We start from the raw sequence: 72,089 nt of genomic DNA on the forward strand, positions 1-72,089 counted from the left end.
GGAAAGAACATGAGCCCAACAGCGGGATCCCGGTATGATGTCACTCAGTACCAGCCCCAGCAGTGGGGAATCCTTCAGACCTGGTTAAAACAGGCAGAATCAGGTTTGGGGCTCTACAGCTATAACTGCTGTAATCCTGCTAATATCTTTTTTAGGAATTAGAGTAATTTAGGTTATGTGTTCCATTGTTGTCATAACCCTGTCTAGCCCTTTCTTTCTCCGCAACAATAATGTTCACTTATCAAAAGTATTGAAGTACCAAGAAGACTATCAGAATCAGGAATCTGATTGCAAAAATGCGGCTGGGTTGCCAAGATAGAAAAAAAAATAATAAGACACGGGTCAGGAATAGTGTTGCTGGAAAGGAGAAGGCCACCCTCATACTGAATGCCGTTGTGTATCTCCGCCTGACGGGGTCATTATGCCTCAATGGTCTAATCACAGCAGAATGTTCTCTAAACCTGTGTTTTTCACACGTTAGTACCTTCACTCCCTCAGCTATACTTAATGATCTCTGAATTACTGGGACTAACCTCTAAGACTGAGGAACACCTACTCTCAGGTAGACCTACACTCAGGTAGACCTACACTCAGGTAGACCTACACTCAGGTATACCTACTCTCAGGTACACCTACACTCAGGTACACCTACTCTCAGGTACACCTACACTCAGGTACACCTGCACTCAGGCACACCTACTCTCAGGTACACCTATACTGTTGCTCACATACTCTCAGGTACACCTGCACTGTCGCTCACATACTCTCAGGTACACCTGCACTTAGGCACACCTACACTCACACACATGCACACATTGCCTCAGCTCTGCTTTGTGGACAGAGCTGTGAACATATGGAGCACTTTATGGCCTTTTAAGACTGTTTGCTCTCCGTTTCTCGCCATACTCTAATGTCCTGCCCTTAAATGACCCCTGCTTATCACGAATGGGTCCCTCTAGTAATCCATATACAGACAACATTATCACACTGAACCTCAGAGACACAGCTGAGGCTCCTGCTTTTCGATGCGATATTAATGATTCTCTATAATGTACAGTATTATGCCAAAGTCTCAGCCAAACTTTTAAAAAGATATAAGGGTAGTAAGGGAATATTTGTTCAGGAAAAAAGTGAATTTAACATTAACAAGAATTTATCAAATCAAGAATTTAACAGTAACATGATGAAAAACTCAGAGGAATTCCTTCTGATCTCCAAAAAGTCGCTGATATCTTCTTGGATGGCTAGAAGTTCCCAAACCTCTCCTCAGGGGCACCCCAGCCATTCTGTGTATTTGTTATATGTCACCACCAGCTCAATAAATTTATAATGCAAAATTGGTTAAATTTAATGATGCATTGATTAGCCATATAAGGTGGGGTAATGATTTAATCAAAAACATATTTGTGTTATGAACGGTTGCTGCAAATACTGAGGTGTTGAAATGGCTAAGCTGCCACACTTTGACAGATATAATATCAAAGATTTGCACCAACATGTTTAACCATTATTATTCTTTTTCACAGAACTGTATTGTACGTTCAGTCCTTTCATGTAACTATTTAATAAATTTATATTAACACCATATTTGAAATGTTTACCAGTGATTCTTGGTGATATTTTTATGTGGACTGTCTAAATGAACAATAACCAAGAAGTCAGGGATTCTGTCTAAAGAATTCTGTATGTATATAATCAGCAAAAAGAGAATAGGTGTGTTAGAAGACAACATTGGTGATCATTTATGTGCATCGAATTAAGTATCCAAGTATGTAATCTCTGCAAAATACTGGGGAATAAAAAAAGGTGGACTGAATCATCGTGGTATGCATGATTACCTGATTACCCAGCATCATTTTACCACACCAAGGGGTGTGTCTAGAGCTGTTTGGCCACATCCATGGGTGTGTCTAGGGCCATTTGGTCACACCCAGGGGTGTGTCTAGAGCTATTTGTCCACACCCATGGGTGTGTCTAGGGGCATTTGGCCACACCCAGTACTGTGTCTAAAGCGTCCCAACGTCAGGAGCTTATCCCCATGCTGTCTGCATGACCCTCCACCATAGTCTGTTCTACATTAGCATCCCCTTTGCCACCTCACACTGAAGAGAGAACGACTGTCATGTAACTCCAAAATGCTCATCATTAGTACAGAAGTTCATCTGCAGAGCTAGACAGACACTATTATCACATAGAGCTAACAATGACAATGGCTCTCCTCATTATACAGCCTGCTTGATTTATTTATAGCACAAGTCTTATCAAAGATAATATATTCAAGTCAGTCTGTTCAAACCCATCTGATTAGGCACGCTTCAGTTCTCTCTCTGCAGCCTCTAACCATTTCCTGCTGAATCACACCCCAGCTTCTGCTCCAGCGCTCCAACAAGAAACAAAAAAAATCTTAAGATGCCCGTCGATATCCAACTACCCTAAATATGCCAAGAACAAAGTCAATACACGAAACATCAAATGTAGCAGAAAACACATAATATGTTTTTTAATTATACATATCGTTGCATTTTACTAAGTGGAAAACTTGGCTTTTAGCCAGCTAACTGAGTTAGCTATCTGTCAGTAAGCTATTTTGCCTGATAGCAAATGATGGTGATCGCAATCTTTATGCGGATTAATTACAACTTAATTAAATAACATGGTGGTTAGCTCAACTGTAATGTCAACAAAAGGATTACCTCTCATGTCCTAATAAGAATTGGAAAAACCTGGAGAGATTGGGTTGTGTGGTCAGGGCGAGTGTGTTTGTGTGCATTTGGTGAGAATAAAATTGAGACAGATGAACCTTAGCACTGCAGAAGTAAGGGGGGGGGAGTATAGTGGGGGGAGGGGTCAGGGATGGCCAAGTATCAGATCTGAACATCCAAATGGTCAAACTACTCAAAAGTATGTGATTGAAATGATCCCCTATACCATGGCCTCACTATTGTAACCTATAGCTGGCAAGACCAGTTTGGGATCGCAGAAAAAATATCCAGGACTTCAGCAGTCTTAGGCATCCCCCTGAACATGCCCCCCCCCCCCCACCTCCCCATTTTAAAAAAATTAAATTGAAAATCGGCAGAACACTTGTGACTTGAGGAACTCAACCCAACCAGGGAAAATTAAACAGTTAGTATTGTTTCCTTAGTTACTTTTGATATGTGATGTGCATCTGACTTCAAGTTAGTAGCTGCGTAACCCATGCATGTCTTGGCTGTGTGCGGCTGTGGCCCTAAGCAATGATGAAAATACAGTGTGTCCACTTACTGTAGGAAAGGCATGTTACACAAGGGCTCGGGGGCTTCATGGAACAGTAGGCATGAAAAAGAAAAACAAGGAATCAAAAACTCAGGAATAAATCTCAGTAAAGTACAATCCAAGATTAGACCGGAAAAAGAAGAATGATGGCAGCCTGTAGAGGCCATTCGCAGTGCCACAGCCTGTCTGCCCAGGCTGTATCTCTGGCCTTCATACTCTGAGCAGTATCTGGATGGATGGAGGGAAAAGTTCATAGCTCCATATTAATAAATTGGTTGTAAGTTACCTTAAAACATTTATTAACCATTTAAATTTAAGCAAAAACAAAGCTCCACATACCGTTGTTGATGGGTCGAATGGCCTCCTCTCGTTTGTAAATTTCTTATGTTCTTATGTGCTCATATAGTTTCTCACTTGAAAGAAGTTACCAACAGGCATTTGCTAATCGCAGAATTAACTGTGACTTGTATTGTCACAGTTAACTAATTGCAAGTAAATGAGTCGTCTTCACCCCCATTTATTTTGATGGTATCATCTAGTTATGTGTTTGACTGCTCTCTGCAGCTGCTGGCTGAATTACATCCTGTTCAGATCACAAACTCTTCTGATTTTCTTGACCTCATCATGTCCAGTATGAGCTCTGACTGTGAAAGGGCTGAAAAAACAAGCAGCCTCTCTGAAGTCCAAGACGACTGTGAACGGGGTTTCACAGAAATGTAATGAATTGAAACCCTGAGAGTTCAGGGAACGGAAATGTTTTTTTTAATGTTTTGACAGAAAACTGGAAATTAGTTTTTCTTTATGAAGGTGATCCTTGGATTGGGTGACCTTGGAGCATGTGATCTTCTCAATATTCATATTCAGATTAAACACTTATGAAAACACTGATCACACCAGTTACTGCTCCCTTGCTATGTTGTTCATTTTGCCCATCTGCTTTGCACAAACAGCCATTAATTTCAATAAATCTGGCCCACATGGCACAGTATAAATTCAGAGTGGAAGTTTGTGGATTTTCCAGCAGAAAGAGCAAGATCACGACTAATGTACCATTAAGGATACATGATTTCAAAAATAAATGTATACTGTGCATTCGCATGTTGAGTGCTAAGCCTCAGACATTAGTTTCAATCAGGGGCTGAGTTTTACATCCAATTATATTCTGTGGACACGAAAGCAGACGGCTTTCATCAGAACCCGTATCTGTGCTAGTCAGGTCACCCGTAGAATGCTTTGCTTGGAAAGTTAAATCATTCTTTAAATTACATTAGGTTACAACATGGCCAATATATCAATAATGTTTTCCTTTTATCTATCACAAGTAGAGCTCTCCTCACCGTAATAAATTCTAAATCAAATCAGCCGGCTCTAAATGAGGTACAGTGTGTAAACTTGGGAAGAAGCAAAGGAAAATAAAGTCCATCTGAGATCAGTTAGCGTTGTTGCGGGGAAGACTGAGCAGCCAAAACAACTATATTGCTCAGAATCTGAACGCAGAGTATGGAAAAGGCTCCTTTAAAAAAGAAATGTCAGGGCACTGCAAGCCCAGCCTAAGTACTAAGACCCTAAGCTGATGATTACCCTCATCAGGGTTTATGGTGGAAGTTAGTGGTTGGGGGGCCCAGTTGAAGTAATCTTGCCCCTGGACCAAGGAATTATGTGTGGCAGGTTTCCATCCATCCATCCACTAGTACTACAGATATACTAAATGGATGAACACCCTGGATGGCATGCCAGTGAATCACAAACACACACACGTATATTATAGACAAGTTACAGAGTACCCAAAGTGGAGAATACCAGGCGAGCATGCAAACCCCAACTCCGGAGGTGAGATGGCAGTGACAACCATTTTAGTTAATTATTTTAATTGACAGCAAAATGCTGTTGTATTTGGTCATTGGGATTATATAAGAGGCAGATCTGGGCCTGAAATGTGTGAGCAGGAACTCATCAGCATCTAATAAGCTTCTGTGTTTACGACACTTTTATAGCACTTCTCACATGCAGCTTTCCTTTTCTTCCGGGTCCTTTCTTCTGTCCACCCTTCACTCCTGGTTTAATCGTCAGCCTTGATCTCTCTTTCTTTCCTTCCCCATCTCCACCTCCCCCATCTCCCCCCCCCATTTTTCCTGCCAGGGTATGAGCTTTCCATTTCCATATTCCCGTTTCTCTTCCTCCTTCCCATTAACCACTGTCCATTATTTTCCATTTTGCACTTTCTCCACATCCCTCCATCTCATCCTGAAGTACCGCCCCCCCAGATTAGCAGTCAGCAGTGACCAGCTCATGCATATCAGCTTCCCATGTCTCACAGGGTATCAGCAGCATGCGGCCTCTCGTGTCAAGCCCTGCAATGCCTTCTACTCTGCTGCTCTTTTCCTGATATAAAACTCTCCCATGAATATGTATTGCCTTGCGCAAACAGATCCTGTTTGTTTTCTCATGGGTGCCTCTCATCTAACCTTAACTTAAGCGTATTGTTTACTTTGTCCAAAGATATATGAGAAGCAATACTGTCACTTTGGATTTTATGCAGTACTGTGCAAAGGTCTTAGGGAGTCAAGCAAAGTTAAGTTTAAATGATCTTCATGTCATTTCAAAGTGTGCGAGCATGCCCATGTTAAAAGAATGTCTTTTAACAAGAGAATAAGATTTAATATCTCATACATTTAATATGGTTGTATAGTGTATGATTGTGTATTGTGGCAATCTGAAAAGCCCTGTGTAATGTTTCCCTGTGTTAGATCCATCCATCCATTTTCCAAACCGCTGATCCTACTCGATCGCGGGGGGTCCGGAGCCTATCCCGGAAGCAATGGACACGAGGCAGGGAACAACCCAGGATGGGGGGCCAGCCCATCGCAGGGCACACTCACACACCAGTCACTCACACATGCACACCTACGGGCAATTTAGCAACTCCAATTAGCCTCAGCATGTTTTTGGACTGTGGGGTGGAAACCGGAGTACCCGGAGGAAACCCCACGACCACATGGGGAGAACATGCAAACTCCACACACATGTGACCCAGGCGGAGACTCGAACCCGGGTACCAGAGGAGTGAGGCAACAGTGCTAACCACTGCACCACCATGCCGCCCCCCAGTGTTAGATGCATCTCTGAATTCTGTGAGCCACCCATCAGCTCTGTTTATTTCTGAAATGATGTCATGTGTGCTGTGGCCCAGGGGCACTTAATACTCTTAATGCCCTGCATGTACGTACAGACTGATAATCCCTGTTGCACAGTACTGCATATAAACAAAAGTGACACTGTTAGACCTGCTGCTAACTACATGGATTCTTGTATCTGCTCAAAGTTTACCAACAGCACTCCTGCCCCCACCATGATTTATTGTAGGATTTGATTAGGAAATGTTTACAGCTATTTATCCGGGTAGTAAGTGTACATTTGCTCAGAACAAAATCACAATTTAACATGAGAACATATGCACATTAACACAATAAAACCTAAGAAGAATTTCCTCTGTTCTCCAGAGATACTGATATCTTTCTGGACGGCTAGATGAATACCGCTTCAGTTCCCAAACCTCAGCCATTAAAACTCACCACCAGCTCACTTAAGTAATTTAATTCAACTAGTTTAAACAGTCAGTGAGATACTGATTAGCAACACAAGGTTCACTAGTGGTGGAGTCAAAAAATATATGGGTGCATTGGATGATTGTTGGAAATACTGGTTTGATTTCAGGAGAGGTTTTGATACGTTTACGCTGATACACTTTTACAGACATAAAATCATAGTTTTCTATCAACATGAAGATAATTAAACTTTGACGGCGTAAGTCTTTCGTACAGTACTGTACGTAACACGCAGGCTAACTTCAGGAAATATCTTACACCACAGAACTATAACGGTGACGTCTGTGTACATGAGAAGGAGACCATAATGTTGCCAATGCCCTAAGGGAGGTCACAGGTTACCCACTGCAGTACTGCGTCAAACTCGTCACTTTAGCCGTACACAGATATGGGGCCAGAAGAAGACGACACTGTGATCCGACTCTCTGAATGTGTCCCTTCGCATTGCAAAGTCTCACGCCAGGAGCCTTTGGCCTTATCCCACCTTCGTGTGATTTTTGGTAATACTTTACTTAAGGCCATGTTTTTAGTCATTTGTAAACACATTCATAATGAATAATAATCAACATGGCTATAAATACATATAAAAAGGCATAACACATTATAGGCATGTGCATAATGCATTATGGATGCTTTACGAAGCTGTTATCTATAATGAACTATGGATACCTTCATGCATTATAACGGTCAGTATAAGCATTAAGGGTGCTCTGTACTGCATTATAAAGGTATCTGGCCTCATAAGGCAGTCATAATGCATAATAAACATGGCTATAACGCCTTTTCATACATATTTACAGCCATGTTTGTAATGCTTCGTGCAGTATGCTCAGTACAATGCATTATGAATGTGTTTATAAATTATTAAAAATATGTGCTTAATTAGTGTTGGCATTTTTTTCCATTTAGTTCATTCAGTCCATTCCATCAGCTAAATGACTTCCATGTGGTTTGTATCTTTTTTTGTGTCAGATCTGGGATCAAATGCACTGACCGTGCACGTTTCCCAATAAAAATGTTTAGCCTCTTTATGAGTATATGAATAGGAAGTGTGTATCAATACAGAAACACAGGCTGACCTTCCCATATTGTGTTAATTATTGTTTTCTCTAAGCAGACACATTTATCTAAATTGGCACAGCTTTCATCCAGTGACAAAGCAGGAGATTTTAGTTAAGAGATGCAGATCGTTCCATCGCTGAAATAGCACTTACTGTATATGGGCTCTAGGCTGACATGGGTAGGGGCCCCATAGGTGGTCTTTTGAGCTTTTTGAAAAGAAACAACCAAGAGGGAACATGATGGAACATGAATAACCTGCTAATCAAAGCCTACAATAAATCATGGTGGGGGGCAGGAGTGCTGTTGGTAAAATTCGCCCTGGCGGGAGGGGAGTGTCATGCCAGTTGACTGATTCGCCGAACTGAAGATGCATTACATTGTTATAGATTATAATATCTTAAACAAAATTCAAAAATGGTTTGGAGTGGATATTTCATTTATATGTTTTGTTGATAAAAAAAGGGGGAAACCAGCAGGGGCCACTAGAAAGGGGGGCCCAGGGTTGTTTACATAACAAATGCTACTGAACGGTCTGAAGTCGGTCTGGCTTAATCCCAGCAGCCTTATATTGGAGGAAGTCCACCTGTCCACCCACCCCTACATGTTCGGTACCCACATGTCCTGTGCAGGACACAGGAGTCCAGATCCTAACCCAAAAGCTGCAGATGCAATGCAGGGAATATGGGGCACTGAAAGCCCATTTATTAATAATAATAAAAATAATAATAATAATAATTATTATTATTATTATAAGGGGCACTGAAAGCCCATTTAAGCTGTATGTATATGAGTGAAGCCACCTTCTGAACTGGTCCCACTTTAAACTTCGGGCATCTCACTTTCACTAAAGTCACAGAAGGGACAACAGGAGGATTCATGGCTCATGGATCCAGGCTATACTTCTTTATCTCTTTCAGAGACTAACACGCAGAATGAGGTATGCACATGGCAGAGCTCTTGATTTATGATTGGATGAACGGGCAATTTTTACATGCTACAATCCCTTTGGAGTCATTTTGATTCATGTCCCAATATCCTCGCTGAAGCTGGCAGCACAACTTGAAAATGAAGAACAAAGTAAAATCACAATAAGATCTTTGGATTTCACTAAATGTTTTGCAAATCCAAAGTGCCAAAAATGACTCATCTATTGAAGAGAGTCAACCGTATGACTTTGTGCTGTCCATGCTAGTGTTTTCTCTGGCTCGGCAAAATGGTTGGTTCCCTCTTCTGGGATGGGGATGGAGGGTTCCAATATCCACAACTGTGATTCCAATATCTGCAGTTGCTCACCGTGCTATCACACTTCTAATGCTACATACATGTGCGAGCACACACACACACATACACACACACATAGATTTGTAATTATATCTTTGTGGGGACTCTCCATTCATTTCTATGTGGAAAACTCTAATCCAAAAATGATGACCTTAACCTCTACCCAGCCCTAACCATAACCATAAGGAACCAAAAAAAAATAATTAGACCTTTGGCATTTTTATTTTTTTGATTACATTTACAGATCTTTGTGGGGACCTGAAAAATGGACCCCACAATGTTAAAAAATACCAAGTGTTTATTACATTGTGGGGGACATTGGGTCCCCATGATGTAATATAAATCTAACCTTTGAGATGTGCTGAAGAAAACCTTATGGAGTGGTTCAACTCACCAATCATATGAAAACATAATATAAGATACGTTTATTCAGGAGTTAGTTCGAGTAAGGTACTGGCACCCCAAGATCATCAAAGACTGTTGGATTCTATGCCAAATCACATCCAAATGCTACTACAAAAAGGAGGTCATGTTATATACTGATATGTTGATATGTTGAACTCGTTTCAGTTCATTTGCACAAGGGTGTACAGTGTTGTTTTAGACTCTGACCTGGTGTGTTGGGACATTCCGGCTTCCTCCTCCTCTCTCTAGTCACCTGGGTCCCATACAGGTCACCTACAAGACTCAATGTCAAGGAAGTTATGGGATGGAGTCAGAGGTGATTCCAGGCTTTGACCCTTAGGGGTAGTCAGCCCCCAGTAGGGTTACCACTATCAGTCTGAAGAAATATGGGATGGACACCAGTAGGTTCCCCATGATAAAAATTAGTTGTGGGGTTGTGGTCTAGAACTATAAAATTTGTAGGAAACATGTATGAAAACACAGGAGAAGTTGCTAAATGGGTATAGAAAAATATATTTTCAGGGGGGCTGAGACAAAAAAATTTGGTGACTAATGTCTCCCCAAAAAGGGTCTAGAAGCACCTGTGGATGGAGCTTCTCAACCTCCAACACCCATCCATCACAGCCATATACCAATCCAGGAGTAACCATCTGCAAATGTCTGGGTTACCGTGGCACTGCTGGGCTTCGACCTCCGGGGGCTCAGACATGGTAGCCCATGACGTCACCATCTGGGACTGCGCTTCATGACATCAGCGCCGTCACTCATGTGCTAATAACTGCATTTCTGGTGACCCAGAGACGAACTCAGCACTAACCGGAGGGATTTTCCATTAGTGCTCTGGGCAGGATTCTCCCCATTTCCTCTGGGCTGCTGGAATCTCATATGGCAGCAATAAATCCTTCCTAACTTGAAAGCACAGCTGAAAGATGTTCAGATTGCTCCTGACGATCTTCTCTCTTCCTTTATTTTGGTGCATTCTTATCCTGAATGTTTATTGGTTCTCCTCATATGAAGACCAAATATACCAGCAATATTAATAATAACTGGATTAAATATGTGATCAATTAAGTGAAACTAAATGAGCTTTAATGCAATTTATTTTGGTATTCTGGTTCTTAATATGGACACACCCTGTGAAATATTACATATCACTGCAGGCTGCCCACATATAGGGTATTTTGGAAGTTGAATGACCCATTTCTCATGTGCATCATCTAGCACTGAAAAATCATTAAAAATGTCATCACACAAATTAATGTAAATAAAATGTTGACTTTTACTTGGCAGAATTTTTTTATGTGATATCTTCACATCATTGGAATAACAACCAGGGGTTTCTATGTTTGTTTACTCAGGGGCCCAATGGAGTAGAATCACTCTGGGCATTCAAAAGATTTGAACCAACAACCTTTCACTTACCATCACAGATCCTTAGCCTCAGAGCCACCAGTTCCTGAACTGCAAGATAAAAAAAAGTCACTGCTTGGTTCATTCAGCATTCAGTGTGATAGTACATGGTCACTTACTGTTGTTGTGTCTTTGTTGTATGTGTGTCACCTGTCTATAGTGTGAAAGGTGCGAGCATGCATGCAGAACAGCACTCCTGATTGGTCCACATCCAAAGGCTGTGAAATCCAAAAATGCATGAAGGACTCAAAGTTAGTATTTGGACTTACAATAGAGTTCAGTGTGAAAAACTCATTTTCATTTTTACTAACTGTTGTAAAACAATTGCAGGTTTGATCCGTAACCTATAACACTCATGCCTGCCATCTCTGAGGTTTGGCAGATGCCCTTGGGCCATGCAGTAGATTGTCATACACTCTGAGACATTCTGTATAAAAGTACTATGAATTGAGCCAAGGTATGGCTTGTTAAAGAGACTGCATGTGTGTTGGGTGTTAGCTTGTGGTTTTAAACACTGCAGAGGAAAGATGCGGAGAGCCAATCTGATGATATCTATGTGGTTTCCAGGCTCCTAAAAACCTAAGAAAGACAGGCTTAACCTAATTCTGCTAAGAGAATCATTTAGGCAAGCAAGCATTTATGGGTGACAATGCACTGCATATGCACCTGGTCCTACAGAATAGCCTCATATTCCTTGGATGCTATATGACTATGCAGAGCAAATAAGGGACCTAATGACTTAAGATACTTATGCATACCAACAGGCATTGTGGGATGAAACTATACTTCGAAACATAAACCCATCCCAGACGTAGGGAAAAGGATTTAAATGTTTAATCAGACAATATTACATTTTTCCATTGTTTCGGGGTCTAAGTTTTGTACCAAGTTACATTTCTTTGGTCATTGTCTTTGGACACAAGCATTTTCTAAACACTGGCTCTACCAGGAATTCCACCTCTGTGAATGTTACCAAGGATGAAGGAAAAGCGGCCAATGAGTGCTCAGCATATGTGGGACCTCCTTCAGGACAGCTGGAAAATCTCAGGAGACCACCACATGAAACTAGCATAGAGGAGAATGTAGGGTGAGCCAGGTCATGGAGCAACTGGGGTTAAGGGCCTTGTCCAAGGGCCCAGTGGTGGCATCACCTGGAGTGCTCTGAACCAGCAGTTCAACTCAAGTAATTTTTTTTGTTTAACTTTTTTGGTCGGTGCATAACTCCTTATATGGGATGGCATGGTGGTTAGCACTGTTGCCTCACACCTCTGAGACCAGGGTTTGCGTTTCTGCCGTGGCTCATTGTGTGTGGACTTTGCATGCTCTCCCTGTGTTGTCACGGAGTTTCCTCCAGATACTCTGGTTACCCCCCTACAGTCCAAAAAACATGCTGAGGTTAATTGGAGTTACCAAATTGTGTGTGAGTGTGCCCTGTGATGGGTTCGTGCCCCATTGTTCCCTGCCTTGCGCCCATAGGCTCCAGACCCCCTGCAACCCTGAAAAGGATAAGCGGTTACAGAAAATGGATTATTTTATGTTTTTGACATCTTCATATTTATTCTATACGGTAGAGAATAGTACAACTTTTTTTGCGATACTGTAAACGTGAATTGAATACAAGGGACCATGCCGTATCATCCCGATTTATGGTAAGAAAACTTAAAGCTGCCTGGATCTGAGGGCAAACCTGCCAAAAAGCTCATTACCACTGTGCTCCTAACCTGGTCATGTGTTTTAGCACTATATTTAACAGCTCTCAAAGTTACACTTACAACTGAATAGGATTCCTGAGTGATAAATATAAAATATTACTCTTCTCTGCTAAAATTCCCCCGGGAGGGCCAGACCAAATGATATATATGTGGCTTTGTCAGTGAACTTAGAATTTCAGCTGCACAAGGTACCATGCTTTGCTGTAAAACACAGAACGAAAGGCCCTTCACACAGGTATGATTTAAGGATAGCAGCAGTGAGATGCTTGTGATTGAAAGAACGTTTTATTGATGCTGAACGTTTTTATCGTTTGAAAGATTATGAACTATTGGTTTTGCATGGGGCCCTTAAAGGGATATGGTGAATTATGACTCTGGAGGAATGCAAATTAAATTTTGTACTGCTTAGGTGAGGAGGTTACGGGAAGCTGCAGGAGGTGGAGCGATGTTACAGAGTGCAGCGGCATCGTGACTAATTTGCCTGAATCTAATTTCCTTGTGCAAAATGTCAATATGATGACATCACATGCCAATAATGCGCTCCAGTTGGGCACAACAGAGAATAATGGCAACGTTTTCTGTCACTAAGTTTAAGAAGGAACGCGTCTCGCCTCTCATGACCTGGTTACCTCCCTTCTTTGTCCCTAATTTGCTGCATGCATTTCGGGCAAATTCTGGGGGCTCGTACTGGCAGGCAAATGGTGGGACACCCCCTCCAGGAAGCACAAGGCAAGCAGCCACATCCAGCCACCGCTGTGTCCTCATTAACTAAGAGACTAGAAGACAGAAAAGGCAGACTAAGCGAAATGCAAATCTACAAACGGACCAGCGCCTTCTTTTTGGATTTTAGGCACGTGTTGGGTCGAGCCCTGAGGGATACTTAATTGAAGACGCAGGGAGCCGGAGGGAATCGTGGGTAAGTTACACTTGCTGTTGGATCCCATTACTGCTGCCGGGCAGCAAGTCACTCTCCAAAATCGGCCCATCTGAGCAGTTTCCCGCCTTGTCGCGACGAGAACCACCCCTTGCCATTTTTGTTTTTGAAAATAACTCATCATTGTTCACTTTTTTTCATTTCTCCCAAATATGTACCACCTTCATTTTCATGGCTAAAAAAGCGGAAAGGTTTAGTTGTTTCCTTAAAAGTATTCCAAGGAAAAATTCAAGGCATTCTATTCCAAAAATAATGACATGTCCCTACCAATACTGATAGATACACATTATAAATAACAAAGACTTGCCAAGGGGAATATTGGTATTTTACTCTGAAAACCGGTGTCAGATTCCGCCGGTAGTTTGATGTGCCCCTATTTCTGTGCTCTCCATACCATTTGGTTGTTGTCTGACTCCGACTTGACGTGCAGAGCAGCCATGGATCCTGGCAGCCGCCACTAAACGTCTGTCTCCAATGTCACGGTCATCTTTCATCAGACTTCTGACACACAGATGTCGTTTAGCCCAGGCTGCCAGTTAAGCCATTTTATAACAGTGATGGTTGGAGTGTCTGTCCTCCACTTTAAAGAATGTCAGACTCCACAAATGTCAGAGTGGAAAAAAAATAATCTGAATCTAATCTTTACAACAATAATACTCTGGCACAACATTTCTTGTTAATCAGGTTGCACTGCAATTAGCCCATAGCCATGACTTTTCTGCAGTGGACGTAGGTGTGTGTGCACAGACAAGGTAGAATTTGCACATTAAATGTGATTTTTTTTTTTTACAGAATGCCACTCATCTCTCTATGCTTGAGTACAAGCTGAAATGGGGAATCTGCGCTGGAGAGGTAATGCTGGCAGGGGGGCAGGCCAAGCTTAGAAATGGCAAAATAAGGCATGCAAAGTCTGCTTGAAGGGATCAGGGCTGCTTTGCTACAGGCTTACTGATTAAGGAATGAGTGCAAGCAGGGATTTGCACAGTAACACCGTTGGGTCTGCTTCCAGGGCTCCCCGGGAGGGGTTGGCCTCACAGGAACCTCCTTGACACCACAGGATAGGCCTGGTGGGGGGCTGCTTCTTTCACCCCAGAAGTTCCTACAGAGACCTCTCACTTAAACACCAATGTGGGCCACTGCCATACGCAGGATGTAACCCAATAGATGTGCAGGCGTACCATGTGGAGATTAAGTCCCGTGCTGTCTCACACAGAGGCCTCATACAGTAAAGAGTTAAGATATTTTTAGGGCAAATTTCACATAGCAGGAGGGACCGTGAGCCCTGGTAACTGGCCACACAAAAAATGACACATATAGTTCTCAGAAAGCCGCTCCTCCATTGGCGTCCAGCCAGTTTGGGAACAAAGTTGAGAACCGTCAGGGATATTTAATTTTCCTACCACACCAGGAAGGTCTTGTCAACAGTCAATGAGGCTGCTTCTATACTAAACGTCCAGCAGTGGTCAGAATGTGGACCAGGGGCGAGTACGCAAATGAAGTGAACGCAAAAGATAAAATAGGCAGTTTACGAAAAACCACCGAGACATGCTACAGAAATGATTCCACATGCGTTTGAGCCAATATGTAATTAACTCTTTTAGGTAAGCAGTAATAAAGCCATAGATGCTCATTTTCAGTTAGTATTTCTTTTCGTGAAGCTGCCCTACAGGAACAAGCTGTACTGTATGTCTTTTAGAATGACATTATTGAGCAGTTACTTAGCTTTCTGTATGTTTCTTTTCCCCCCTTTGGATATGGTCTGTGGCTGAGTCCATTTGGGATGGTCATAAAGGAACAGTTCATTGTGGCTGGAGCTTTGGGGGGGGGGGGGGGGCAGGAATGAAACAACGATAACTATCAACTTCATTGCTAGTAGTGCGATGCTCTGGAGTGGCGCCAAACATGTGCATCAAAAGAGCAAAAAATTAAAAGCAGAAGAAGGTTCATCTTCCCTGCCTCCCAAGAGGAGGAGTCTATAGTTCTTTCTCCCATGCAGCATAGGAGACCGAGACGAGGCTGAGGAGCAGCTGAGAGTGGCAAGGCAGCGGAGGGAGCCGAGGCACTGTAACAGCAACTCGCTGAGATGAATGTCACCGACACCCAGATAACTGAGCTCTGCTGATGGAGGCTGGGCAGACAGACAAGGGTAAGGGACTGCAAAAGATTAACAGACAGCCGCTGCAGGTAGCCAAGCCTCCTTTCTGTCATCATTAGCTCCAGCGTGTAGGAGCGATAAACACTAAGCCACCAACAGAACCATCTGAAGCTCTTCTCAGGTCTCTGGCTCGGCAAGCCCCCAGGAATGAAATCGTAATGAGGTCATTAATTATCCTGTGTGATGTCATTTACAAAGACCCCATAATTACCCAGGCAGTGCCTGTCTTAGCCTGGTCTCGTGAAAGCCCCACAGTAAAGGTATAACATGCTGGGAAGGTCTAACATTGATGGGGTTGAATTTAGGCAGCTCTTAGTTGGGATCTTTATTTGATGTCCCTAAGAAGGTCATTCTCAGTATGGTTCTTCTGTGGGCTTTTGTGGTTTCCAATGGTTAAACCGAAGACAAGGGCATGACTTAGATCTGTCTGGTACTGTTTGGAGTAGCAGGAAAATGGGACTTGATGTGGCCTACCCCAAGTGGGTAATGATAGTTCAGCTTCCCAAACTAGGAACCTTGTCTTATTCAGCATTTTATAAATGCAGGAATATCTATGCATGCATTCAATTTAGATCGACGTAGAGGTTGACTACCAACCGAGTACCCGGCCTGTTATTTCTGTAGTGTTTACATCCAGAAAGGGTGGTTAAACCTCCTATGGATTAGGCAGAGAAACAACCCAGTCAGCTCATCTAGAAAAGCAGAAAGTATTTTTTTGGTAACGCTCACCACTTTTAGTGTCCAACTGTCCAGGCCAGCTGAATTATTCATTTTGAGAAAGGCAAGCTGGCATAAGTTTGAGAACCTTATGTATTGGCCTAATAAGAATGGCTTTTTGGAAGGGATGGACGAGAGAGCTGGCTGAGGTGCAGGTCGAGGAATTCGTTTAATTCGTTTAGTTCCACAGGCCAGCTAGCGGTCTTACCCAAAGGCAAACGGATTTTTGAGGCTTACTTTGAGGAAAAGAAGTGACAGAAAGATGGCTGCAGTTGTCAACTCAATGTCGAGTAATCGATTGCTGTGCATGGAGGAGGCTGGAGGGACAATTGTGTGTTGGACTGAGCATGGGGCTTGTTCCTGTCAGGCTGGCTGAGGGTTTGGTACATGCATCACACCCCGCTTCAGTGCAGCAGGCTGCTCACCTCCTTTCCATGGAAACTTGCCTCCCAGTTAAGCGACACTTGGATGATCTCCTGTAGCCATGGAAGCTCACCTCCCTGTCAAGCCGTGCATGATCTCCTGAATTCCTGGTTAAAAATCTGCTGACAAAGCAGCTCACCATTCTTGCAAAATGCACCTGTCCTCCTGTTTTCTAAACATTTACACTAGTTTTTTTTGCTTTTCCTGCCCAATGCCCCCTGTCCAGAATTTGCACCACTAAGTTCCACCTGTGTTTTGCTCCTTCGCCCTATTCCACTTGTTTTTTCTTGCAATTCTCCCGTTTCCCTGGTAACATTAGTTCTTCAAGAGCCCTTTTACTACACTGTGCCTCCTACATACTGTGTCTTCTCTGCTCCATATTCTCCCCTGCCTTCCCTTACAAAATCATTATCAAACAAACTATCCCAGTTTTACTCGTGACGTAAAACTCCCCCCCTCAAAAATAATAAAGATTTGTTATCCAAATTTAGGATGGAATACCTAATTTGTGTAGCATTTCCTAGATGAAAGAAAAAAAATGTAGTTTCAGATATTCCTGTTCCTGATGTCTATCAAAGTCTCTACAGACAGAGATCTGTATTAAAGGTGTCGTGCAGGATTATTAATTGTTCGGGGAAAAAATACCAAATTTGATAGTAGCACATATTTTGAAATGCAACAACACAGCCTATAGTTAAGGTAAAGATAATCCCATTGATGTGTGTGTGAAGCCTAGAATAAAATCCTTATAAAGTGTCTAACTGAAAAAAGGCTCTTATTTATCTTTTAACCAGTGCACCCCGTTGCTTCCAGCTACAATTGCTGTGTGGAGAGTGCAGAATAAAGTTACTGCAACTTATTAAAGCAGGGAAGTCTACCAAGGGCACAATACAAAAATAATGCAAGAAACTAAAAAGTACCAAGCCTGTGTGTGCCATGGTCAAAGCTTATACACACCAAGCTGACCAAGTGTTGGCCACAATGAAGAGAAACCCATATAATTGCATGTTTACATCTTTTCATTGTGTTTATATATACACATTCACTTACTATTTGAAGTAATTCATTTGCAGAGACAATTCCCACAGACAAGTAAAAAGCTGAGAATATTTTCCTTCCCATTCCATTCTCCTTGGGTCGGTTCCTAAAACTATGACGTGGCGACAGGCACGTTTGTTAGACCTTTAGCACCCCCTGCTGGCGAGTCTGTTGAATACTAAATTAAGTTTCCAGATTGTGACTACAATATCAGCAACGCAGTTTCTACCTACTGTATAATCAGAGCTGGGTAATTCAGGTCCAGAGAGTAAAAGTCCAGACCAGGATTTTGTTTCAACCAACTGGTTGAGCATAAAGAGTCACAGTCACACAGTACTAAACTGGTTGGTTGAAACAAAATCCCGGTCTGGACTTTTACTGTCTGGACCTGAATTACCCAACTCTGTGTATAATATTCAAAAGTGATCCATCAAGAAAAAGTAAAATATCTAGCGGCACAAGGCACAAGGGGGCGATACACCCTGGATGGGATGTTGTCACTGGAGGATCCAGTGTTGAGTCGGGTGGTACCATCGTCACCTGAAATTACAAAACATTATCAACAAGCCATCATAGGCAAACTTACTCTGCAATTTAAAAAAATGTGGATGCACCTGGTTGACATCATAAACCAGGTATATGACTATAGAATTAATTATTTTATATTACTATTACTGTACTAATATAAAGCAATAGCGGGAAAAACATCTCCGAAGATGGGCCGAAAATTAAATATGTAATTAAACTCTGGAGACATTTTGTTTTATTAGAAGCCTTGTTTCCGTCTTTATATAGGCCTGCCTGCAAACACTCACCCGTCACCCCCGCAGTCCGACCGCAGCAGGCGAGGCGCAGGGGACGAAGCGCTCCAGGTGAGTGGCTGCCCCTCCGTCGCAGAGCACTAATTCTTTAAGATGAAGCGTTGGAGAAAAGCCTGGCCTCACCTGAAAGGGGTGGCCGTATAAACATACCGCCAGCACAGCCGTACCATACATTACAGTAGACGCGCACTCTGATGGCCTTTAGACAAAGCACATGCAGCATGGCGCACCTCTGGACGCTCATTTAATGCGGGCGTAATGGGTTTATGAGTAAACAGTGTGTATAGCTTAGCTTCTAACGATTCGGATTTATTTTTCAATCCTGTACGGCTATATTTAGGGGCCGCATGTGTTGTGGGCTTGAGCAGATGGTGAAAGGATCCCTTTAACCCGCGGCTGCAGAGGACACGCCTCCCCGGCCACACGAACCGACAGCGCAGACGCCTGACTTCAAGAGGGAACAAAAACTTTACATAAAATAGTACTTTTTTTGATTAATCTGTTCACGAAAGCAAATTAGGAAACTCGAGGTTTACTGAATGTCACAGATATCATTATGACGCGAGAGGAGGACCTGATCCGCATTGCAAAAAAACTGGACAAGATGGTGTCTAGAAATAACACGGTGAGGAATTTATTTTGACAGAAGTGCACCGCCAGCGTAACCTCTCCGGTGCTTTTTGTTTTTTTTTTTTTGTCCTGTGTGTATGTTACGTGACGTACAGTTTGAAATAACACACTAAATATTTGTAAACAACACAGGAATTAGATATGCCATTCGCGTTTGCTAAGTAGTTCATTTATTCAAAGTGAAAGTTTACTTTGAAATTTGTAGGCCGGTGCTACCGAATGCAGTTGTGCGAGTTGAATGCTGGACAGGTGTTTGGCGTTATGCTGTCCAGTATTAGATCTGCTTGCATACAAGCTAATCGCAGCTACTGCTTCTAAAGTTGACACTAGGGAAAAAAAAAACTCGATGAAAGAATAAATATATCGAATGTTTTGTTTGGGAAAAACTTGTGGTTGGTAATGGTTTCGTTTTCCCGTGGGAGACCGCGCTTGGTGTTGCAGAGTAAACAGTGGCGAGGTAGTTGGCGCGGAGTTAGTAAGTAAGAGAAGAGGGCCAAATTTCAAGAGTCTTTTTTTTAAAAAACAATCATTTATTTTTGCAAAGCATGTATGTAATGCACATAATTTACGCAGGAACCTTTGCGGCTTATTGAAAGTAAAACTACCAACCGAGTACTCTGCATGTTGTTTCCGTAGTGTTAAACATTTTACAATAACTGCGTTTTTATTTTTTCGCTGGGGCACCATAGATGAGGGTGTGAAATTAAATAATTGCCCACTATAGCTGTTTGACCTTTCATTTTTCGTACAGTATACCAAGGACTTTTTTTCTATCGCAGTTTCATTCATGGCTGTTTTGCGACACGTTAAAGTTAAAATACTTCCAGTTTGTATTTTGTAAATTATATTCGATATACTTAACGTGTTACTGTAGTTGTTCACTGGATTTACTTATCAACAGTAACAATAATAACAAACAATATTTTATTAATTTATTCCAGTTTGCTTTAAATTTAAACGTCGAATCTAACAGGAAGTTACACAGTTGCTGTCATTCGGAAATCGTATTCCTCTTTTGTGAAAGGTTGCCTGCCATACAGTAGGCCTACTGCCATTTAATAGCAGGCCTATTAGTGTTATACTGTATGAGACATTTCCATGCAGTATACCTACTGTACATTAATAATAAATTCTTTACCGCCTGAGGAGCTCTTCACACGTTAAGTATATTTCACAGAAGAAAGTTGTGTTTTATTAACTACACTTACAGCGAGTAGGACCAGAAGTACAGGAATTGCTCTTGTCATGTGGGGTACTAATGTCCAAAATTCAGCCATGTGAACGGTGGTGTGCAGAATTACAGGTCAAGTAAAAACCGTGCTGCTGCAGCGTGAGTTTTCCCCCTCTCTGCTGTCCTCTGCATGCACCATGCTTATGTCTCTGGGTGTTTCTTTCGGCAGGAGGGGGCTCTGGACCTGCTGCAGGAGCTGAAAGGCTTCAACATGACGCTGAAGCTGCTTCAGGTAAGATACCCCCCACAGAGCCCCTTGGCGATGACCAGGGGCAGGCGTGTGTCTGCCTGTATTTTTGTGCATCTAATTTTCTTATTTATTTCTAGTTTGGATAATATTTGATAATGTGTTTGTTTATTTTATTTATTTATTTTTACAGAATCTTTGCTTTGTGTTTTGTGCAAGTTGCTGTTCTATTATGGATTTAATTATTTTTACAGTTAATATTTTATTGCTTTTTTTAAATTGCATTTACATTTTATTATTTTTTATTCATTTATTTTAAACAAGCTACTTTGTAACTTCTAAACCTACCAAAATTTCTGTATATTTCTCTTTTTACCATTTATGAAACCTGTTTATCCAGGTCAGCACTTTCAGTAAATTCTCTTATGCCTGAATGTTTTAAACGATACATCCCAGCCATTTCTCAGTGGGGACCGTGTTCCTGATTAGACATTCCTCTGCTATACAGTAGCAACACCAGGGAAGTGTGTGTCTATGCATGTTCATTTTACAACCGTAAACCATATATGATTGGATCAGCTTGTTCTCTTCGCTGCCCCTAATTGTCCCGAAAAAACGTATTGGGGCCTTGGGAAGAGCACATTTCATGAGTCTGTAAATATGTAACTTCTTAAACGTTCCCCACAAACTCTGCTGTCCTTGTCTGGTTCCGGTCCAGGACACACGCATTGGCATGTCTGTGAATGGCATTAGGAAGCATTGCACAGATGAGGAGGTTGTTACCCTGGCGAAAATTCTTATCAAGAACTGGAAAAGACTCCTGGGTAATACCTCAGCTGATTATATTACCTTGTTCTAGAATAAACTCCATTTTGTGATCTTTCCAAACTCGATCGTGACTTCATTCCTGACCTGCCACAGTCGAAGTTAGACGTGGACTTGCTTTGAGTCATGCCGACTCTGAAATGCCATTTGCCTCCTAGAAACGGCTCAGTCTCAGACAGCGGAGAAGCCGAAGGAGAAGAACAGGACAGACAGCAAAAAATCCACGGCAGGCGACAATGAGGGACAAGCAGGGAGGCCTTCATCTGTGACGGAATCGAGGTACGAAACTAGTCAGGCTCAGAACAAGTCAAGAAGCACAGGTACATTTATATAATGCATGTTCTAATCCTATTGGCATCCTGTCTGGGTATATCCCAGCCTCGTGTCCTATGCTACCTGGGTTAGGCTCCAGGGTGTCCGTGACCTCGACCAGGATAAATGATTAGAAGATGGCTGGATGGATGGCTGTTGTAAACATGCACAAACGGAAAATGAAAGTTGATGAACCATAGGAATTCCAGGACTCTGACATCAGTTCGCTGCCCCGTGAAAGGCTGCATTGGGGGTATGGCTTGTCAAGTCGCACTTGTTTGTAAGTCACAGGAAGCGTTTGGTCGAGGCGAAAGCGAACTTAAACTCTGAGAAGAAGCATGCGTTTGAACACAGAAAGGAGAAGCACTCGGGGGAAGTTGTCAAGAAAGACAAGCGTACAAACGAACCCCAGAAAAAGCAGGAGAGGTGAGCCGCTTTAGTGTAACTAGGTTTTAAATGGTTGACACTCGTCATTTTAAAGTAGGGATTTTCACAGACTACTGTCTTTTAACTCAGGAAAGATGAGCCTGATCTTGGCGCTCTTTCTACTCCTGCTGTTAATCCCCTTTCCATACTGCCTTCCAAGCCCCCAGCCATAGAAGCGAAGAAAGAGAGGTCAGGATTCGGCCTTGGTGTCTGCACCGTGATGTCACTCAGCGTGCTGCTTGGCTGTGATGTCATCATGCATAATCCATCAGCCTTATTTTAGGAAGTTGCAATGCATGAAAAACTGCAAGTCCTCCGATGCACTAACGATGCTCAATCAAGCCTGACACTTTGGAAAATGCAGCCCTGGCAGTCATGGGACCGCAGTGGGAATTGTAGTGTTTGAGGAGTTATTTAAATAGAAGATAACTCACTTAAACTAAAGGCTTGATACTGTTCTGACTGTAGTCCGACCCTCACACTTGTTGATATTTGTATCCAACAAACCAACCTCCACTTTACCTCGGCTACAAGCTCACCCCCCCCAGCGAGATACATTTCTAAAGTGAAGCCTCAGGTTCTTTTAGTTGAATGATGAGGCAGGTTCCTTAAGCTTAAGCAGTTAATAAGACAGAATGAAGATGTTACAGAAAGATGTTTCACACGGCCGGTTCAGTGTCTGTCTGTGTCTGTCTTTGCCCCCAATGAGGGAAACAGGCCCTTTATCTATGGTCTTCGTACAGAACCCTGGAGCCGGAGGTCAGACAGCCTTGGTGAGAGTAAGTTGTATGAGAGGCAAAGAACATGATGAGCAAGTAGCAAGGACAGAAAGAAATGCAAAAATAAGAAACATGAAGGCCATGACTGAATGAACTAAATGAACATAATTGAATAACTACAAATTAACTAGGGAAATCCCTCAAAAGTGAACGTCCCTAATGTTCCAGCTGTCACATAAAGTACTCTTCAATTAGTGTAGTGATGTTTATTTTAACACGTACGTCCATTACATGTGTGTCCATTGTGCCCCTTATGTATGATGATCTGTCATGGCACTGGGGTCATTTTTATTGCAGGATGCTATGGGTTGAGAAAATTCATTAACAATCTAGGATCAGATTTGAAGGCAAGGCTGCGTGACAGGCAGGGCTGTCCTGTACTTCGGAGTGCACGCATCTCTGTGGCCATGAGCGAGTTTGTTCAGACTGCTGAGATATGATGTTGACTCTTGGCTGCCTCATTTCTCTGGTTTTGTGAACCGAGATGTGAGTTGGAACAACTGGGCTAAAAAGTGATAGGTTTCTATGCTGTGTGATTCTTTAAGGATCAGTCATTGATTTTATGTGTTTTATTTTTTTTCGTGTCCATTTGCACTTTCAGTTACGGTCAGTTTATTTCATGATTCGCTGCAGCTTTTCGAATTGCTGGGTTGCGCCTCCAAGTTGTCACAATTGGTTGATATCCGGTTCTTTTACTGTTAATTCTATGGTTCTTGATTAATTATAATGCTGTGTCCTATACAAGAGTCTGTATGATTCTTTCCAGGCTGTCATACACACGATTAGTAATTCTTTGGGCCGGAAACTTTTCATTATCGGGGCCCTTGTGTCCGTGTTTTTCGTAAGCAGGAATCGGTTAGTTTACTGGTAGAGCTGTCCATGATTATTCGACTGAACTTGATTACTTTATAATTTTATTCGAGGTTTTTTAATATTCCTTCTCGATTACTCGCTAATATGGCGGAAGATTAAAGGGTTTTGCGGACGAGGGTCCAATTAAAGTACTAAAGCATCAGTTATGCAGAAGCGCTTCACATTAAAAGTGAATGAGAATGCGGTCTCCTGTTAGTATTGCAAAACAGAATATCTCCATAGCAAGACTGCCATGGAAATGCATATTATAAGGAGACATTCAGTTTGGCAGACTCAGCCATTAATGGTTAGCCATAGATACGTTCCATTTAACCTCTCAAAGTAACCTAGCCTGTCTTTGTCATCACTTTGAGTTAAATCATTTTGCTTATCATGATCGCTGTATGTCAAATTAATCACGATCATTGTTGACACACCACAGCACACAACAATCAAATGTATCCTCTGCATTTAACCCATATGTGACATCGTGACATAGCAGGGGGCAGCTAATTCAGCGCCCAGGGAGCAGTGCTGGGGGGCGGTACCTTGCTCAGGGTACCTCAGTGGTGCCTTGCTGGTCGGGGATTCGAACCAGCAATCATTCAATTAAAAGTGCACTTCCCTTACCATTAGACCACCCTACTAGTCAATTAACTTAAATTTTTTTTTGTTAATGTATTATGTGTTTTGAGTAGGGCTGAACGAGACTAGAGAAAGATCACATCGTGATATTTAGGAGTTGAAAAATTAACTGCATAGCCAAATGTAGAACTTACCTACCTTTAACTTATTGTCTACCAACAGCGTCTGCCAAATCAGTTGGTGGTTTTGCCATGAACTGTGCCAATAGGCCCAAAGCAGTGCCACCAAATCACTTGCTTTTGCTCAATATGGTCACTATGGAATGCAATATATTTCCATTCAGTGGAATACAAATGTCATTTTGTGACCAGTTCTTGTTCACGATCCTCTTTTTCATTCACTTTTTGCTTAATTTCTAACAGACACACCACAGAGTCCATGAATCAGTCCAAAAGAAAGGACAGAAATGATATGGTTGTCTTTGAGATCACATGCAACGCTTATGCAAAACATTAGACTGATTTTTAAACCTATACTAGATAATTCCTAAAAGGAGCCATCATCAAATTAGCAAATTGCTAAATTGCCCATAGGTGTGCATGTGTGAGTGAATGGTGTGTGAGTGTGCCCTGCGATGGGCTGGCCCCCCATCCTGGGTTGTTCCCTGCCTCGTGCCCATTGTTTCCGGGATAGGCTCCGGACCCCCCGCGACCCGGTAGGATAAGCGGTTTGGTAAATGGATGGATGGATGGATCAAATTAGCAAAACCTGCTAAGTTTGGTTTACTGTGACCAAGTAAAAATTTTATGGCACAACTTATTGGTGATTCGAACAGAGCAGACTACCGAGGTCCTCGCAATGTGACGATTGCATGTGCATGAAATGGCATGTTGGTATTAACGTCGCACATCGACATACAGTAATTGATAGTGACAGCCCTGTTTACTGGCAAAATAAATTAAAATGATTGGAATAGTTTTCTGCGTTATGCTAGTTGAATGATTTAGTTGTTTCAAATGTTATTTTGAGTGCTTCCATGCCAGCAAGACTAATTTCTGTATTGTCATTATTTTTCAAGCGTGATCCTGATCCCCGAGTGTTCCGTTTTGTCCTCTAAAATGTGTCATGGTTGTGGAAAAAGAGCAGTCTAGACTAGCCTTTGCGTCTCCATTTGACTTGTGGTGACATGTTCACTCTGGTGTTATAGTAACATGATATCATTCGGTAACTGTGATCCTATTGGGATGTTGTTTTTGACAGAAAGTGTATTTAGGTTAGATTGAGGACAAGATGTATGTGTTTAATACTGTGGCATGTTTCACTTAGGAAAGCCACTCCTGACATAAATGGTCCCATTGCTCCTCTCCCCCTGCACCTCCATCCTTCTCTCCCTCCCAAACGTCCGTCAGTGGAAGGCAAGAGTGAAAGGTCAGATCCGGCATGTAGCACGGCGCCGTTCCAGCTGACGTGGGTGACACTTTCTGTTTGACTGCTCTTAGGTGAATGTTGTGTTATTCTCTGTAAGCTTTTCTCTTTGGGATTTTAATCATAGAAGGGAAACGCCATATTCCAAACGTTTATCTCCGAAGCGGCCATCCCACGATTCAAAAAAAGAAAGGTCTGAAATGCGGAAGGATCTTAAACCAACACTTCCAACCCTGGCACAAGCAGCCAAACTACTACAGAAGTAACAGTTTGAGCTTTGAGACATTTGCCTTTGCATGAGTGTAGATTGAGGGTTATCTCACCCGGTCTGTTTTTTTTGGTGCCTGGTATTTTTACAAGAAAATGGCTGTAGTCATTTTTGTGGCATTTATTTGTGTGTTTTCTTACAAGAAATATGACCGGGTATTGATATTGACTTTGTAGTGGACGCAGTTCGCTGCTGTACAATAGCATAATATATGCATGTGCTCTTTTCGTAGTACACTAACCTCTTGCTTAATTATCCGTAATTGTTTGTAGTTGGTTGGAAAGTCCTCTCTCTGGTCATGGTAAGGATGCTCTCGCAAGTGCTGAAAATGTTCTCCTTTTCCAGAAAGGACTCGACAGATGATAATAAGCCTCCAAAGCAGTCCAATGTGGAAACCAAAAAAGAAAGGTGAGCTGCTTCCTGCTTTTTTTAAGCCTCAATACTGAGATATGATACGATTTTCACAGGATGATTCTGAGGTGGTGAAATATTCCAATAGCAAAATTCTTAGTCTGTGTTTAGCGCAGCTGGTAGCAGTACATTATGAATTATTTATGGTATCCTCTTCAGTGCGGCAACGTTGCAGTTTGATCTAAGAAGGAGTTTTCTGCATCAGTCTGCCGAACAGGATCTCCTCTGAGGAAAACATTTTATGTTGTTTCAGAAAAGAGTCAACAGATACGAAAGTTTTACCTGCTAAACGGCAAAGTCAGGATGGGAAAAAGGACAGGTCTGCCATGGGAGATGTGTGTGTGTGTGTGTGTGTGAGTGAGTGGGTATACCTATCCTTATGGGGACACAATGTCCCCATAACGTGATAAATATCCGTTTTCTTTTCCCTTATGGGGACTGGTTTCCTGGTCCCCATAAGGGAAAACTCTATTTTATAAAAATCGGTGACTTCTATGAAAAAAATAAAAATGCAAAAACTCTTATATTTTGTTTGGTTACTTATGGTTATTATTAGGGCAGGGTGGGGGTTAAGGTTATCATAGTTAGCATTAGCATTTTTCTCATAGAGGTGAATGAGCGGGCCCCATAAGGACAGGTATAATCGACGTGCGCATGTGTGCAGCTTAGCTATATTGTATTGCCTACCTAACTTACAAGTTGTTTCATCAACCGTGAATGGAATGCAGAAGGAAGAGTGTGAGCATGCCAAGTGTCGTAACTAGGTCACTGGAAATGCCTGCTTCCTTGACCCCCTTCCCGCTCATCCGACACTCTTGAGCCTCTCAAGGAACTCACTAGACTCTCTTGTTTCCAATGGTACAGAAAGGACTCTGTGGACCTCAAGCCTGCCCATCCTGTGAAGCGCCATTCGACTGACACTAAACCTGAGAGGTGAATGTGGCTCTGGTTCTGACTGAAATTCCTGATCGCTGAGACATCTCACCCTTTGCTTCACACAAACTTCCTTTCTCAGTAAATGAATGTAAACACCCTTAGGTCTGTGACACAAATGTTTAAGTAATGAGATCTACCAGCAAAAATCTTTGCACGGTTCCAGAGAACACAGATCTGTCAAAAAAGACATATCAAATGTGCAATTAAAATACTTGGTAACGTTTTTGCATTAACTGCACGTTCATTATGCATTCATTATATATCCATAATGCATTCATTATGCATTCATACAAACCCCATTTGCAGAAAAGTTGGGATATTTTCTAAAATACAATAAAGACAAAAATCTGTGATATGTTAATTCAAGTGAGCCTTAATTTAACTGACAAAAGTACAAAGAAAAGATTTCCAACAGTTGTACTGACCGTCTTAATTGTTTTTTGTAAATATATGCAAAGTTGGAATGTGATGGCTGCAATGCACTCAACAAAAGTTGGTCCAGAGTTAAAATAACATTGAATAGTGCACAGAATACCTAACACCAGTCTGAAAGATTCCAGGTTAAGCAGGCTAACTGGAAGCAAGCAATATTTGGGAATAAAAGTAGCGTTCATCAAAGACTCCTGGGCTGGGGAGTACTTTGGAAAACCATCGTCACTTAACACAAGTTTTAGAGACTTATGTTGCCATCAAGGCGACATCTCTTCCTGGGACGTCCGTGCTTATTTCAGCGGGACAATACCAGACCCCATTCTTCATGGGCTACAACAGCGTGGCTTCATAGACCCAGATCTTCTAGTCCAGATCTATCTCCAATTGAAAATGTATTGGACAGCGGCGTCCACAGACTGCAGCTGAAATCTTACATCGTGCAAGAATGGGCAAAATTTCCTATTGCAAAATTACTACAATTAATATTGTCAGTTCCAAAATGATTAAAAGACGTTATTTAAAGTAAAGGTGATGTAACACAATGGTAAATGTGCCTCTGTCGAAATTTTTGTTGAGTGTTGCAGCCATCAAATTCTAACTTTGCATATATTTACAAAATACAATTAAGCTGTTCGGTGAAACTGTTGAAAATCTTTTCTTTGTACTTTTGACAGTTAAGTAAAGGTTCACGTGAATTAACGAATCTAAGATTTTTGTTTTTATTGCATTTTAGAAAGTATCCCGATTTTTCTGGTAATGTGGTTATATATAATAAACATTATAATCGTAGGATGTTTGTTAGAGATTTTTACAGTTGTTTTTAGACTTGTCTCAATACATTGTCCCTTTTCTCAAAACATTTGCATCATATCAGTGGATTATGTATACTAAACTGTGCATGCTTTTGCATTACATTATTTGCATTTGATGCGAAATGCATTCAGGGCTTCTTCCAAAATTCATGAATATCCCTCTGTGTTCAACACCAGAAAAATTCTGTACAACTACAGCAAATTTTTCCGACGTTTAGAACACAACACTTAACAGTAATTCAGTTTTTTAGTTTTTATTTTGGTTTGCGGTGGATGTTTGAGACTTAAGCACAAGGTAGAAATGCTTGCCAGGGTCTGTCAAAGGGATGGCCCTCTCGCCATGCCTTCATGGTTGCTGTGTTTCTGCAACAGACTGTTTCATACTTGTTCTTTTCTCAGGAGAGATTCCACCAGTTCAAAGAGTGGAAGTGGCCCCCCAGTGAAGAAGATCACAGGAGACAGGTGAGATGAGAATCCCCACATGTCTACCAGTACAGGTGGAAAGTTCAAGTCCAGAAAGTACAGATCCAGACCAAGATTTTGTTTCACCCAGCCAGTTCAATACAAGGAGTCAATTTCTCTGAATACTCAGCTGATTGGTTGAAACAAAATCGTTTTTTGGTCTGGATTTGTACTTTCTGGACTTGAACTTGAACTGTACTTGGCTTACCAACACTGACTCACAGTTTGAAGCCCCTCAGTGTCTCAGGCAGTTATGAAATGTTGAAAGTCTGAGTTCTGTGGTCTACATAAAGAATCTAGGCTGTACTGTTAGTTAGCTGTGATGGGTCACTGCAATAGGTTTGGTGGTTCTGACAGTGGTATTGGTCTGTCTGGTGTGAATTCCTGTTTGCCACTGAAGGGCACACTTTAAATCCAATTGGCTCTTGGCCCTCCCACAGCGGGTTAATTGGCTGAGAGTAAAGAAGGCGGGACACGACAGCTGCTGCCAGCCCCCTGGTGGACGTGAGCAGCTGAGACTCGATGACAGCTGGACTAAATTAAGGAGGGAAAAAACTGGGAGTAGCATTTATAAAAAGCTGCAGATGGATCGAATAAAAACTCAAAATATCAGTCAGTGTACATCTTAGCGTTGTTATGATCAGTCCAGTGTCATCTGAAGACCAGTTTTAATGTACAACTCCTTAACTCTGACTGGCTAATCGGCATTTCTAATGTATTTTTGTAACTTGTTGCCCGCAGCTAATAGGCTGATTAAAACATTTAAGTTGCCACCTTGCCATACTGCATTCCACAATTTGAGTATATTCTCATTACCTCGTTACATTAACCCAAAAGGATAAGTAATTGTGACCTGTCACTAAAATGTGCAATGTGCCATTTGTGTTTATGTAATATACATGTCTTTGTGTCTTTGTGTGTTTTTAGGAGGGATTCGCAGGGACCCAAGTCCCCGATTGCCGGAGCCCAGCAGCGAAAGCCGTCTACAGACAGCAGTGAGATGTATGTCACTCTAGTGTGACCCTGCCACTGTCACCTGCCTTGAACCCCCCCCCCCGCCGCATATTGCATGGTGTGCCAGCACATTCCCCAGTATTTTAGGAGCGCAATGTTTATTGTAGTAAATTCCGGCGCAAGGCATGCGTAACCGTCTGCAGACACGCATGACGTACTCCACCACTTACTGCCTGCAGCTGTCCTGCTCCCACTTTTAACATTGTTTTCACCTCTCTGTCAGTGCTAAGAAATATACAGACCAAGCACAGTGCTGTGACCAGATTGTTATGCATAGTTTCATGTCAAATACAGTAATTTACATTTCTTTACTTAGCAAATGCCTTGGGCCAAAGTAACATACAGGCGAGGCAGTTAGTATATTACAAACATATGGCTATCAAGGAGTCCATTAGGCAAAAGCAATGCTCAACACCAGGGCGAATTCTGAAGGACATTTTGGTCAAATTGTTGAAGACGGACGTGGTATCTAAATCAAAACGTTTTGGCACAGACACATCTGTTCGTGTTCAGAGACACACGTTCAGCAGCTGTCTGCTAAACAGTCGGGTCAGCCTGGCCATAGCTTGGACAAGCCCAAAAAAAAAGTTACTGAAAATCTGCTGATATTAATTGAGCTTTTACAATTTAACTAAATAAGTATTAATGTGTTATATTTCAGTCGTGCATCTCTGACAATGGTTGTTGCAGCTATGATACCATATTATAACTGTTGGGACATTATAATGAACAGTAATTCACTAACCATACTTTATGTAGTAGTAGAAGTTACTTCCTTTGTAGTTACTTTTGGAGTTAATGCAGGCCAAGTGCAACCACTGACATACCTGGGGTGTAACACACTTTATTTTACAATAGCTGTAGGTAGTGTTGGGTGTTTTGGGTCCAAAAGCTACAAATCTGGACCAAGATTTTATTTCTACCAATCAGGTGAGTATGTGTGACTCTTTATGATCAGCTGGTTGGTAGAAGCAAAATCTTGGTCTGGATTTGTGGCTTCTGGACCTGAAATGCCCAACACTGGCTGTCGGTCAGATAGCGACATCTCTTCTCGCAGTTCGAAGGCCATGGTGAACTCTTTATACCAAGTGACCTTGTTCAGACATTATCCCCAGGACTGCAGGCCTCAGCAGGTATGTGCTTAGCCCCATTTACCCTCACGCTCAGTGTGAAAAGCCCAGGTCTTCCTCGCTTGTCTGGTGTAGCCTGATCATCCTGTATTTGAGGAGCAGGGTTAATGGGCCATGACTGATTCCCTGGTCATTTGGGGTCACCCTATGAAGGGAGCGTAGCCATTGGCCGTCTCAGGATGTTCAGTGGCCCCTGGGTTACAAGAAATCCATAAAGCTGTATGTAGTCTCCTGTTCTGTTCCCCTTGATCTATTTTACATTGAAACATCTGTCGATATTTATGTTCAAGCATCTTGCCACAGTCAGTTTGATCCTAATAGATTAGAAGTATATAAGGGGGTTTCCTGTTTGTGATGATATGCATATTTTCTGCTACAATTTTTTTTTTTATTTGACCTGATGACAGCAACTGGTGATGCAGTGGCTCTATGGCTTGTATGTGTGCACTGTTTGCATGATGTTTCTGGGCTTCTCTGAGTAGTCTTTTGTGTCAGCGTCTATGTCTAATGATAGCCAAGTGATTATGCACATTATAAATTGCATAGACTCCCAGTTTGAGTCCCGGTTTGTAGATGGACTCAGAACTTTTGCAGGCAGTGCAGTGCCCCAAACTCAGCTTTATAGAACACAGCACGCAGCAAAGAACCATTTTCAAGAGAAGCTTAATATTGCTGTAAAGATAGACTGGAGCACTATACCAGAGATTTGTACGAGAGATGCGTGAAAGTCCTTCACGATGCATTTACATAGGCAAAGGTCTTCACTTTTAAGTCCCAAGTCAGAGTATGATCAATGTTTGTCGGATATTGTCTGCATTCCTTCCCATCATCCTCAGCATCCAGCAGATGGTTGGTAGCGTCCCTCTGGTTTCTGTTTGCAGGGGTAACAGTAAGATCAAACCAGAGACGCCGAAGAGCCCCACCTCCCCGACCAGCCCCGTGTCCCCTTCCTTCAGTCCCACGGGCGGCCCAGTGCCCCCTCACTTGCTGACCGGGGACTCGGTTCGTGACAAATGCATCGAGATGCTGACTGCTGCGCTGCGCACCGATGGTGGGTGCAGAACCATGCTGTTGTGTGTTAACCTCTTTTAACACGTCATTATGCATCATTGTTTTACAGTTTATAGTGCTTTATTCTATGATCTTTATTTAAGCCACTTTCTCGTACCAGCCATGAATCTGTTACTTGTATGGCTGCCACAAGCCAAAATGTGCTCCCTTTCTTCCCAGATGACTACAAGGATTTTGGCGTCAACTGCAACTCCATGGCCGCAGAGATCGAATATCATATCCTTTGGCTGAGCTGCTGTGTTTATTAAAGAAGGCGCTTCCTTTATCGCCAGTGGTCTGTATAGAGGTCACACTGCACAAGCACGGCTAGGCTGAGCAGGGCTTTGAAGGCCATAGTGGGCAGGATTGAAAGGAACCAGCTGAGGTGGTTCGGGCATCTAGCAAGGACGCCTCCTGGTCACCTTCCTGAGGAGAAGCTTCAGGCATTTCTTACTGGGAGGAGACCCCAGGACAAACCCAGGACTCACTGATGAGATTATATCTATCGGCTGGCCTACGAACGCCTCGGTATCCCGCTGGAGGAGAGGTGGCAAAAGGAGACGGAGGGTTGGGTATCATTACTTAGACTGATGCCTTCACGACATGGAACCGGATGAGCAGCAGAGGATGGATGGATGGATGGATGGATGGAAGGAAGGAAGTTAAAACTGTGATAGTGTTACTGGTAAAATTGTTATGCAAGTACAAAATATTGATTTTGATCCATCAGAGATATTATAAAGCACAGATCATTTTTAAAAATCAGCATTAAGTGCGTTATGCATTGTTGTCTTTGACACAAAGGTTCGATTTTATGCAGTTGGCCATTTGTGTAAAATCAAAGCAGATCTGCTTCTAAGAAAAGGTTAGAAAAGATTTAGCTTTTGCAGATGCAAAGTTTTCCTTTATATAAAGTGTAGAGTCCCTTAGCGCTCAGCTTTTTCTACCCGTCCACACACATCTACCAGGAGATTAAAGCCACAGACATGAAGTATAAGAACCGAGTTCGCAGTCGCATCAGCAACCTCAAGGACCCCAAGAACCCTGACCTTCGCAAGAACGTCCTGGCGGGGGCCATTGAGCTCAGCCGCATCGCCAGTATGACTGCGGAGGTACGCTGCGTCTGTTCCTCACTCTGTTTTGGGGAGTGTGCCATACCAGTACGATTTCCTGTTTCTCTGTACTTCAGTTGAAAATGAAAACCTGTTTAACAAGCCGGATAGGTTCACGGAAGCAATTCAGGTACTTAACGGGCAGCGTGGCGGCTCCCTCATTCGCATTGAATGCGACCAATGACGTCAGCAGATAATCGGTCGCCTGTTGGAATAGGTAAAAAAAATCTGTCAAATTCATCTGTAAAGCACATTTTAAAATAACGTTTGTTGGCCAAAGTGCTGTACAGAATCACCAAAGGAAAGGAAAAGGGATAATAAAAATAAATGTATAATTATTATTATTATGATGATAAACAAAGATTGAAAAAGGGGGTATAAAAGAAGAGAAGATCACTTAAATACAGCTAGCAAAGAAACATAAGATGTTTAGGAGTACTGACAGATGGGGCACATCAGATGGTTAACATATGTATATACATACACATTATAACTACTGAGAGATATTGAATCAAGGTTGGGCTTTTTAAAGAGATAGCATGTATGCAGTATGGTGGTACAACACCAGTGTCCGGAGAGCTGCTTACGAGTGAGCGGATGCTGGGGCCAATTATGTCAATTTCTTCTTTTAAGAGAGAAGTAGGAATGATGTCAAGGGTACAGGCGGTGGAGTCCATGGTAGAAACAGTCTTAATAAGGCAGGCTAATGAGACGAGGTTGAAAGAGCAGATCCGGACAACGGAGACATGACAGGCGGCTTTCGGGCGCTAACCCTTTGGGGCATTCAGACAAAACTTGGCTGTTTTACTGACCCTTAACTTAGTGTTGGTTAGCAAAAAAACTGAATATTTTAACATGAACATTTGTTATTTCGACCTGACACAAGGAATAAACATCATAATAAGATGTAAAAACGGAGATTAAATTAAGGAAACATGATATCAATATTAGCAGATGGATATGAGAAAGTGAAATCAGGATAAACGCCTGGTTATACTAAATATCGTCCGGTTTAACGCTCAAGTGGGCCTTTATTGTCACACCAGCCATGGACAGTAGCAGAGACAGGTCTCTCAGAGGGGAGGGGAGATAAATTTGCTTTTGTGCTTTTTACTCTGTTTATGAAGAATTTTTTGAAAAGTGATATTTAAACGAGGGCCAGTGAGAGAGTTGACTGTGGAGAAGAGAGACAGACTTCTGGTTTTTGGAGATGAGAGGTGTATTTTATTCTTACTATTTTAATAGCTTGCTGATATCTGGATAGCTTATCCGGTAAAATTTCAAGTGAAATCTAAAGCTTCTCCTGCCTCCATTTACACTCAGCCTCTTCTGAGAGCTCTAAGTGTTTTAAGCCAAGGCTGTCAGTTTAAGCTTTTTCACTTTAAGCAGCCCAGTGTTAAGTATGAAGGAACAGGAGGTGTTTAAATGGGAAGTCCTGAGTACCAAGACGGGCTGGAGGGATCTCAGCTGTGCAGCCGCTATGAAAGCAGTAGGAAACATAGTACCAGCGAAAGGGTTAAGACTGCAACAGCAGAAAGTAGGAAAGACAGTTATAGGCTGGATAACAGGGAGGGAAATTTAAAAGACAATAAAGCTATTATTATTATCTGTTATTTCCACGTTTCAATCATGAGACCCTGGTGACAGTACCGGGTCCTGAGCGTGACCTTGTTCATGAGTGGGGTCACTGTTATGTTGGGTCAGGTTAGATGATTCAATCATATTTATAAATATTCTAACAAGACGTTTGGAAGGACAGCAAATATGAATACTGAAATCAAGAATTAGGACGCTGGGACTATAAAATCTTGGCATGATCAGCCACAGGAAACTAAAATGGTGGTATGAAGTGCTTATTTGAATTAGGTGGGTGGAGTAACTGTACAGGATTAACAGGCAACTACAAAGATTAACAGATTTCATTGGCTGTACTTCAAAACTGCAAAAACAGCCTTAAGTGAGATGGCAATAAGTAACCTGCTTCTTAAAAACCGCTGCCAGCCCCCGTCACACCCACAGAGACTAGGGGTATTAAGCAGAGATAGCGTCTGGTAGGCACAGTTCAACAAGCAGGTCTGAATATCCAGGTCTTAGGCCGGTCTCAGTTACCAGTAAGAAGTCTAAAGTGCACAAAGTGAGAATAATGCCGGATAAAGGTCTTATTGGACAACGACCTCACATTTATTACCACCACCTTCAGCAGATTAATATGATCAGTTTGTACAGTCCCTGTTATATATCAGTGTGGAGGTATCAACGATCGGACCTGCCTCGGTGAATCGAGATCTTCACCAGAAGCCAATGGGAGAGCGTCTGTGGGCTGGAGATGGGCGACACGGGTCATAGAGAGGAGTATTTCACCTCCAGGGGGTAGCTAGAGACTGGGGGATGCCGCCTGAGCTAGACATCATGCAGGCAAGAATGGGAGTGTTCCAATGTGATGGTGGAGCGTGAACATGTCTGCTTCACCTGTCGGCTCATCTTCTCCGGTGTCAGTATCCCCGGATATGATGTGTACCTGGAGGGTACCTGGATAGCAGTGAAGGAACACATTCCATGATTTCCCTGCACAGAAATCAATTAAGGAAACAAGGATATTCAGTAGTGTTTGCTTATTGCAGGGAGTAACGGTTTGAGTACACTGGACACGTACTGATATCAGCGAGGACAAGCAGGTCAAATGGCAGGTTATGATGATCTTGGTCATTCAAAGATCATGTTTTTAAAAAACTAGTTTTGGAAGACCTACGAACAAGGGTAACAATCTTCAGTGTGCCATTGGTGGGTGTAGCCCTGTTGAAAACACTGCGTCCATCTGCTCAGGAGATGGCCAGCGATGAGCTGAAGCAGCTGAGGAACACCATGACCCAGGAGGCTATCCGGGAGCATCAGATGGCCAAGACTGGGGGAACCACCACTGACCTGCTGCAGTGTGGCAAGTGCAAGAAGAAGAACTGCACATACAACCAGGTGGGGGCTTTTGACTGAGGCCAACTGGGCTTCCACTGAGCCTGCAGAGAGTCTAAGGAGGCCTGGTGACACTAATGATCTCGGTCCCCTACTCCAGCAGTCAGTCACTTAGTTTTATGTTCTGTATTTGTCAGATGCTTTTTAAGTGATGTACAATTGAGAACAGTCATTGGAGCAGTTGAGGTTATGGGCCTTTCTCAAGGGCCCAATGGTGACATCACTCTGCCAGCCCAGTGATTTGAACCAACAGCCTTTTAATGACAGGGATAGAATCTTAACCTGCAGAGCCACACGGTTATTTTATTGAGTTACATTTGGTTTTTATAGTTATGTGTTATTAGTATTACCCTTACCAACGCCTCCAACTTTACGTAATTTCTAAGTTTATCAATGAATGAGCTCTTACTGTCTAGCTTAACTGCCATTTGAAGGTGTTAATTGTGTAAAGGTGCCCGTTGCATTGTGTCCCATCCTTGGAGGGGGACGTCCGCACTCAGCCTGTGCTGCTCTCTGTACCTGTACAGGTGCAGACTCGCAGTGCAGACGAGCCAATGACTACCTTTGTGTTGTGCAACGAGTGTGGGAACCGTTGGAAGGTAAGGTCACCTTCAGGGCTTAGTACAACTTAAGATCCGAGTAGATTTTGTCACAATGTAACTTGTGCTTTTTTTTGGAGCCACACGTGAAATTGGCACCGTTCTGTTAGGGACGCCTCATTTTGCTTGACTTCAAAGTTATCGTTTACCCTTGTGATATCAATATAGGTTCGATTTTATGTTTCATTCCGTTAATGTTGTGTTTTTCCCCCCCAGTTTTGCTAATGAGAATCCAGCAAGATGAAAATCAAGCCTTCAGTCTGATCCCAGAAATAATAATGACTGGACATTTGTTTCTATCAGGGATAGCAAAAATGTAGTATACAGCATGATTTTACAAGATGTAGTTAATCATAATTTGGATTTATACCTGGCTTTGAAAGATTTCTATGATCACTGCATGTAATTTACTGGGTAATACCTTTCAATTCCATTTCTGGAGTATTTTTGGTAATATTTTTAGTCCAATGATTTTAAAGTTGAGTGAATCGATATGTTACTGCGAATGTTGAAGGACAAAACACTTCATACCGTTGTAAATGTCATTATCCTAAAAGTTATTTGTTTAACTTGAATGCTAAATCAACGAAGTGGATATAAAAAGAAAAACGTTCAAATATGCCTTCAAAGATCGTACTTTCCCAAAGGCTTTTGGAAAGGCCTGGTTTGGCTTCACATGCACTTAGCCTTTCCGATGGATGGATGCCGCGCTGTGAACACACTTCAAGAGAGATGCCTTAACGGGGGGATGATAATCAGACCAGAAATGTATAAAATTTTGTATAAAACCCGAAACAAATAAAGACCATTTTATTTAAAGTAGTTTGTCCAGATGTTTTCATAACAGTGCAGCAGAAACAAGATTCTGTGCTTTGAATTCACAGCTGTGGCCTTTATATTTTAGACATGACTTCAGACACAGTTTATAGCGAAACCAGGGTCCTTTGGCTCAATGCATGTAGCGCGAGGTTCTCTACACCTCTACATCTGTCACCTTGTGTGGGCAGGGGGCTCGGATGTCCTCCCTTCTATCCATCTTCTGCACCTGCTTATCCAGTACAGGGTCACATTGAGTCTGGGGCTCTTCCCAGGAAGCATGGGTGTGAGACAGAGATACTGGTCCACCGCTGGGCACATGCTAACATCCTAAGCAGAATTTACAGGCATCAATTCACCTCCGTAACCACATGTTTTTTGGTAATGAGAGGCAGAAGTGTGACTGACTTTTTGTACTTAACTGGTTGGTTGAAACAAAATCTTGGTCTGGATTTGTACTCTCTGGACCTGAAATCTCCACCTTTGCCCAAACCCACACTCCCAGCTGTGTGAGGTTCCAGTACAAACCACTGGGCCTGCATGCCTTCTGTATTAGTGCATGTTTTTCCATACTTATTCTGTGATGCTTTCAGTTTGTGCTAAATCCTTTAGAGAACTTTTAGCATATTTAATAAAAAAACCCACATTGTATGTTTTCTCTAATAATTCAACAGTATATCTGCACACTGCTCAAACACCATATGTTTTTTGTGAACAATGTTTACTTAACACTATCATCCTCAGTAACAACAGCCTAGACCACTGTTTCTCAACCCAGTCCATGAGGACTCCTGGAGGATCCACGTTTTTGCTCCCTTCCATCTATCTGCCATATTTTTGCAAAAACGTGAACTGTCGGGGGTCTCCGAGGACCAGATTGAAAAACACTGGCCTAGACACATGTATCATCTTCAATTGTTAGATCATTCAGGGAAAGTGAAATTTGAACTATGCTCTAAGCAGTTATTGTGCATGTAAACTGTATGCCGCCTGCACAGTCACCACCCAAATGCCCAGCTGAAGTACAGATCGCTGTGAAACTTGATATATTTGTGAATAATACTTCATTATGTCTCCAGTTTACAGAGAGCCGTTTACGAGTGAGCGGATAACTCCGCTATTTTTGCTAAAATATTTAGGCAGCAAAGTTGTTTCAATAACACAATTGGTAGCACCTTTGAAATTACGATGTCCAAAAATACACGTCTTGCGTAATCTATAGCGTGTGCATGTCTGTGTGGGTGCTGGTACACAGCATATTCTAGCAGGAAATCAAGCTCTTTTATTTCATGGTATGGACCACGCTGTTAAAAACACAGAGTTCTCATGCAGTCTGTTATTTTCCAGTCAGTCTAAGATGCCAGCAACAAGCACGACAAGTCAAACAATGTGTTCAAAAAAGCAGCCAGTTGTCCACAAAACCCAGGCATGTCATTCCAGAACTAGAATGTTACATTCCTTTCTCTTACAGAGCAAATAACGACTAAAACTCCTGATATGGTTTCCCAGCATTTATAAAGACCTCATACATTTACACCACAAAAAAAGACCCCGGACAAAAGCTTCTTTATATCGACATTACAAAATCAACAGCATTTCTATCACACCTTTCTATTGAGGTCCCCTACTGAAGCCACTTTCACAATGAACAATTGTGAACAATTTTTCACTAAGAAAAATTACAGCAATGAAGACCCGCCCACATTAGCCTTCAACACCAAGAGGTACAATGGTGGGGGGGTAACCCTCAAAGCATCTTTCCACACGAAATCAATCACTGGACAAGTATTAAACATTGTGCAGTGACTTAAGACACTTGTGACACAGATGGCTTTATAAAGAACTGTTAGAATACCACAGGTCAGAGATATGGGAGACTATATAGAATCATCTCTGTTGTTGTTTTGTTGGTACATCTGATTCCATTTGCCTCTTGCACAAACGTGAACTCATAGTTCTGCAAAGCCTGGGCACGTAAAAGGTGCATGGGTCATTTTTCCAGCATTCCCTCCAGAGACATCCTAGCAAAGTGCTGCACCATCTGCATGTTCTTTGTAAACTAACCAACTGAATTAAACCTCTCCTTCAGACAGTCTTCTTTGAAGGCCTTGGAAACTCCTTTCAGATCTGAAGTCTGGGAGACTTATCCTAATACAAACGGATCAAAGGTACATAAACCCTTAAGTTGTATGTATTTCTCCTGCAGTGTTCTCCCTAAGAAGACCCGCCTGACCGAGTGCCAGCGTCAGTGTTGTCTGCACCAAGCAGAGGCTGGTCTACCAGCTGGCTGTCAGGGATTGCAGCAGACTGTTGACCCCTAGGTGTTGGAAGTTGGACTTACAGGTCCCAGGCTTTGTAGCAGGGACTGGTAGAGTAAGGAGTTAAGGAACCTGGGGTAGGAGTCACGGTGCATCAGGGCATAAATCTGAGCTTGGGCGTCATCAAAGATGTGAACTGTGGGTGCCGCCATGTTACCGTTGATGGTCTCCCGCACTGTGGCGTCGATGCTGACCTGTGGATCAATGCAGCGACATATCCAGTGATTCTAAATGTCATTAAGTTCTTTGACTACAAAATGGTCAACTGTGCTACATTCCGCTCCAGTTAAAAGTCACTATTGTGATGCCATTCTGATTTTGTCATAGATCAGTGATTATGGCATCAGATACAGAACTTCCATGCTGTTTATCCACAACTGTGCAACCATATTGATGAATAATGAAGCATATGTTTCCCTACTTCTTGTGTCACTCAAGATAATGACTGAAATATAAAAGGGATAAAACAGTGAAATGCAAATGTGGTGGTTCAGGAATCCAGAAGTTGCACTTCACCTCCTTGGGTGAGAGGATAGAGATGTAATCCAGGTAGATCTGCTTAGCCCTCTCTCCAATGGCTGTCCGCCGGGTCTCGGTCTTCAGGCTCTCACACGCTTGCCAGAAGAGCATGTTCTCATCACTGTGCTCAGAGCACAGGAAATCCATGAAGATACGGCGGCCTGCAGGACTCTCCATGAGCGCGGTGAAGGACAAGGCCCAGGAGGACACCTCAGTCAAGCTCAGCCTGCCACTGATGCACACACAAATAGTCACATGCTTAGTCCAACAATCCAATATGGATTGTACGGTTTAAACTAGCATTGAGAAGAATTACCGCCTTTAGTGCTGCAAGTTCAAATGTGACCCCCAGCTCTCTATGGGCACAATCCAAGAACAAGTGGGTCAAGTGAAAATGTCAGAGGTGGACATTTCATGTCCAGAAAGTAAAAATCCAGACCAAGATCTTGTCTCAACCAACCAGTTGAGCGGTTTATGACTGTAACTCTTTATACTCAACTGGTTGGTTGAAACAAAATCTTGGTCTGGATTTTTACTTTTGGGACCTGAAATGTCCACCTGTGGGAAACGTTCATATAATTGCACCAACAGGACATGCCCACCGAGCCCAGCAGCCCCGACTGATTACATGGTTATTTTACATGGGAGGATACACCATATTAATAGGAGCGGGTCTATGTCAGTCATCATTTGCATGTGGGAGGTTGATAGGGTTTGCTTGGGTGGTTATGAGTGCAGGCCTGTACAGTACTTTCCCCTGCAGGTGTGTGTGTGTGAGAGAGAGAGCGGGTATATCTATCCTTATGGAAAAACGTGATAAATATCAGTTTTTTTTTTTTTTATAAAAATCGGTGATTGCTATGAAAAACCTAAAAATGCAATTTTGTATCTCATTTGGTTACTTATGGTTATGGCTAGGGCTGGGTGGGGGTTAAGGTTGTCGTACTGTAGTTAGCGTTAGCATTTTTCCCATAGAAGTGAATGAGCGGTCCCCATAAGGAATAGGTATGCCCGACATGTGTGAGCGTGTATTTTTACCTCTCATCAGTCCTCTGCAGGCTTCCCAGAGAGGACAGGTTGGAGTCTCTCCTGCTGCAGGTCTGCTCCCGGCTCCTTGATGCTAGACTGGCAGATACACACACATGTGCGGACAGCTGTCAGCCCCTGTGTGCACACGCAGCCACAGCTGGAATGTCAGAGACTGGTGAAGCCACACGATGGCACACAGATGGCGGAATAACTGTTTCACTGGGGGCTGGAGTCCTGCCCCTGAGTGCCTCTGCAGTGCTGGTTTCCTCCCATAAGCAGTCAAACGGATTGATGTTTCTGAATTGTACTTAGTGTGTGTGAAAGTGTGATCATGTGCACAGTGTTGCACCAGTATTTCTGCCTCGTGCCCCATGGTTCCTGGGAAGAGCCCCAGGCTCACTGTGGCCCTGTACTGGACAAGCGAGTACAGAAAATGGATAGAAGGGAGGACTTCCAGGCCTTCTGCCCACACATGGTGACAGATGTTGTAGAGAGAACCTTCTCTACATGCACTGAGCCAAAGGTCCCTGGTTTCTTTGTAAACTGTGTCCAAAGGCCACAGCTGTGAATTCAAAGCACAGAATACTGTTTCTGTTGCACTCTTATAAAAACATCTGCCTAGACAAACTACTTTAAATAAAATGGTCGTTGTTTTTGATTTCTACATAATTTTATACATTTCTGGTCTGAATGTCATCCTCCATCTGTGGCTTTTAGTCTCACAGTATACTCATCCTGCAGCATCTGCTTATCGAAAGGGCTATATGTGAGTCTGAGTAAACAGCACGCTTAAGACCGTGTTTGTGGAGATGAAACAAGCCATTGATTTGATGTGAAATGTAAGATATTCATCTTATGTAAGATGTTCATCTTTCACTGTTCCCTGGGATGGCCAGTGTGTTATTCAGAATGCATTTATGATTAACTGTTGCTGTTTAAAGAGATACTAGCATCAATCCGAATCCGTTCCTACAAGGATCCCTTCAGAAAGAATACTACAGTCTCAATGGAAATCACTGGCCAAGGAGAAGGGGGAAAGAGGCAAAGCCGCCGTTACAGCAGAGACCAGTGCACTTGTATCCACTGCTTAACCACGTTGTCATTCCTGGAGCAGCCCACCTGTCTTTGGTCGTCTCCAAGTCCCTCCCCTCAAATTTCCTGCTGTCACTCACCAGCAGCAGCTCCAGCAGAGGCAGCGGGGGTGCAATGCGCAGTTGCAGGGTGAGGTTTCAGGGCTGCTGCTGCAGGACGGCAGGGCCCCCACATCCTGGTGAGACAAGCGACGCCTCATCGCAGCCTGCACATCTGCAACCACATACATTCACAGTCCCATCACTGTTTTAATGTGACTGATGACACCGCTGCAACCAAACCAATCCAACAAAAAAAGACTTTTTGCATATTATTTTACTTAAAAACACCTCCATTACCATTTGTGCGAGGACATTTTTCCTAAATTTGTCCACAGTGGTCCCACAATCAAAACAATGATGGAGGAGAGAGTTTTATACTGAGAGGGACACAATGCATGAATGAAACCAAATTAACATCAGGGGATACACTTTCCCTCCTATTCCAAAGCCCACACACACAAATACAAAGATGCACATGCAGGCAACCAGACTTGTATGTAAGAAGCGATGTCATAACTCACATCTGTAATCCGTGACACTACACACAGACAGCAAGAAACACACACGCATGCTTGCTAATACCTCTGAAAGCAGGTCAGCTAACTTTAGTCAAACCCACTTCTCCTGCATGTTCTTTGTCAGGTGATATACAGACATACTTCATAAGATATGCAATGTGACCATTCTGACTTCGGCTTACCACAAGCTACACAACTACCTAGTGCAAGAAACGCTTCTAGGACGATACACAGTGGTGGAGTATAGCTACAATTCGGGAGGTTTAAAATTGGCCTCCAATTTGACAAGATTAGACTAATGATCTATACCACAAAAATTGCAGATGGCAAAACTTTTCCACAAAAATATTCACACACAGATACAGAACCGGGATGCATGCATGTGTACGCTGACATATTACATCTAGTCAGTGTACAAAAATCGTAGTTACATCACCCTGCACCAGGCAAGAGTCAAAATGCTTGGGATGTCCAAGTCTTCCATCCATCCATCCATTTTCCAAACCGCTTATCCTATTGGGTCGCGGGGGGTCCGGAGCCTATCCCGGAATCAATGGGCACAAGGCAGGGAACAACCCAGGATGGGGGGCCAGCCCATCGCAGGGCACACTCACACACCATTCACTCACACATGCACACCTACGGGCAATTCAGCAACTCCAATTAGCCTCAGCATGTTTTTGGACTGTGGGGGGAAACCGGAGTACCCGGAGGAAACCCCACGACGACACGGGGAGAACATGCAAACTCCGCACACATGTGACCCAGGCGGAGACTCGAACCCGGGTCCCAGAGGTGTGAGGCGACAGTGCTAACCACTGCACCACCATGCCGCCCCCATGTCCAAGTCTTAATAACGTTAATCAGAAAATGCAATGCCTACTTCATTTGAAAAATCTTAGCCATGAAATTTGGAATTTGAAGTACGTGAGCCAGCTAACCACCCCCCAACTGAACTGCACATTTGACACTGCACTTTCAGCAAAGGATACCCAACAACTGTTCAATACAGCATAACCACTCTATTACCAGGCAAACATACTGTAAGGATATATCAGGCAACAATTCCTGGAATTTAGTGTAATGATAAAGGAATTTGGCGAAGTGCTCATTACATTTCAGCATTATCTTTTTATATAAAAATGAATAAGCCCATTATCCTTCAGAAGAGGTCCAAATTTTCAATTAATTTTACTGGGTTTCCTACTTTAACCAGCAGACCGTGTGTTACAATGTACCAGTAAACTTATTGGTTAGTTAAATAATCCATTACAGCTGTTCAGAACCAGCTGTCCAGAACCCAGGTGATTTGACTTACTGGTTTCAAAAGGAAGTTCAACTTTGGGAGCGAAGAAAGTGATATTAATTTCGGTAATGCAAAACATACTGATGCTGTTATTTGTCATCATTATGGAGACTTGGATGTTATCAATGTGAGAATTAATTGAACTTAATTTTATTGTCTTATTTTTCAAAGCGTTATATATATAGAGCGCTAAACATAACGTACATCTAAGGAAGAAGTTTCCTGCTGACTCGTGCGGTACCAAATCGAGGACTTTACCCTAAAATCGATCAGATCGAGAAAATAATAATAATAATAATAATAATAATAATAGTTTCTGCATCCCAAAAACAACCCAGGAAAAGACTAATTAATAGAAGCTTTTACCTAAATGGTAACACCTGTACCATTGGACAGGAAAAACGTGTCTTCGTGCAATAAGGAACATAGTATACATACAGAATGCGACAACATCTGAAATACACAACCCACCTCATCACAATTCGTCAGTGATTTGCAGCTCCCCATATTATTGCAAAATTAACCGCTATACCGGGTGGTAACCATTCAGGGACCTGTTCTACAAAGATTTCACAAAAATCGAGAAGTTTTCGGGAAAATGTACTTACAACGCTCAATTCAAATGCAGCGGCGCTGTGCGGTCATTTAATCCTGGTTAAATAAGTGGATTGCATGTTTTTATATATATTTGAAATCAGGAAAACCTCCCTTACACAATCAAATAGATGCCGGGGGATAGCGGAGCCGATTCACGCATGCGCCCCACCTTGCACGACCACCAGAACTCCGTGTGATTTTTCAATAATCGGTGCCTGATTTATGCACGGATAAATCGTACGAACCTTTATGGGCTGCTTGATGCAAGCTAGCAGTTTGAAGAATAAAGCTTTATTCGCGCGAGTTATCTAATATTTCAAAGTGGGTTGTTATGCGGTTTTCAGATGTGTGAATATATTTATAAATATTTATAATCGTAATTATGATAATATATTCAAGAACGTCTGGTTTCGCTTTAGTTAAAATGCATATTATAAACAAATAGCCATATTTCGCAAATGCACACTTGTGTTTTCGAAATTATAATTACTGTTTATGAAATTACATTAAATGTAAACATTCTCTTACGCCGGCTGTCTTTTTGTCTTCCTTTGCATGCATAAATAAATCATATCCCACTTACTCTGCACATCAAATTATGTTGTACTATCTTTTAAATTTTCCTAAATCGTACGATCAGCAGTATCCAGTGGTTTATGTGTCTCAGGTCAAAAGTTAGCCACAAGATGGCGAAGTTTCTCCACGTTTGAAACTGGAGCTTCATTTTGAGCTGGTCAGTTAAAGCTTACCCCTGATTAATGGTAGTTTTGAGGTACCTAAACAGAAGCCAAATGCTATTCTCTTACATTAAATTTATCAACACTGCTTGACAAATGTCTTCCAGAATAAAATCTTTGACGGTATCTTACTCATTTAACTTGTGCTACCCATTTTACTCAGTTATCAAAAGAGTTTGGGGGTTAGTCACATACTGTACAGTAGTTCAAGCAAATCAAATGAACTCAGTACAGTTTGCTGGACATATATACCTTTTACACACCTTTTAAAGTCACACGGTCACAGTTATTAATTTTAACAACTGGTGGCTGTTGAGCAAAAAGTATTTGTTGTACTGTGCTTAAAAAGCTCTGATAGTTACGAGTCTTTGCAAATGGTTTGCTTTTGCAATACAGGACTGTATACTGGTTTAGGTGAATAACATCACCCTTCTGAAGAAAATTATGAGCAGCAAATACTTAGATTGGAAATACATACAGCATCTCCTAATATGTATCTTCATCTTCAACAATATCAAGGAAAGTAAATTGCTCAGTATTCAAGCAGCAATATCCTCTAAATCACAGCAGTGTGCATTTATCTCAGGCTTAGCCAACTACTGCTGGATTCATAAACGATATGAAGACTTCGCTGTTTTCCTCAAGAAACACTGGAAGTACCAGACAGCAATAATAAATACAATATGGAAATTTTAATTGTTCGACTGAAAAGACCGCAACATGGGTTAAAAAAGACAACAGTAATCTTTCCCTAATCAAATATATCGTTAATGTACTCAGAATGTCAACACAAATCGAGAGCACATCGCCTCTCACAGGCAATCTTCCTATTCCTTAACAAACTGATTGTTATCCCAAATGGAGAGAACGTTTCCTTCGGTAATTGAACAAGAAGCACTTTCAACTATGCTTGTAGCTAATTACCTGAGATTGTCACCAAGGTAACTAACTACCTATAATTTCCAGCCCTGGCCGCGACTTGTTCCCATGCTGCACCTGTGCGATTTACGACCCCCATGCTAATTCTTTCACTGATTGCCACTTTAAATGTCAAAATGCAATTAGGATTCTATTTATTTCTCTTTTCCACGATGGACCGCATGAATTTTATATGTGCAGTCAACAGTCAAAACTTTGGAGACACTTACCCACAGAAAGGTATTTATATGGAATTATACATGGAATTGCACACTGAACAAAGCAGTGTTAAACTCCAAATTTTTTTTTCTTTTGGGGGGGGGGGGGGGACTGGTTCAAAACCAGATTGGTGGTTCAAAACCCTGGACCACCAGAATGATCCCACCATTGGACCCTTAATCCCAGGTGCTCAAGGGACTGGGTGACCCTGCAGTCTCCCCTGTCAGTTCCATGAGGTGGCCTCCTGGGATGCTTTTCCAGCTGAGAGTTCACACATATGCTTAGCACTCATCGGCTGCTCTTCCTTTACTCTCTGGCAGGTGTTTTGGAAGGAATTTGACATTGGGAGGGCCCAAATTTGCCCTGATGGTGGGTGGGGGGGGGATGTAAATCGTGGCATTGCGATGGGCACGCATGCAATAGTTACATCGTGAAAGGATGCGATGTTAGGGAGATTTTTTAATTATTTTTGAATAATCATGGGGGCGTCATGGTGGTGCCTCACACCTCTGGGACCCGGGTTCGAGTCTCCGCCTGGGTCACATGTGTGTGGAGTTTGCATGTTCTCCCCATGTCGTCCTGGGGTTTCCTCCAGGTACTCCGGTTTCCCCCCACAGTCCAAAAACATGCTGAGGCTAATTGGAGTTACTAAATTGCAAGTAGGTGTGCATGTGTGAGTGAATGGTGCGTGAATGTGCCCTGCAATGGGCTGGCCCCCCATCCTGGGTTGTTCTCTGCCTTGTGCCTATTGCTTCCGGGATAGGCTCTGGACCCCCCCATTCGGAAAATGGATGGATGGATGAATAATCATTGAAAATTAGACTAACACTGTTTAGGGTACAGTTTCACCAATAACCATAATAATTGATCCATATGATAAAATGAGTTTGTCTGATACAGGACAACAATCTTTGCACTTTGCACACGCAACGAATTGGCCTCATTCATAATAAAAGATAAGGACCTTTTATTTTTTGCTGGGTGGCGCCCCCCTATTTCTGACACCCCCACTCTCTGATCACTCTCTGACTCCTTTAAAACTACATTTCTACAGTGTTTAAGTCTGGTGGTCTGGTCATGTGACACTCTATCACTCTCCTTGGTCCAAACTTTTGACTGGTAGTGTACCTGTATGTATATATTTTTATCACCTACAGAGTGGTGAAATTGTGCTTGACTAGCCCATTACTGGAACGCTTATGATATTTAAGATATTTCATTTGGTGTGACTGAAGGCATTTTTCATGTTTCAAGGCGGTGTAGCAGCAATATCAACACACAAACAATATCTTTTCATATTAAGACGGCCAATAAATAAACACGTTTGTTTAGTGCAGTATTTCCCAATCTGGTCCTCGGGGAACCCAAGACAGTCCATGTTTTAAATAAAAAGCAAAAATGTGGACTGTCTGGCTGGGAGCTAGGAGGGAGCAAAAATGTGGACTGTCTGGCTGGGAGCTAGGAGGGAGCAAAAATGTGGACTGTCTGGCTGGGAGCTAGGAGGGAGCAGAAACCTGGACCCTGAAGACGGGGTTAGGAAACATTAGTTCCATGGGTAGCAGCATTGCCTTGTACCTGTAGAACTGGAGCTTCATCATGCCTCCGGTCAGAGTATGAGGCATTTTCCCTCTACTGCATGGGTTGTCTCTGGTTCCGTGCCACAATAAAGCTAGTTGGTGTCTCTAACTTGCCCCTGTGCTCCCTGGGATAGGGTTGAGTCTGCCTGCACTGGACAAGGTATTGCGAGATGGATTCGCAAATGCAAATATTTTAGCATCCGATTTGACACTGAATGACAAAAAAATGTGCAGTTCATACTCTGGGTTAATTTTATGGCCTGTTTAAATTTTGTAAGCAAATGGTGCTGTACACCCTTAAACATCTGCACACTCACATACTGTTAAATAGGTTAACACCGAGATCAGAATTGTGAGGGTAAATCCACATTGTCTTACCTTTAAACTGAAAAAAGGTCATTATTCTTCAGTTCACCTGTTTTTTTCTCCATTACATGTGCAAAATACTTGAATAGGCAACAAGTTTTGCTTTCACTGCTGAAATACAAATATCCAAAGCTCTTTGATGACCCCTAATAAAAAATGGAGAGGTTTTCGCACAATTGAGGAAAGTAAAATCTTAACAGTGTAAATTAATTTGTATTAAATGAATGGCGTGCTTTTAGATGCGTGTGAAAAGGACTGAAATATTGCCCTAAAACTAGTCATTCTGTTAGTAGGACTGAATGTTTACAGACAAAAATGTCAGTGTATGGCAGGATCGCGAAGTTATATGACATTTAGTGAAGTCAGTGCTGCGAAAAAGCCACCAGCTTTAGTTTTATAATCTCTTTTATAGTGAACAGCTTTATTGCTTTTGCTATGCTGTAATACTTCTCTATGAGATTAGCTCCTTTCTGGGCTGCAGTGTCCACAAGCGACCAAATGTCATCGAGCAAAACACTTTGGAAAGTAAAAATAACTGCAGGAATGAAGCACATGCACCAGGGGCACCTGCGCGTGTAGCATGACGGTTACGATCCCCTTCAGTGCGGGACACCATGCAGGGTGGAGGCATGTGGCCTTGCACAGCGACATGTCAGCAGTCAGGGCTGGGCGATGCCCCCACTCTCACTCCATCTGCCATTCAGGCAAGAGATATCATGCAGAAAATGAAAACTCGCACAATTTTCAACACATGCAAAAGATGTGGGTCGAGGGGCTGCCAGAGCCAGCCAGCTAGGTGGCTGGAGAGCAACTCACTGCCTTGCTGCAGTCGGACGTTTCTTGAAGCACTGGAGGACAACTGCCAGTAGGAATTTAGGACATTAGCCTGGAACTTGGAGAAATCTGGTTTGGGTCTCAGGAAGGGGCTGGCTCTGCAAGGTAGCGTGTGGCTCAGTGGGCTATGCCTAAATGTCTCTAACCAGAAGGTCACTGGTTCAAACCTAGTTTCAGCACATCTGCAGCTCCTTGAGTAAGACCCTTAACCACCTCCCTCCCTGGGTGCCCTAACAAGTGGCTGGTCTTCATGGGCTGCTAATTTCCCCACAGAGATCAATAAAGTGTCTATTATTATCAGATAATGCATTCATATGCCCATGTTCCATAACTACTTATTCAGAATTTCTTAACAGTACAGTTCTGGCATCCTTCATTTTGTAAATATGAAGTTGTGGCAGATTGAACGTGTTAGCCATTTTAGGCAGTTGTCCCTTTAAATTTCCGTATGATTACCGTATTTAGAGGTGGGCACCCTATAAAGGCCCGTGGCGTTTGGAGGGGGCACCTTACGTTGGCACGTTGCGCTTCCGGTCACCTGACTTCCCCTATGGTCACAGGTATGCAGGCGGTTTCTCCGCGTCCTCCCTTGCTGCTGCAGGTTACTCTCTCGCGGCTGTTTAAGATAATTGCTTATTTTGTAGATCTGCGTAACATGGACTCGTTGGAAGCTACTGTATTGTAGGCAGCAGTTGGTTTGTTTGCTCAACTTTGTTTTAGCTTAATCGTATTCTACTGCTTGTGATCATGTATGCGTTGTTTCGGGTAAACGCTGGTACCAGGCGAATTAATAATGGGGTTTTATATAAACTCGCCCGTAATTTTGGTCTGTAATTTTATGATCATGCATGTGCCCATTTGTGTACTCGATTGGTTTTTATGATGTGGCGGTGCCTTGTGTTGTGTGCAGTTGTATGGCACAGGATTTGCATGTGTGTGTGCGTACGGGAATTGTAGTGTTTTTGTTCTGGGACGCCGTCCTCTGCCTAACTGATCAATCTTTCATCCAGTGTGCACCAGCTTTGAATTTGTTTGTTTTTTATTTATTTATTTATTTTTAGTGAAGACTGTGTTTGTTGATTTGTTAGACTGTAAATGGAATTACGTCTCTCACTGCCTGGTATAACGGACCTGTGTGCGTTTTGTGTTTAGTTTATCAAATATTTCCCTGAGTGGGGTAACCGTGTCTTCTAAGCAGTGGTTCCCCAACTCTAAGCTTACTGCTGCGACAAAGTGAAATTTTAAAGCAACCACAGATGTATGTAGTTTTCACCTGACAAGACGGCTTTCTACAGCACCTGTTATGGATGGGTACACAATAAGTTGTGCTAAAAACCTTAGAATGTTAATCAATCATGAGCAATTTTGCATTAAATCTGCATGTAGTCCTGTCAGTCAGGCCGTTTTGTCGTATTATATGCACAGAAAGGCCTTTGTGACCAAGCATTACATGAAATGGGGGAAGTTTCCTGCCATTGTTGACCACAAGCATTATCTGAATCATTTGCAGTCATTTCTGCTTTACTCATGGTGGCAATGAACACAGCATGTTACCCACAATCCTGTTGGATCTCACTGTTCTGTCATTTACCATGAGCTGATAAGGTCATCCCTGACTTTGAGGCCACTCTCAGCAGTTTGTGAATGAGATCACTTTAAATTCTCACTCCCAACCTTGGTCAGAATAGAGGCACATAGGGAAGCATCAATGCAAAGGAAATGACGGCCATTTGAACCACCTTCTTTGCTGTCTGCTGTAAACAGTGAAAAATGGCTGCCAGTGTTTCTGTGAGAAACGCGTTTCCGCTTTCAGCTGCTCGGCCAACAGCATGCCCTACCTTTGGACCAGTACTTTTTTTTTTTGACAATTTCCAGCTGTGATGCCCTCATCAGACGTGCATCTGTGACACATCTTGGCAAACACTGACATCATTTTCCATGCATCAGCAGAAGAAACTGAGATCAGGCCAGGAGTGACAAGCTTAAGGCAACTACTGTCTAGAGAATCAGGAAAGATCCTGAAAACACACATGTCTGGTATTTTTTGTAGGTCAGTATCCAATTCAGCAGAATCTCTATCTCTGTGATGTAACATCTTTTTGCAGTTCACACATCTTGACAGTCCCAATATCCTGTCCATATAGGAAAATCCGTTAGAAATACACTAGAGGTCTTGCAATGTGACACATGCTCTGGTTAGTCACAGTTGCATCCTAGTGTTTATGGGGAGTCAAACCAAGCAGGTACTTTATCCACTGACAAGGACACATCAGACCCATCCAAAGCAAACCACTTATGTGCATCAAATGTGTTTGACAGGTCAGATGGGTTTGCTTGAGGCTGTCAGGCGATCACACCTAGGTTCAGGGCTGGGCTGACCCAGCAATCAACCCAGCAATGTCAAATGCCAGACCGGACTCTACAAAGGAAGCTGCCAATACTTGTGTATCTGCATATGTGAGTTTGGGACTGTTGGGAATGATTCCTGTCCTGCACTGGTCCATGTGTCATTCCCTTGTTTGGCCAGCGGGTGTCCCTGGTCATTCCATTTCCGTTTATTTTCCAGGTGTTTGCCTGGGCTAAAGTGGGGCCTGTACTACGAAGCGGGATGACTGACTTATCGGGGTAATTTCTTGAATTTAAGGTAGTCAGGAAAAATGTAACTGAATGAATTTGAAGTCCGTTTAAACTGTGGTACCTTAAATCTGATAAGCTACCCCGATATGCCAGTAACCCCGCTTAGTGCCACAGGTGGCTTTCCATCCAGACTTTCCTCCTGTTCAGAGTTCAAGGCAGGCCAGAGACCAGCCTCAACTATGTTATTTTGACTGTTAGATCAAAAATCTAAAGAAATAATCTATTTGTGTTATGGTTCCTTATCCCCTGTCTGTTTTAGCAGTATTTATTTACCATTGTTTTCTAGTTTTGCTTAGAGGATTAAAACGCCCTCACCCGTGTCTTGTTCCTAACCCTAGTGTTTGGTTAATTGCTTTGGCCTGCCCCTCATGTAGTCGTTATTGTTGTGCATTTACGTACCTTGCCCTCAGTCTGTCTCTTGGTTGGACATTTTGGTTTTCCAGTCTTGTGCCCAGTTTTGCGCTGTTCTCAGATTGTGTATACTTGGTGCCTGGTGGTTGTTACTATGTGTTAGTTGCCCCGTCATTTAGTGCTATGCTCCTTGCTTGCCCCCCCATGTATTAGTTGTGCTTTTTCTGTTGTTTTTTTGTGGTCCGTTTGTTAGTTCCTCTTTGACCTGTTTTGTTTTATCCCCTCATGGTCCCTTTACCTTTCTGGTCCTCCCTTTGTGTTCTGTCATTACGCGGATCGTCTGTCTATCGTGGCGTGACACGGGACAGAACTCGAGTAAGCTCGGTGGTTCTCAATCCCACAAGCTTGAGTAAGGGTTGGGATCGCCAGAATTAATGTAACGCACAAACGTTAAATTATGGCTTCCTCGACCCTCATCACCAGCCAGCAACATGGGTGACTTACCAGGAATTCTCCCAGTTAGCCAGTCTGGCATTACACTTGATTGTGGTACAATGAGTCTATAACTAGTTCCGCCTAAGAGCCTGCTTAGAATAATGTTAGAAGCTCATCAATACATGTCCTTACCTAAACTTAGTTCAAGAATGTATGTTTACTAGTGTGTCCCAGGCTTGATATGTGATTTGCAATTACGTTCCCTGCTGTCTAGAGTTGATAAGGATATGTCTCTGTGGTCCACCTTTGCTTCACTGAGCCCTGCATAATATATGGGGATGATATTTGCAGCGTGACATTCCAGAATTTTAACAAAATGAAATACCAATATGATGTAGTCTGTAACACAGGCTTCACAGCGGGACCGCGGGAGTCGTATGAACTGAATGAGTCTTACTCTGTGGGACAGGCACGTTTACGGTCACACTGTCCCCGTTACTATATGACTGCCTGAGCACCTGCTTCTGCACAGCCCTCTCTGTCGTGATGTACAGCTGATTAATTCTTTGGCAAAACATTTCAGGCTTAATGAATTAATTACAATGATCTAATGACTTTTCAGTTTGAGTATTTTTATCTCTGTTTTCACAGATGCATGGTTTGCTGCAGCTGTCGGGTTGTCCTGCCTATGCCGCTTACACATGTGTTCCCTTTGTTCATGTGGGATTCATCTAGGCACTCCTGAACTGGTTTGCCCAGAGTTCCCAGTGATGAAGTGGCATCCCGTTCAGTGTTCCAAAATGAGTTCAGTATAATAAATGGAAAATCACGTATGAGAAAATGACAAATGATGATTTTAATCACTATTTTTGTATAAGCACCAGAACAGTCTTGTTCTCCTATAAGACTCTCACATTTACATCTTCGGTGTTTTTCCTGGTTCAGAATGAGGCGTTACAGTCCTGATCATGTGTACACACATACACATGTACCATACCTTCAACTGCTTCAAGCATACACCTTTCCCAGGCAGCGTTAAATAAATGAATGAATGAATATAGAAATGACAATTACCACAGTAAAGCATTTTATCTTAAGTGCCATGTTCAACAGTAAATTAAATAACATAAGTAATGTGTTAATTTACACATTTTAATAAACTGCAAAGTTCATTCTGCATAAGCTATCATTTTCATTTACAGTACATTTTAAATCTGCACTCACAGTATACTTAGGGCAACATTTTGCTTGTTTATGTCAGGGGTAGGGAACCTGATCCATGGAGAGCCGGTGCGGGTTTTTGGGATGACCTCTGTCAGCCAATAATAAAGCAGCGATTCTCAACTCCAGTCCTTGGAATCCACTGTTATTGGCTGATTGAGAGGCCATCCCAAAAACCCGCACACACACCGGCTCTCCATGGATCAGGATCCCTACCCCTGCCCTATCAGGATAGCTGACGCATTAAAGCCATTGGTCATCTACACAGTTCACTATCAGAGGCAGAACATTACAGCCTCCTATTTTTCTTTTTTATAAAACCTCTTCTTGCACTCCTTATAGACTTTGCATTAATACACTCCTAACTCCTTGCCAATTGAATACCCTCATATAGACTCGTCTTTTGCACAAATTCACCGCATCTCATCAGTAACGTGAATTATTACTTTGTAACCTCCTATCAGATGGAGTCTGCACTGTTTCACCTGGCCTCAAGATTTGTTGTCCTTGCAAACACACGTGGTGGTAAAGTATCAGGGCTGCTGGACAGAGAGAGAAAAATAACACATTTCGAGGAAACTTTTCTTCCTCTTTGGCAGTTTTGGTAACCCATTTCCTGGTGCACTGTGTTTATTATGATACCGTACCACCATTTCGGGGATGAATGCTGCAGTTACGAATCACAAATCTACCGAGTACATTGCCTGTTGGAAAGCAGTTTTTCCACTGATACCCACCAGACTTTTGTTTATGAGCTGGAGGCTCCTGAGGTAGTCTGGGCCGCCTCGTAATTCTCTATGCAGGAAAAACCCTGAGCCTGTGATGCTTGGGCTCTAAGCACAGGATCAGCCATTTATCCTGGCCCCCTGGAGCAGTATGTGGGTTAGGGGCCTTGCCCAGATGTTCCTACGCTCTATGCCATATGGGAGAGGCACTCGGCAATCCTAAAAAAGCGATGATGTGAAATCTTGCATGCTAAATGATACCAACATAAAATGCATCCAAAGAAATTTTTGGTGGTACAGGACTAAATGAGTTTCAGGACTGTTCCAGGGTCAGATGGGCAGTTGCACAGGGTAAGTTTAGACCCAATATAGCACTAGGTTTATTCATACAATAGAAATGATGTTAAGTCAGTTCACCTCAGAGCGCCATCTTAAAGAGATTAGAGATACTGTGTGAAATATTGCAGTCACTGGACATTTCCAAATTGCTAGACCAGAACTCATATGGTGGTTACAGGCCTAGAAAATTGCACTCAAGTGGAAGTGATGAGGACTGTAAAATCCAATTCTGTAAGCATTGTGCTTCTCCCCTAGAACCAGCCTAACAAAAGACGATTTACTGTCTCGCAAACTTTGAAAAGTATTATACAATCCTTTAAAGACTGATGGACCACAATTTTAGGAAGTGGGTAAAAGCATGCCCCAAAACATATTTCTGTATTTGGAAGGGAAAATTCTTCCTTCTGGCTTTGATTCAGCCACAAACAGGGAAAGGAACTGCTAAACGCACAGGTAAGAACTGTAAGGAAACTGCCTTAAGGCTCAGTAGATGCTCCATTTGGGTCCATAGCACCTATTTCCAATTATATTCTGCTTTATTGTGTTTAATTTGTTGCCATCCTGCATTCCACACATCATTCTGCATTTAGTAGTGAAAATCTCCCGAGTTAGCCTGGACCACAGCTTTGGTGGGCACAGGGCTAGTGAACATGTACTGTCCAAGTATTCGTGCACATGGTAGCCATAGACCGTTTCCCAGAACACAAGGCACAAGAATGGTGACACCCTCAATGGTGTTTTACAAATAAAGAACCTAGCTAGAGAAACCTACTACCGGTGTAGGTCTGGTGAATTTTTACTAACAGTGGAAAGTAAGTTAATATAGTTGGTTAGGTAATTGTCTTAAATCACACCACCACTCCCTAACACGCACATTCTCTCTATTGAACTGTGGTCGATTCCAGTAAAATAAAACTATGTAATGGCTCATGTCTGCTCACCAAATCAAACAAAAAATAAATACACTAAATCCTGTGTTTTTGTTGCTGGATTTGAGCCTTTGGTGTCATTAGGCGTCAGGATTTTGAATGTTATAGTGAGCAGGTTAGTATGTACTGGGAACCACATTATGCACAGTGCAGTAGAGATGGATCAGAGAGAGACTCTCACAAGCCGGTTGAATCAAAATTTCTATTGTGGTATGCATGAAATATACATGAAATGTTTTCCTGGAACTGATTCCCAGGAGAATGTGAAATGAAATTTAATCCACGGCTTTTCTTTCCTTAACTTCATTCTCCTTTTGTATTAGGAAGAGAAGACAGAATGGAGGGTTATAGCTCTAGACACTTTCCTGGGTACCTCTGGGTCTTCACCCCTGTCTGTCATTAGGCTATTTTGCCAGTGGAGATGACATTTCAAACACTGCCATGTTTATTATGGTTCAGTGTGAGATCAACCTCTGCAAATACCACTTTTAATCTTTGACTTAGAGAGTCACTATGAGGCATCCTGAAGAGAATTTGTTAAAGCTGAACAAATAAGGCAAATTGGCTGTGGACGGGAGGTGTCCAGCAGTAACGCTGATGTGGGTTTTAGCCTCATCTTCATTGTTTGCTTGGAGGTTAGTAATTAGGCCCTTTTATCCTTCATTGCAAGCTTACACTCCACAGTATGACATTCTCACAGCATAGAGATTATTCCGGCATCTACGGTGTACGCTGTGCTCCTTTCTGACTTGCGAGACTTGCTCAAATTGCTCGGTGATCTTTGCAGTTTGAGCAACCTGTTTAAAAATCCATTAGTCCTGACATTGTGACCTACTCGTCTAGGTTTACGCTCCCCTTCATCTTTGGGAAATCTCTTGCAGGGTTTTGATTGTAGAATAATTTTCAGGATCTAACTCCCAATGAACTACACATGTGCTTTGCAGTTCCTTTACAGTGTGAGCTGCCTTCAGTGTTATACTGTAAAAGGCCCAATTTCTCACACTGTGAACCCGAACATGGGTACAAAGACTAGCTTACATGTTGCTCAAAGATCACATATTCTGTAATGAGAATCATTTGCTAAAGGAAAGAAAATTCATGTTGGTTTATTTTTAATAGAAGCCCATTTGACCACAGTAGCCCTCAAGAATTAACCAAGATTTAGTAAAACACAGAAGATATATAATTAAGGTTATATTATACTTTATGTGTTTGTGTCCTGAAATGGCGTTACTTCATCCCCACAATGTTCCTTCTGCTTTGTGTGTACAGGCTTATCGGTACCAGTGATGAAACATTATGGATGGAATGAGATTATGCAATCAAAATGATATATTAGTTCATCCATATTGCTGGTGAACGTCATCTTCCACGTTTACCTTAAACATGGTGGCCTTTTTAAGCCCACTGCTCCTTCAGTAATATGCTCAAGAATGATGCCTTCAGTCTGATTTTGTGTTTCAACTGAAAGTTCAGACTTGATTTGACCACAAATCCAATTGTTTCCTGTGCTGTCCATAGTATTGTCTTTGCTGGCAAAGTTCTTCCTGTCCTGCGTCTTCATTGTCTCTCGTATTAATAGTCACAGGAAATACCATGTACTAACAAGGGCATTCCCAGGGAAACCTGACTCATTGGAACTTGTTGCTTTTTGCTCCATATTATCTATTAAATGTGTCATTCTATTTAGTGGTTTTTGTGCCCAGAAGTAATAGTAACAGTTTGGTAGTTATTTAAAACTTCACTACATGCTTTTAAATGCATGGCTGCAGAGATGACGTTCAGTGCATTAATCCACTTGCACAGTTGCCACATATTTCGCATTCATGTTTGTACCTAAAGACATTATTTTCACATTTATGAACAAAGTAACCCTAACCTTTAGGCACTTGCTACTGTTATTGTATAATATTATTTATCAATATGTACTTTTTCCAATTACAAATTCAACCTAATGTCACACCCATATCCCACCTGTGTTGTGTGTATTAAATTACAATACTGCTATTACGTCATTTTATAAATTCTGTTGGAGAAGGGAAAATAAAACAATGTGTGTGTTGTACATGCAATTCCAGTTTTAACTTGGAGAGTCACCTGTGTTTGCTTCTTGTGCTTGATAAAGGACCTGGTCCTGCATTCCAGGGCTTGCACCATCCATCCCTGCCCTTCGTGTCTCCTCCCTGTTTGACCTGAAGGTGCTGCTAGCTGTCCTGACCTCCTCCCTGTCTCTTGAACCTCAGTCCTAGTGTGCTTAAGCCCCTAGAGTCTTTTCCTTGCCCCTAGACAGCTGCATTGCTCCGTGGGCCAAGCCGTCTTGCTCAGAATCTGAGCATCCACTGGTCGTGGGTTTAAGGCTGGCTTGACCAGTCTCCTGTCGTTCGTGTTTATTGGTCTCCGTCACTTTCTGATGTCCCACCTGGGTCCTGTTTGTTTTGGTTTCTTGTTACTTTGTTCATAGTTTTCTTTGTGTTCTGGTTTGGTTTTTGCTTTGTGCCTTTTGTGGAAATGTATTGTCTTCATGTTGTATTCCTAATGTTAGATTCTGTTTCCTAGTTTCTCTGTTAGTTTATCATAGAACTAAGATAAATCAGAGTAAATCAGATCCACCTGTTCCCCTGTGTCCCATGATTGTTCTAGCTAGTTGCTGTGAGTGAGTGAGGACACCTTCTGGTCAACATGGAAACCAACTGATCACAAGAAACATGTCTGTCCATCTCCTGCTCCCTATGTTGCTCTGCCCCCCCCCCCCCCCCCATTTGTTTTATCCTACGGTTTCTTGTAGTCAGTTGGTTTCCATGTTTTTGCTTTTTTTAAATATCCTTCCTGATCTCTTTACTTTGTAGCTTATCCATTTGCATCCTGTTATTCTTTACGGAAACATTTTTGTCTTGGAGCCGCAAGTGGATCGTCATGTTTAACTGCTGCTCCCTGACAGCTTGCAGACCTCTCCAGTCAATCTCTGCCTGCTGCACATCTATCCAGCGAACAAATGAAAAGACAAACGAAGACGACGAGATCCTGAGCCATATGTCCGGCACGCGCATCGCTGAATTGGAGGAACCCAGATGGAGAAGTAGCTGGCCAAAATTTGTCTCCAAAACCAACAGGTGCAATAGCATTCACCCTCTGTAGCCCCCCCCCCCCGCACCATTGTATATTGGTATTGGGGGGGTACTCGTCCTTTGGCAGCGTGTCACTCGGCTAACGTCCCACTCCAGAAACAGATGGAGTGCTGAGGAAGAGCAGCAATTAAAGTCTGGTGCGCCACCCTACCTTACCCTGAGATGAGGAAGGATTTCTTCCTGGAGTCATGAAACCAAATAAAAAGACAGAACTATATTTGAAAACTGATTAAGGTAAGTGCAGACTCAGCCCTGCTTCTGCTATGGAGGCCCCTCTCTCTGCCTGGCGCTCACAGCACTATGGGGATGCGGACAAAGCGAGTCCACTGAACTTTACATCATGGCTTAGGATGAATGACCTGCTTACAACTGAATATTTGCGTTGGTTCACATCATCCGAGGGTTGGAAGCATTTATTTTCTTTGAATGTCATATTTTAGTATTAGTGGGGTAACTTGTTAAATGTGTGTGGAGAGGAGGAAGCTTGTTCTGTTCATTACGCATTATTTATTTATTTATTAGCATTTTTATTATTTATGATTAACTATACAGTTGCCTTGTGCCCTGTGATGGACTGGCATCCCATCCAGTGTGTCCCCTGCCTCATGCCCTATAAAGGACTGGTAACCCCCCCCCCCCATGGTTCTGTACTACATAAACAATTGGGAGTTGTATGGTTGGATGGCTAAAACAGTTTAATGGCTGTACTTGTGTTTCATTTTTATTAATCTTTTACTTTTCAATGCTCCGTTTTCTTTCATGGTTACCTAATATTCAGTCGGGACGTTGTTTTTGATTTTCTTATTTTTTATATTTTTCTACACTTGTATTTCTGAGTTACTGCATATTTTTTGGATCAGCAACTGAAGGATAAATGGTAGGATCTGCTGGCTCCGCTTCCAGGTATTATGAGGGTGTCAGCTTTGCCAGTTTGTCGGACTAACACTACATACGGTGCTACAGTATTTTTAACAATCAAGCAATGAATGGAATTAGAACAGAGTTGTTGTTTGTCAGAAATTAAACAAGAAGCACCAATGTGATTGATCGAGTTCAAGTACTCCACCCCTACACTTTCCGTTCATAATGCAAGCAGTAAATGAAAATGAATACACTTTGTATACCCAACCTCAGCTGAATCTCCAAAGAGAAGTTTTTTTTTTTTTTTTTGCCTTCTGCATTGAACTTGGTATAACATGATGTCATTCAATTTAGTAAGTATTTAGTAATATGTCTCTGTTCCCAAAACACTAAACAGCAGTGAGATATGTCTAGTGTCTACCTATCAAGCTTCAGAACGGGATCATGTTCCTAGCGATTATTAATAAAATTGGGTTTAGCTCTCTAAAAAGGGGAACTGTCACTTTATCATGGAGAGACACACACACACTCACCTGTGAGAACCGGTCACCTCTGCATCTCGCAATGGCCGGTATCTAAACATGCTGTGCTTCTTCACATCTCAAGTGCTCTCCTTTCAGTTTCAAAGGCCGCGTCTCAATTAAATTGGGACGCAGGGAGACCCGGCTCCGGGTGATATTGTTATGCAGCAATGACCCCAGAGGCCAGTGCTATTTACCATATCGAGTTGCAGTAAGAACACCACCAAAAGTCCTCAGTCCGATTTCATCCTGAAACCATCGCGGAAGAAGCCGGCTTTTCAGACACGGCTAACTGACGGTATCGAGAAGCTGAAGGTGTGACGACTGTGGCTCCAGTTCTAAATCGCTAGTGGAATGGAAATGAGTGTGCAGCCCACACAAACATTCAAGCCCTTAATAAATAAGTGCTGCACTCTGGGATTAGCTGTGTCCTCTGCCTCACTTTTGGAACTGTCATTATCGGTCGGAATGATGCAGGCGTGCTCCTAGAAAATTGGAATTAAGATCAATGTGAGAGCTGGCTGATATTCTCCCTGGATCCGGGCCCGTCCTCTCTCTGAGCACGGTTTCTGGAATGCACTCAAGAACCATGATTAAGAATGAGTTGGTTGCGGGTGACCTCGACACCGTCACCCTGTTAAAAGGGGAGCAGCTCGCATCCTGACACGAACACATGGTCTCGTCTGCTGCAGGGCCAATCTGCTGTCAGATACGGTCCGTTAGGTTCATGTCGTTAACTGCATGACATCAGCATGTTAGAAAGTGGAAATTGCAAGTGTGTGCAGCAGTGATCACGTTATTTTCATGCACATGTAACTACGAATCACCAATACATAGCTTGTTGCTAGCACGTAGTTAGCTTCTGTGGGGGGAGATGTAAAGGAACAGATCTATAGACGCATATCACTGCATGCGACTAATTGGATAGTATCAGCAATCTAGAGCACCAGCTGTCAGCAATTTTAAACTACCAATCCGCGTCTTGTTTTTGGATTGCCTGAAAAAAATGTATTTAAATACATTTTTTTGTAAAAAATGGTTAAAATTGTATAAGAAAAATGAATGCAAACTGGCATGTGTGATAACCAGATGTTACGAGATTACAAAGCTGTGGAAGCAGGGACACATCCTCTTGCTCTCACGGTTTATTTAACGTCTATGTTGACTCACTGCCTCCTAAGGCAATTGGAAACAACAGTAGAGCAAAGAATCATCACAAACCGTTTTCATTTTCTCCTCCTTTCTTAATTTTTTGTTTCCTCATTCGCCCTTCGGCTGTTACTGCAGATGAATTGGCTGTATTCCTGGACAGATTGCCCACATCAGCACGTCTTTTAACTTTGACCCTTCGGTAACTACCTTTGTTGTAAACTTTGAACAAAAATTACCCCGCTCTGCTTGTCTGTTACCTGTTCTTGCACACCAAACAATCACCCATTTCTTGAATGCACCCCTTCAGGACTCTTGCACTTCTCCGATGTGTCACTTGGCCAAAAGTTCACTGATCATTAGCTACTTTTTTCCTGCTAACCCATCAACCACAATTATTTCCATGTTTCGCTCTTACATTATTTCTGAAAGGGTATAATTTGAGAATATAATCAACTCTCTGAAATGGGCAGAGCTTTGCTTGCTCATCACCTGAAGCTCGGACTCTTCAACACTGTATTCATTTAGATTGTGACCAGATGCTGCTATAGCCTTTGAGATTGCAATCATCTCTACTTCCATAGCTTCCCACAGTGTAACAAACAAATCAACAAATTTATTTTTGTGTAGTGCGTTATCACAACATTACATTGACTCAAAGTGCTTTACAGCATCCCCACCCAAAGCCCCCAGTGAGTAAGCCATAGGCGACAGTGGCAAGGAAAAATTCCCTAGAAGGAAGAAACCTTGGGAAGGACCAGACGCAAAGGGGGAGCCCATCCTCCAGGAGTCAAATAGTATAGTAATATCCAAATCATAAGATTTGAGACATAATCGGGGAGCAGAGAGGTGATGACAAGTCAGTGCTGACTCTCCTTCCAATCGCCAGGAAACCATTAGTAAGGCATCCAAGCATGCATGGAGGACGACACAGGCAGAACACCGAGCTGAATACAGGGACGTCATTGGTAGAGGCAAAGTCACATGTAGCTGGGTGTGCTGGACATCTTGATAGATTGAGGTCTCCAGGCAGCTAAGTAGGGGAAATAAAATGTGCAATTAGTCAAAGTAGGGGAGACTATAGGCAGTGCTAACAGTTAGGTGAGTGCAATACGAAGTGCAAAGTGCAAGCTCCGGCAGATATGGCTATGGAAGCAGAAGTAGGAGGGAGAGGCAAGTGGGAATGCAGGCATGGGGAGTCCCTGAAATGTCAGCACTCCAATTCCACAAGGGATTGTGACGCTAGAGTGACACTGACAGTTCAGTTTATCCAAAACCAATGGCACCGATTCCCACCCAGCTCTACACCTCTATACTATAGGTCTAACTGGGAGCTAGAGCTCGAATTAGTGCCCCTGTAAGCTAAACTAAACAGGTGCATTTTTAGTCTAGACTTGAATACTGAGAGTGAGCCTGAAACCCACACATAGGGAGGAAGACCATTCCACAGCTGAGGAGCTCTGTAGGAGAAAGCTCTGCAGCCTGCCGTAGCTCTTTCTACCCTGGGTACCAACAGATATCCTGCGCTTTGAGAATGAAGCAAGCGTGGAGAGTTGTATGAGGTCCGCAGATCACTAAGGTATTCTGGTGCACGGCCATTCAGTGTTTTATAGGTTAATACCAGTATTTTATAGGCAATCCGAGACTTAACTGGTAGCCAATGAAGGGAGGGTAAGACCGGTGTAATGCAATCAAATTTTTTAGTATTTGTGACAGCTAACAAAGCTGAGATGTTAGACTACTTTGCTGTTTTTTTTTTTTACTTTTCCACTGCACCGAATACTGTATTTTTGGTACTTCAAAAAGTACCGAAAGTATGATACTTCAAGGTGTTGGTTTTCCACTGGCATAAAACCAGGACCATCGCTAAATGACATCGCTATGCGAGGTGGTGTATTTTTATATTGAATTTGGAAGATGGCTGTAGTATATAGGCTGGCTGATGTACAGTCTTAATACCAACATCAGGTCTTATGCACAAACGATTCTCACATCACAAGCACCACGATAACCACCTGCCTAAAGATCAGACTTTTTCATACCTTCATATATAGCACAGGGGGGTTACTTAATCGTAATTTCATCCTTGCAGTTTAAATCACTCCTAGATTGGTTTTTGAGCAATTTTATTTAATTTTGAATTCATTTTTTTTGCTTTATAAATATCCCAGTGTTTGTGCGATGCGATTTTGTTGCAATAGTCTGACTTCCGATATTGTGCGGCTCTGTTACGCGTCTGCTGGGCCTTCTGACCCGATCGCGGTTTAAACTTGCGATGACACACAGCCTCGTTTGTCCTCTGTCAAAACGGCAAAATACAACTGGACACGCCCATAAATGTCAGTTGCACCTTGCATTTTACACTTTGCTCTACACCATCAAAAGGGGACCCATGGTCTCTTTGCAATGAATCAGTCGAGAGATTTAAATTTTGATTTATTCACCAAACACATTCTCCTAAAGCAATGTAGATTTTCGATAAAGTATGGTAAGACGGGCTCAGATGCAACTAGGGGTTAAGGGCCTTCCTATCACAGGTTCAGGATCCAAAACTGCTAAGCGTCACCTAAGTGCAGAGAGGTTCCTTTGAGGGAAGAGCAAAATTCATCAATACCAAAAGACAGGTTAGGGTCAGAAAACAGGTCAGGTATATAAGATACGAAATCTAAATTGACAGGGTCAGTATACTTGGCAAAAATCTGAACAACAGACTAGGCAAATACAATAAGGCATGAAAATAGTTCAATAGCACAAGCACAACACTTGACAAAGGATTGAGATCACTACACGTCCTCTCTATTCTCCTAGCTGCCAAATCTGCTCAATGCCAATAGATGAGGCTTAGCTGGGAATTCTGACTGCAGTCACGTGTGACACGCATTAGTTATGTGATGGTAAGCAGGGATGTCCCAGTATCAAAAGTCTTCTTGGAGAAAAAATAACTATCCGGTGATGTGTCAGGTGATTGGTTTGGTCATTCCCTACAGATTGACCACCCAAAGCTCACACATTAGCTGGGAGGTTGATGGACCATTGGGGGACCACATATTTGTTAGCCAGCTTCTCCCCAACCTGATTATTCCCATCCGGTAGTGAGAGGAGGATGCCTCCATAGAAAAATGAAGAACTTGCTAGTCCAAATCGAGATGAAGACATCAATGAAAAAGAGTAATACTCAATGTAAAAGTGTTTGCTGGAAAAATCCATTAACATTTCAGCCATTTTAGATTTCACAGAAAACCCTTGACACTGAAAATTAAGGACTAACTTGGAATAAAACATTATCACTTCCTCTCACTTACAAAGCAGCAACATTAAGATGTGTGAACCTAGAAATTCAAGTGGCACTGCATGGTGCATTGATTAGCCTAAAAAAAGGAAAAAGTGATTAAAAAAAACTGTCCAGGAATGATTGGGAAATACAATGAAGTGCAGTTAGGTAACTATGATTACCTGTAATTATGTCATTAAATCAGATTCTCCACTTGTATATCTGATAATTACCATTCAGTGGCATACCTTTCAGCTCCCAGCAACACAGACTAAATGTGCTTCTCTCCTTCAATACCCTTACAGTTACTGAGACTTTAGGACTGATAGAGGCCTGTGGATACAACAGCCCACTCTAATCAGCTTTGAAGTGTTTTATTTAGTGTTGCGGATATCATAAAGCCTCATGTCGCACAGTCAAGGGTGAGACTATTGTGTTCCTGCACAATGCTGGAAATGCTATTTTCCCTCATAATAAAAAGCTTATGACCTGGCCTTGTGCAAATGTTTCTCTGCTGGCTGCCTTCTTGTTAATCAAACAGCTTGGTCAGTGGACTTAGCCAAGATGTATACAGTATTACGGAATCGAAATGTAAATATGGGGACTTCTGCTCTTTATATGTGTCTCACAATTTTAAGCTCCAGTGAAGGATATTTGTTCACCTGTTGTTCACTGCACTTCTCTCAGATTTCTTGGATACTGTTGCCACAGGAATGTAACGTATGAGAAAAAAAAATCACGTTAGACGACCAGTGAGAAATTATTGCTGATTCTGAATGAACTAGCCATGAAGTGGAACACGTTCTAGCACACCCCTTGTAATAGCAATGTAAATACAAGAGGACATGTATAACAAAAATTTATATGACATATTACAGGAGTTGGAGATTCCCTTGTAGTTTTACAGCGGTCCCCACTGGTTCACAACCCCCATGGATATATCAAATAATATTAATTGGCAACGCTGTACATTACAGTTTCCCGTTTACTTTGGCGCAGGAGAAGGCACTTGCAAGGCACATGTAAATTCTTCAGATCGCAGGACAGTACAGTAGGAAACAAAAATCCACACAGCACTGTATAACACAAAAATAGCAAAATGACAACAAAATCATGTACTGTGGGAACCAAAAACACGGCTGAGACGAATAAATGCTTGGAAATGCTGATGAAATGATTAACAGGAAAGTGCACCTGACCAAGAGCAAATTGGGCACTAAAGTGGTGCATCTGGAATACATCTATTCGTTATGAACTTTTCCAGTGAAGAGAAACGGGTAAATGGAAAAAAAATTCAACACCAAGGCCAAAGATAAAAGGTTCTTCAAAAGCTAATCATAGTTAGATATATTTTTACAGTGACCAAATGTTGTTTTGATGCCCCTTATTGACCAGGTCCTGCTTCTGTTCTCACCCAGGACTACAGGAGAGGTGAGATGTGTCTGAATCCGGCTCGACGGTATATTGTGAAATCTTAATGTAATAGCTCCCTTAGGACCAGAAACCTGATTTCCATTTGGATTACATAAGTAATACTTCCTGGAGATTGTTATTCGTCCCTGGGGAGCTTTTTAATACTGTATTTACTGGTTACCATGACAACAAACATATTGATTACGCCTTATCATTGGCATAATTAGAGGACTGCATACATGCAAACCCCAATCCATCTGAAATTCCCTGTTTGTGCAATTCAAACTGTGATTTCAATGTAGGTATTCTATTATTGTTTTGTTCACCAGCTTGTAAAGCTGACCTGATTGAGACCATCTATGCTATATTAGAACCGTAGAACTATTACACATATATTAAGATTTCTACGTGATTCTCAGTGACTATGACATTCTTCTGTTATTTGAAAATATTATTTAACTATTGGATTTGGGTCATAGCAGATGCCTACATCACACTTTTATTGTAACCAGTTCATAACTTCTTCAGAACTTCATCAACTTCGTATATATTACGGATGAGAAAACAGTAAAAAGTGATGGAATATTCTTAATACTTGGTTCCTCCTGTTCTTTTGGACATTGCTACATGCATTGCAGTCGATCTGCTTTGAACATCGTGAGGCAACAATCACACACTACGGTGGTCTTTTTTTCATCAGTAGACTCAGCCAAAAAGAAGCCTGTGGTCATGACACTATGCTCTATTTTGGCCATTGTTAGGTGACAGAGAGCAGCTCAATCAAACTCTTGACATCCCGAAATTCAGTAATTGTTTCCCATGGCAACTGCTTCCCCGTGTCTCCATCACCCAACCTCCCGTGGCCCAGTTGCAAATGTGGCCAGAATGAAGGCAAGTAAAACCGTCTGCTGCAGAGTGTGACAGTCAAAACCAAACTTTCTGAGCTTCATAAGCATTTAATCTGCACTTAAATGCACTTTCACCCTCGGCACAATCGATGTGAAAATATAACTTTTGTTCCTATTCATTTATTTTTCTGTGCTCCCTTGGGATGAAAAGCACAGTCTTCAGTCAATGCCTCTTACTCTGAACTTAATAAATGCCCTAAACACAAAGCTACAAGATATAGCAAGCTTTTATTGACAATGACATAATGACTTCCAACAGACCTTGTTAAAGGTTGCCAGACATCATTATTGTCAGGCTGACTCTGAGCACTGAATAACTATTCTAATTCTAGTGGCATTTGCAAAAGCCCAGTTAGAACTTGCAATTATGCCTGAAGGATGACAATGAAATCTTTAAGCACAAGAAAGGAGCAAGAGAGTCAGATTCCTGAGAACGATTCTTGTGACGTCCAAACAGACGTCAGCTTCCAGGTTCGTTATTACAGTGTCCAGCACTGCGTAGTCACATCCTTTGCAGTTTAGCTGGACATTATGATCGGAGGGTTTATTAAATGAAACACAGAGTATTGGATGCCCAACCGCTTTGCACTTCTTCAGTTGCACTTATACAGTAGGAGTTTTGGCAGAGAATTGATCTCCTGTGTTTTGGTATCTTTGATCCAAAAGTGGAAAGACCGTAAAAGTGATTTATAATCCGTGTTTATATGAGAAGTGGTTTCACTGCACAGAGCTTTAATATTTAATGTCAATATTGGTTTCATTTAACTGCTAGAGCCAGATTGAGTAAAATGCCTCCTTGATCGTTGTCTGGGCTCAGCTACAGTGGTGTAACCTTGCTGTGCACATACTTGACCTTAAAAACAGTGTCCTTTTTACAATGAATTTTATTTTCACGGGAAAATCTTTGCTAAAAAAGAGTAATAGAAAAGGCCGGCGGAAGACAAATGGGGTTGTGTGAAGAATAATAAACCTGACATTTATTTTCTGCATAGGCTGTTCTCACACAGAAATATTATGCGTCGGTACATCCAAAGCAGCACCGGAACACTCTCAGACGTGCTGTTTATGATTCTAGGCAGCTTTTTTGTTTAAAATTGTTATAATTTGCTTAAAAGTGTAGAGTCACTGGTAGACACTAAATCCCTTTCACCGAAAAGTATACACAACATCCATGCCATGAATGCATAGTACATGAATTAGGATGCTTAAAAGAAAGACACTACTGGTCAAATGTTTTTGCACACACTGATATACTCACTTAACTGTTAGAAAAAATGCACTAAAAATTTTTTGCTACCAAATAAAATTACAGCTTCCCAATTTAAGTGCCTTTATTAGAAAGAAAATATTAATGCAAAATGTCATATTCTTTGATTCATCAAAGTTACCTCCTCTAGCAGTTATAATAGCGGGGAAAATCCAAGGCACTCTTTTCTACAGGGTGCATTAAATACTGCTGTTTCATATGGTGAAACGGTTAACTAGTGCATTTAAAGTTAAAGGATAGCCTAGAATTTGACTATTCCATTACCACACAACTGGTCCATAGGATGTCAGACATGCAGTTACATACTCTTTCCATGTTATAAAAAAAAAACTTGTTTTATTTGACTTTTATATTTTGACTTATAGTTGTTCACTCAACTTTCCAGGGTTTATCAAGAATAAAAAATCTGCAGTGTATGAAGTAAATGGACAAGCAGTAAAAATCTGCGCTGTGCAAAAACATTTGACTGGTTGTGTAGAGAAACTTGGCAAAATGAGGAGAACATTAGTGCCTCACAAAGACAGCTGGGCACAGCTTCCCTGACTGGTCCTCAAGCTACGCAAATGAGAGTTTATAAGGGCCCATTAGGACAGGCCTTCTGCCAGGGAACAAAGCACTGGATTTAGGCCTGACTACAGTCCTACAATAAACATGACATATCCGTAATGAAAGGATAATGGAAACATGTCCCTGGATAGACTGACGGCGGCTTTTTTAACTGTGATTTGCTAGTCCTTAAATCTTACGTGCCGGAATAAAACCAGGCAACAAAGGAGATGGTCACCTGTTGGCTGGGCAATAATTTCTCTGTTTTGGGAGGGTGGTTATACCCTGCTTGACACTTAATATGTAAAGGTCAACATCATCTGGCCCCCCTAACAAAGCAACTGGCCCCAGTCTGGCCCCCCAGGTGAAATTGTCTAGGGCCTCCACTATATATAACCACTGATCTGCTTTAGGTTTCATCGACAGAAAATAAAATATGAGATTTTCTCCTCGTCTGTCCAGTCTGTCTGTCCTAACTGTCTGTCGTCCTGACTGTCTGTCGTTCTCACTGTCGTTCTGTCTGTCATACTGTCTGTCGTTCTCACTGTCGTTCTGTCTGTCGTACTGTCTGCCGTTCTCACTGTCGTACTGTCTGTCTATCGTTTGTCGTTCTGTCTGTCGTACTGTGTCTGTCGTACTGTCTGTCTGTCGTACTGTCTGTCTGTCTGTCGTACTGTCTGTCTGTCGTACTGTCTGTCTGTCGTCTGTCGGTCTGTTCGTCTATCTGTCGGTCGTACTGTCTGTCGGTCGTTCTATATGTCGTACTGTCTGTCGGTCGTTCTATATGTCGTACTGTCTGTCGGTCGTTCTGTATGTCGTACTGTCTGTCGGTCGTTCTGTATGTCGTACTGTCTGTCGGTCGTTCTGTATGTCGTACTGTCTGTCGGTCGTTCTGTATGTCGTTCTGTCTGTCTGTCGTTCTGTCTGTCGTTCTGTCTGTCTGTCGTTCTGTCTGTCTGTCGTACTGTCTGTCGGTCGTACTGATTGTCTGTCTGTCGGTCGTACTGATTGTCTGTCTGTCGGTCGTACTGATTGTCTGTCGTACTGATTGTCTGTCTGTCGTTCTGTCTGTCGTACTGATTGTCTGTCTGTCGTACTGATTGTCTGTCTGTCGTACTGATTGTCTGTCTGTCGTTCTGTCTGTCGTACTGATTGTCTGTCTGTCGTACTGATTGTCTGTCTGTCGTACTGATTGTCTGTCTGTTGCACTGTCTGTCTGTCCGTCTGTCGTACTGATTCTGTCGTACTGTCTCTGTCTGTCGCACCGTCTGTCGTACTGATTGTCTGTCTGTCGCACCGTCTGTCGTACTGATTGTCTGTCTGTCGCACTGTCTGTCGTACTGTCTCTTACTGTCTGTCGTACTGTCTGTCTGTCATACTGTCGCACTGTCTGTCATACTGTCTGCCGTACTGATTGTCTATCTGTCTGTTGTACTCATTGTCTGTCTGTCATATTGTCTGTCATACTGATTGTCTGTCTGTCGTTCTGTCTGTAGTACTGATTGTCTGTCTGTCGTACTGATTGTCTGTCTGTCGTACTGTCTGTAATACTGTCATACTGTCTGTCGTACCGTCTGTCGTACTGATTGTCTGTCTGTCGTACTGTCTGTAATACTGTCATACTGTCTGTCGTACCGTCTGTCGTACTGATTGTCTGTCTGTCGTACTGTCTCTTACTGTCTGTCTGTCTTACAGTCTCTGTCGTACTCTCTGTCTGTCTGTCATACTGTCATACTGTCTGTCGTACTGTCTGTCGTACTGTCTGTCATACTGTCTGCCGTACTGATTGTCTATCTGTCTGTTGTACTCATTGTCTGTCATATTGTCTGTCGTACTGATTGTCTGTCTGTCATTCTGTCTGTCGTACCGATTGTCTCTGTCGCACTTTCTGTCGTACCGATTGTCTGTCTGTCGCACTTTCTGTCCTACCGATTGTCTGTCTGTCGCACTTTCTGTCGTACCGATTGTCTGTCTGTCGCACTTTCTGTCGTACCGATTGTCTGTCTGTCGCACTGTCTGTCGTACCGATTGTCTGTCTCTGTCGCACTGTCTATAGTACCGATTGTCTGTCTCTGTCGTACTGTCTATAGTACTGATTGTCTGTCTGTCATACTTATTGTCTATATGTCTGTCGTACTGATTGTCTGTCTGTCTGTCATACTGATTGTCTGTCTGTCCGTCGTACTGATTGTCTGTCTGTCGCAGTGTCTGTCGTACTGATTGTCTCTCTGTCCGTCTGTC

General features: G+C 42.4%; 2 protein-coding genes across 18 annotated transcripts; one reads left to right on the forward strand and one right to left on the reverse strand.

Moving 5' to 3' along the window:
- The first annotated feature begins 19,214 nt into the window (after positions 1-19,214).
- Positions 19,215-38,082, forward strand: tcea3 (transcription elongation factor A (SII), 3). 17 transcript variants are annotated; one of them, XM_049026127.1, is made up of 19 exons: positions 19,220-19,443; positions 20,849-20,911; positions 21,585-21,690; positions 21,850-21,970; positions 22,289-22,429; positions 22,520-22,618; positions 25,972-26,112; positions 26,198-26,332; positions 26,684-26,746; positions 27,003-27,068; positions 27,614-27,682; positions 29,329-29,391; positions 30,319-30,393; positions 32,417-32,586; positions 32,766-32,821; positions 33,542-33,697; positions 36,521-36,667; positions 37,192-37,263; positions 37,480-38,082. In XM_049026127.1, exons 1-19 carry the CDS (start codon positions 19,375-19,377, stop codon positions 37,486-37,488), a joined length of 1,821 nt encoding a protein of 606 aa, XP_048882084.1. In that variant the 5' UTR covers positions 19,220-19,374; the 3' UTR covers positions 37,489-38,082. The 17 variants fall into 17 exon arrangements, with proteins under 17 accessions (XP_048882098.1, XP_048882084.1, XP_048882086.1 ...); XM_049026129.1 differs by having other exon boundaries at positions 25,972-26,073; XM_049026128.1 differs by having other exon boundaries at positions 22,295-22,429.
- Positions 38,083-39,311: 1,229 nt separating this feature from the next.
- Positions 39,312-45,649, reverse strand: LOC125749175 (regulator of G-protein signaling 20-like). Its single transcript, XM_049026159.1, has 5 exons — positions 45,511-45,649; positions 43,118-43,250; positions 41,955-42,041; positions 40,914-41,148; positions 39,312-40,591 (listed from the first exon to the last, which is right to left on the reverse strand). Exons 2-5 carry the CDS (start codon positions 43,234-43,236, stop codon positions 40,397-40,399), a joined length of 636 nt encoding a protein of 211 aa, XP_048882116.1. The 5' UTR covers positions 43,237-43,250; positions 45,511-45,649; the 3' UTR covers positions 39,312-40,396.
- Between the last annotated feature and the right edge of the window lie 26,440 nt (positions 45,650-72,089).

Source organism: Brienomyrus brachyistius, chromosome 9 (genome assembly GCF_023856365.1).
Source record: "Brienomyrus brachyistius isolate T26 chromosome 9, BBRACH_0.4, whole genome shotgun sequence".
Classification (NCBI taxonomy): Eukaryota; Metazoa; Chordata; class Actinopteri; order Osteoglossiformes; family Mormyridae; genus Brienomyrus; species Brienomyrus brachyistius.

Bases quoted from the DNA above. Each gene is read 5' to 3' on its own strand.
- LOC125749175 (XM_049026159.1), bottom strand. From the start codon at position 43,236: ATGAGGCGTCGCTTGTCTCACCAGGATGTGGGGGCCCTGCCGTCCTGC. The intron at 42,042-43,117 runs GTGAGTGACAGC...TGTATCTGCCAG, and splicing joins CTCTGCTGGAGCTGCTGCTG to TCTAGCATCAAGGAGCCGGG. The intron at 41,149-41,954 runs GTAAAAATACAC...TGTGTGCATCAG, and splicing joins CTGCAGAGGACTGATGAGAG to TGGCAGGCTGAGCTTGACTG.
- tcea3 (XM_049026127.1), top strand. From the start codon at position 19,375: ATGACGCGAGAGGAGGACCTGATCCGCATTGCAAAAAAACTGGACAAG. The intron at 21,691-21,849 runs GTAATACCTCAG...TTTGCCTCCTAG, and splicing joins GAACTGGAAAAGACTCCTGG to AAACGGCTCAGTCTCAGACA. The intron at 32,587-32,765 runs GTGGGTGCAGAA...CTTTCTTCCCAG, and splicing joins TGCTGCGCTGCGCACCGATG to ATGACTACAAGGATTTTGGC.